This window comes from Hemitrygon akajei, chromosome 11 (genome assembly GCF_048418815.1).
Source record: "Hemitrygon akajei chromosome 11, sHemAka1.3, whole genome shotgun sequence".
In the NCBI taxonomy this organism is placed as follows: Eukaryota; Metazoa; Chordata; class Chondrichthyes; order Myliobatiformes; family Dasyatidae; genus Hemitrygon; species Hemitrygon akajei.
In genome coordinates, this window is record NC_133134.1 from 33,294,486 (window position 1) to 33,366,574 (window position 72,089).

Here is a 72,089-nt window from a genome sequence, read left to right on the forward strand (position 1 = left end):
GAACAAGAACAGGGTATACAGTTTTCCCAATAGTAATATCTACAACTGGCATCATCACACAGTCACTACACAATAGTATTAAACAACTAGGCCTACACAGCAATATTTATATAAATCTCCAGAAAGCTACAATACTAAACACTGCTAGAATAGTCCGAAAGTACTTAGCAATTGTGAAATGAGTGTTCTTGGCTATGCCCGTATCTCAGGGTTTACCAGCTTGAGCTGAGAAAAACAAAAAAAAGGTCTCCCAAACAGAGCTCAATAGCAATAAACACTTTCACAGAACCAATATTAATGCATTCTTTTGGTATAATATCTTGGTCTGAAATCCATCTGGAAAATTTACAAAGAAAAATAAGAACTGAAATGACAAATTTTAGAAAGCATTATGTACATTCGAACACAATTAGATTAACATTACCTAAGACATTTAAAAAATTAAACAACAGTCAGGTAAAACTTCTAAGGATATATTTTAATCAATGAAAACTGGATTCATCACTCCATGTGAGCATACACAATTCTGATAAGAAGTACACACCACTAAACTTAAATGAAAGCACAAGCCAGAAAAATGAAGAAATTGTTAGTACAGAAGAAAAAGTTAACCTATGGAAAAGTATGACCCTTCCTGGAAGACATTTCCCATGATCTGAACAGACTCTATACTGACGAGGAAGTGTTGAATGCCTGACTCAGTGTTGGAGACCTCGTCCCAGAAACAGATGGCTCATCAGGGCAATGCAGGACCAGGTGGTTAATACAAAAATTATCAAAAGTATACAATAAAAGACCAACAAATTCAAGATGATAAATGCAGAAAATGCCAAGAGAAACCTGGAACAATTCAACACATTATAGGGTCCTGTTGCAGTTTAACTCAATCTGATTACTTACACAGACACAATCAGATGGCAAACATCATCAACTAAATTTCACTTTAAAATATAAACTCATAAATGACGCCTTACCTTACTGAACATACAAGCCTGATACAGTCATAGAGTCAGGGTCCTCCAAATTACATTACAACCAATCTGTTACTACAGATAGGACAATCTATAATAAATGTCCAAATATAACATTATAGCATAAACAATCAAAAAGAATTTATTATATATAGATATATTTCTCTAGAAAGATACAATAATAAACATTGCTAGAATAGTCCAAAAGTTACTAGCAACTGAGAAATGAGTGTACTCAGTTATGCCTGTACCTAGGTTTTACCAGCTTGAGCTGAGAAAAAAATAAAGAAAAAGGAAAATAATAATAACTTGTTTATACTTGTCATGTGGATAGTTTAAAGTGCTTTACAGTGGGATAAAGTGCAAACATAACAATAAAAGATGAAAAGATGAAAGCTAGCAAGATGTTAGTCAAAAACAAGGTTAAAGAAATAGGCTCTGAGCTGGTGTTTCAAAGTGTCAGCTGAGTCTTCCTCCTTTATAGTTTTGGGTATTGAATTCACAGTTTATGACAGTAGTGCAGAAGAGCTGACCTACCTACCCATTATCTTCTGAGGGAGATTATTTACATTTAAGAGACTGGCAGAAGAAGACCTGAGAGCTCGAGCAGGATTATAAAGCAAAAGCGATTCTGTGATGTGCTCTGGTCTCAGACAGTTGAGAGCTTTAAAACCAAGTAAGAGAACATTGAAATCAATTCTAAAAAATACAGGAAGCCAATGAAGAATAGCTAGGATTGGAATGATATGCGCCCTCATCCTGGTTTCAGTTAAATTTCCAACAGCAGTGTTCTGAATGAGTTGAGTTTGTTAATTGGTTGATTTGGATGGCCAGTAAAAAGTGCATTGCTATAATCTTGTCTATTCGACATAAAGGCTTGAATTAGTTTTACTGCATCATTACATGACAGAAACGGACGCACCTTTGCAATGCTTCTTAAGTGTAGAAATGCTGCTTTGGTTAATTTCTTTATGCAGGATTTCAAATTCAAATCTGAATCAAGGATAACACCCAGGCTTATTACTTCTGTTACTTCTGAGACAAGTATTACATGCCAGGCTGCATGTCTCTGCAGGGGAGAATGTATAAGGAGGAAGGTAGGGGACCAAGACAGCTTCCCTGACCAACAACACAAGGTACATCCTATCTCTTAGAGAATTGGTCTCCAAGACAGACAAAAAAAATTCTTTCTAAAATATATGAGCAAAACCAATTAAGGGCACTACCAGAGAGGCCAATACAGTTTTCAAGGTGATCTGGAAGAATATTATGGTCAATTGTGATGAAGGCAGCACTTGGATCTAGCGGTTGGCATCAGTGGGTCAAGGGGTAGGAATAAGGTGAATGGCAGGACACCGATGAGTACTCTGGAACCAAGGGACCTGGGCTTACAAATGTAGTCTGTTGAAAGTGAATCTGCAAGTAGACAGAGTGGTGAATAAGTAATTTAGCATGCTGGCCTACTTCAGTCAGGGCATTGAGATTTGGATTAAGGACATTATGTGGCAGCTATTTAAGTTATTTTGAGGCTGCACTTGAATTATTTTGTACAGTTTTGGTCACCCTTTTTTAGTAAAGAGAGTTGTGAGAATTCTGCCTAGACAAGAGAGCCTGAGTTCTAGGGAGAGGCAGACCATGCTGGATCCTTATTTCCTGGAGCGCAGGAGAATGCGAGGTGGCCCTCATTCTGGAGGGGTATGAATAAGGTGAATGGTCAGTCTTTCCTCCAGAGTTTCAGAATCAAAACTAGAGGGCACAGATACAAGGTAAGAAGGAGTTAACAGAGACATGAGAGATAACTTCTTTGCATAGAGGGAAATGAGTACCTGGAATGAGCTGCTAGAGGAAGAGTTTAAGGTGGGCACAATTGCAATATTTAAAAGTCATTTGGAGAGGGGCTTGGAGATTTATAGGCTGAACACAGACAACTGGAGAGATATGGGCTGGAACTAGCAGGATTGATCCTGTGGTCAGCATGGGTCAGTTGGGCCAACAGATCTGTTTCCATGCTGTATTACTCTATGTCTCTATGACATGTGCATAGAGATGCCTTCATGCCTTACTATGGACAGCAGGTTAACAAGAATGTCAATACAGCACCAAACAACACTTCAGTTGTTTGATTCATGTATTTTTATATGTTTCATAGTCAGTCTTTTAGGTTCCAGATTCACTGACATTTGTTCCCTGAAAGGATCTCTTCTGTACCCCCTAGCCCCTTTAGAAAGATAGTGGTAGTTATCCTTATTCTGATTGTTCATGGGATTGTGATTCAATAATAGCTAAGGTAACAAAGGTGGTCTATTTTCAGCTGCATGTTACGATATCATTTCTTGTCCAGTTGCAAAGAGACTGTATTTAGTAACTACTCTTTTACATGTGATGAATCACATTAGTTTGATGTCACCAGTCACAAGATCTTTAGGTGATCTTCAGGAATTCTCCACACTCTCCACTTACTGCATTTTTGTAAGATTATTGCCTCATTCGCTTCAAATTACAAAGTTAATCCAGTACCAACTAGCTTGTTTCACAGAGCTATAATTATACTATTTTTGCTATGCATTAAAAAAGTGTTTCCATTCTGTTGGCATGCAGCTAGCCTTGCCTTTGTTAATCTCACTGCCACATATTGCAATGAGATTTCTCATTATCCATACATTTCTTCTCCCCTGCTCTGTTGCTATATTGTCACTAACAGCACATGCTTGTATGTCCAAAGCAAACGATTGTAAAACCTTAGCCATGTTTATTTACTGGTTTGTTTTAAGTCCCATTCCTTCATTTGAGCAAATACTTTTGTTCTTGCAAATGCATTTAGTTTCGGTTTCTGGGCATCAATATCTCTGAAGATTGATCCTGGGACCAGCATATTGCTAAAATGACAAAGAAAGTCCGACAGCCACTGCATTTCATTTGGAGTTTGAGGAGACTTAGTATGTCCACAAGCATTCTCACAAATTTCTACAGATGTGCCGTGGAGAGCATTCTAACTGGTTGCATGACCATCTGCACAGGACTGGAAAAAGCTGAAGGAAGTTGTAAACTCAGCCAGCTCTATCATGGGCACTCAGTTCCCTTGAAAAGGCAATGCCTCAAAAAGGTGACATCCATCATTAAGGGTTCCCATCACCCAGGACATGCCCGCTTCTCATTGCTACCATCAAGGAGGACATGCAGGAACTTGAAAACACACACTCAACATTTAAGGAACTGCTTCTTCACTTCCACCATCAGATTTCTGAATGGACAATGAACCCATGTACACTACCTTCCAATGTTTTCTTCTTTTGCTCTCCTTTTTCACTACTGAATTTAATTGTTATAACTATTTCTTACTGTAATTTCTAGTTGTTAAGACGCAGCCTGGAAAACTAGCGTGCCATCAGGGTGCCAGATCTTTGTGGCTCTGGAGGTGGGCAGATTCAGGGCTGGTGCTGCCACCTGATATGTCGTGAGATTACATGGAAGCTGCGAGCTGGCTGCTGGATGTGGGCCCAGAGACCCGACTTCTTTGGGCACAGAGCCTGGAAGAAGCGATGCAACAGATTTTTAACACCATAAGTTGGTGAGTTGTTTTGTTATGTCTCCCTTCTCACTGTGAAATGGGGACACCTCTTTTTCCCTTATTAGGGAGAGACAGAGACTGTTGTATGTCGAATTACTGGGCGAACAAGTAGTTTTTGGGGTACTGCAAGTCTATATCTTTATTGATGCTTTGCTGCACGCTTGAGTACTTGGGGGGTGGGGGGGCACCAGTGCTTTTTTTACTGGTGAGGAAGGGGGATCGTCACTTTGTTGCTGCTTATGCATGGGAGGGGGAGTTGGGGAGGGGGCTTTGGGGTTCTAACATTCAACTGTCATTCATTCTTCAGGGCACTCGTCTATTTTTGTGGATGTTTGCGAAGAAAAAGAATTTCAGGATGTATATTGTATACATTTCTCTGACATTAATTGTACCTATTATTATGTATTGCTATGTACTGCAGCTGTAATACAAAAAAATCACAGCAAACTGTATGCTAGTGACATTAACTCTGATTCTAAATTTGATTCTGGTAATCTATCCCTATTTCTCTGTACATCTCTAACAATAATTAGAAAGGATTGTACGATTCTCTTTGCTAACCTGCTTGCCTTTAAATGTTAGAATGTCAAACTTTAATGTTTGCTTCTGTGTTTATTGTGCATTGTGCATTTTTTTCAAATGCTTATTTGCAATTTCTAGCCTTTAGCACGACTCATTATGTGCACTCGGAATACTGCAACAGATGCAATAGAACCACTTTTTGAAAACACAGATTTATTGTACCGCAACTCGATCTGAGTGAAGTTAGATTTTGTCTTCTGGGACAATAAATTTGCAGCACAAACCCATTCTGTGCATGAATACTAATCATGAGCATATTGCTGCTGCTCTCAATTGCTTCATTAATGTCTCAACATACAGTATATTCCCTACTTTAGCACTGAAGTATGTCCTATTGCAATCAACATGTTACATTTGGAACTCAATTAAATTCTTTTTGTTGCACTTATCTATAAAATTGCCATCTTATATCTATATTTCAAATACACTATTGAACAGGGTCCTAAAGCTCTTCCTGGCAACATTATCAAGAAATGTAATCCTAAAAGAAAAATTTGTGTGGAGAGATATTTCAGGCAGTGATTTAGGATGGAGCAATCCTAACTTCTTCTTCGGCAGACAGATAGGTCAGCAATTATTAATAAACTGAAGTTTATGAAAGACGTTAAATAAAATGCTGACCTGAATATTACAGGAGTAATTAAATATAGAGATGACAAAATATGGAGTTGGTGATCGCATGTACTTGGATTGAATCAGAATCAGATTCAGGTTTCGTATCACCGGCATATGTTGTGATATTTGTTAACTTTACGGCAGTAGTACAATGAAATGCATTGCAGATAAATATAGTGAAAAAAACTGAATTACAGTAAGTATATTTAAGTTGTTACGTAACCCCGTAACCAGGTAACTTACCAGCAAAGATAGCGGGATCAGCTGAGTCGAATGCTACTATTTTCAAACGTTTTATTCAAAAAGGGCACAAACGTATGGTTAATACAAAACCTTCAGATCATATACATCGTCAAAACTCAATCTAAAACACCGGTGTAATAATAATCAATTAGAAATAAGCTCTATAGTTGTCTAGGGGTAATATTGAGTCCAATTGAAATATAAAGAGTCACTCAGAAGTTTGCAGGCTTTTCCCTTTTGGGAACTGCTGGGGTTTTCACATTGTAGAGAGAGAGAGATGATTTAGAAAGGATAAACACTTGCCCGTTGTCTTTGCAGAGCAAATCCTTGGAATCAGGGGAGCAGGCTTCCCCGTTGTTAGTTAAAAGCAGTCTTTCGTTGGTTCTAGCCACAGATTCAAAATTTGGAATCTAACGCACGTGGCTTCCTTCAAAATGGCTTCTTGCTCCCATGGGAATTGGTATCGTGCTTCCTTGGTGTCTCCTTGGTGCGTCTGAGGGTTCCCCCCCTCAGACACTCCTTTATACTTCTTCACGGGATCGCAGGTGTCAATCAGGTTGCAGGTGATGCGATCTTTCTCTCAACCAGCCCACTTTGCCCGAGGGCTTTTCACGTGGTCTCCATGAGACAATAGTCAATGTCGCCTTTATTCTGCTCCTTGGGACAACGTGGTCTTCCGCATGTCTCTCTCTCTCTCTCCCATTTTCCTGTGTCTATTCAGCACGTCTCTTTCTCTCTTGGGTCAGTTGACCCCCCCTCGACTAGGGCTCTTGCGATTCTCACAAAGGAGGGGGCCGAGGGCATAACAAAGTTAAAATAAGAAGTGCAAAAAAACCCAAAAAATCAAATTGTTATTTAGATGAGATTAGGGAAAGCATATATGGACATAACTGTTCATCTGAGGTTGAATTGGATGTGGAATTTGAAAACAAGTTCATTTGGTCTGAGGAAGTGGTTGGAATAGTTTGAAACCTTTTGTAAGAGAATATTTGGTAGGTGGAACTAAAAAAATATATAATTAGCATAATGTCAGATAAGTTCATACCAAGATATCAGTTTAAGGTAAGTGGAGGATTGTATAGGTGAGAGTTGAGATGTCAGAGGTAGGTTTTCCATACTGAGAATTGTAAGCACCTGGATCACGTTTCTGGGGTGATGGAAGAGGCTGATACAACAGGAACACCTGAGAGACTCCTGGGCTCATGGTTGCATAGGAGGAAAGGGTTAGATTAATTGTGGTATAGGTTCATATAGATTGGCACAATGTTGTGGGCCAAAGGAGTAGTACTGTGCTGCACTGTTCTAAGTTCTAATAATTGGAATTTGATGATAAAACTGTAGAAAGAAGTGAACAGTAGTAAAGGTATGCCAGTTGATGGGATTGTGAGAGAGAAGAGGTTGTGTGGGGTAAAGGGGGAATGGGACTGGTGGTTGTATTCTGGGAGGTGGCATAGACTCAATTAATTGCCTCCTGCTTCAGACCCAAATATCAGAAGTTCACTTTCAGACCTAGCAGTGGCATCCTCGCCACCTGATTGAATGGTTAATTGGTTTATGGACTTCTCCTGAACAAATAATCTCTATAAATCACAGTAAAATGAGGTAGGAGGGCTGCATCAGGTAGAGATGCTATTACTTGTATTGAATGTTAAATTGTGCCATGAGTCCCGATTCTCACTGCTCCGGTCTTCTAAAGCAACCATCCAAAGAAAAATAGGTACTTTATGTGGAATTCTACTTCTCCTTTATCCTCAGCCAATAGCAAATACATTAGTCATTCAATATAATGCTGTTTGTAGAGCATCATTGTGCAGAAGAAGGATGCCCTATTTCCTGATGAACCAAAATTCATAAGGGAATGATAAAATACAAGAGTTATTGGCTGGGGATATGATCAAATGGTTAATAAAAATAAGTTCTTTCTTTCTTGGGGAAAATTCTTGGCTACTTCAGTTTTCATCTCAAGCTAGTTCTCCAATTCTGACATATTAATCATTTTTGGTACAGATGATAATTTCTGTGAATTTCTGATTCAGCTTGAACAACTTATCAGCCAGTAAGTTTATCAGTTGCCTTACATGTTCTCTGCAATCCCCTACACCTTCCCCTTGCTATAATCCTGATACCAGCTCTCATTCTAATGCCAAATTGGTCACTTCAGTACAGCACTTTCTGAGCATAGTCGCCCTCCCTCCAGCTATCTACTTACTGCAAGCATCTTGCTTCACAATTTAAGGAAGTCAGCTCATAGACTCTTTAAGAATATTCTGATGCATTTGTTATCACAAAGCTGCTTTTAGTCCTTTGATCCTGATAACTCTCTCACAGAAATAACATTATTTCAGCTGGATGATTGGAAATTTCACTTTCGATTCAATGACGGTCCTTATTCTGCTATTTTTTTTTGGAGAAAGTTTGTTAATCCTACTTTGTATCTTGTTAACTCCAAAGTGTTCTTATTCCTCTTAAATTTTGTGCGTACATTGGATCAGTCGATTGAGAAAGAAGTGTCACAGATTTTTTTTCCTGTTGTGACAGCAGCTGTTCCATATGCTGTCTTGACAAAGCTGCCTTTTACGTCTCCTTCCTGTCCATTCTCTTCCAGCCTGTCAGAGTTGCTAGTTAACTTTTGTGTATCACTTTTCCACACATCTTTGATCTCACTCAGGTGTTTCATCCATTTGGTGAATTGTGTCATTTTCACAGATATGAGAAAATACTTCATGTGAAAAAGGAGAATTCCTGTCCTCGCAGTTGCCTGTCCTAGCCCAAACATATCATGGACAAAAAAAAAATGCTCAAATGCTTCTATTTCCTCAGGATTCTGAAGAAATCCAGCATGTACCATTGATCCTCACCAATCGTATCTAGATGCATCATGAGCTGGTAAGGCAAGTGCTCTGTCCAAAGCTACAAAAAAAAAACTGCATCAATTTAAGGGCATAGCATGAAATCCAAACTCCCGTCCATAGATCCTGTTTCACTGTTATCATAACCAATGACCTCACACACCCCAGATATACTGTACTCCCTTTGCACACCACCCCCCATCAGGAAGAAGGTGCAAAAGCCTGAAGCATATACAATGAGGCTGGAGGACAATCTCACTGTTATAAAACCACTGGACGTTCCTTTTGTATGATTAGATGGAGTTGACCTCGCCATCTACCACAGGACAGCCTTGCACGTTATTGTCTGCCTGCACTGCACTTTCCCTGCAACTGCTAAAATATTCTGCTGTCTGTTGTCGCTTTTCCCTTGTACTACCCCAATGTATAGTGCATAAAACAAAGTTTCCCACTGTACTTCGGTACATGTGACAGCATTTAAGCACTTGACCAAGTTACCAGTTTAACTTCTGTGGTGTTCTCCTGTCACAAGTTATATGGAATGTCGTTGGTAACAATTTTTGAAATTTTATTCTTGCAGCAGTCTCTGCAGATAAGTGGGGAACTCTGGATTAAATTTACCACCCATTTCTCCAGAGGAGTCATTTTTCCGCCTTAATTCGAGATGTGATTCTACAAAACACCAGGGGAAAGATCCGATGCGTGTGATCTTTCAGTTAACTCATGCTCTTGGTTATGCAATTTATTTTAAACTTGCTCATATTTGTTGCTATTAAGTTATTATATGATGTTTTAGAATATTTTAAAAAAAACTGGTTCTACTTGTGAGGCTGTGTTAGGACTGGATTGCCCTAGCATTGTTGGGTTGCTGTTTTGTGACAAAAGCCAAGAGTTTAGCAGGTTTTCCTGATCCCCAGCTGGCATCTTGTCACATTAGTGGAAGAGCTGATTAATGACAATGATGACTGAGTGTCACAGAATAAATACATGGCGACAGCTGTTTGGGACCCATGCAAAGCCTGTATTATTTCATTTCCATGATTGGAAATGAGTGAATATTAATGGTGCAGTAACCCTTTCAGGAATTCCGCAGAGCCTCTCTGCCCCCTTCCCCCCCCCCCATATCACGCTTGCTGGCAAAATCCAAAGCATTGTTTCCAACGAATTGTAGCAGAAAGCTGGACCTCCATCATTTTAAAAATGTCTGAGATGAGACCTGGAAATTTGTGCCTCAGGTCCTAGACAGGGTGGTTGTATACAGCAGTGGTGTGTCAGCACCTTTTTGGATTTAAGTCTATGATTCCATATGGACAACAATGACTGAGCGTTGCACTTCTTAGAATGAAATGTGTTGCCTGGGACGTGAGGAGGGAAAAGTGGTCTCATCAAGGTTGCTTTTGAAGTAGGGGTGATGATTAAGTAAGAGGCAGGAACAGCAGTGAGGGGTCAGGATCATGTAAGCGGCTGGGGAAATGTGTTCTTAACCAATGGCTTATTAGGAGTCTTAAAGAATTGGAAATAATATAGTTGCAGGAATCATTCCAAAGTAAGGGGAAAGCTCAGAAGGTTACTGGGTCCTCCTGAGAAAACATTGGGCAATCAGTCACTGGACTAAGAATCAAAGGGAAAATCAGAGGATTTGATGGGGGGTGGGGTTAGTGGTGGGTTGCAGTTGTTCAGGGCAAATTTGAAGGTCCAGGAAAAGACTGCCTTTAAAAAAAAAGTGCCTGCATCATAAAGGGAATGATGCATTCTGCGGCTGGATTTGTGTCAAAAGCACAGAAGAGGGCATTAATTTTCAGAGTGACACAAAATGCCTCAGAAACAATCCCGTGACAACATTTTCACTGATATGTCACTGGAACAAATGGTGCCACACAATCTAATTTTTAGGGAAGGAGCAAGGTCAGGGGGAAGCTGTACACTCGGCTCAGCTGAGATCCAGACAAATTACTTTACCATGAGTTAAGCAAGCTTGCATTTATTCCCTCACAGTCTGTCATCAGATAAACAAATGTGGACAGATTTGGAGGGGAAAGTCGGTGTCACTGCACTCAAGAGACACAAGAGATTCTGCAGATGCAGTAAAAACTGGAGCAACACACAGAAAATGCTGGAAGAACACAGCAGGCCAGACTGCAAGGGTCTCAGCCAAAAGTTAACTGTTTTCAGATTTTCAGTTTGATCCTTCGTCCAGTAACTGATAACCCAGCATTTTCTCCATTGATGTTGCCTGACCTGCTGAGTTCCTCCAACATTTAGTATGTATTGCTTAATGCGTACAATCTTTCTACTTAACATCAGCGGTTTAACAAAGCATTGAAACATACAGGAAATTATTTATAAGTAATAAAATAGTATAATTTCTGATAACACTGTGTTTTTTCCCCCAAAACAGATTATGCAGAAGAAGCAATTCTAAAAACTGCAGGTTTCTCTTTCGAGTCATTTGCCCTAAATCACATCCAGTTCCAGAAGATGAAACCTGAGAGTAGAAGCCCCATGAAAGTCAGGCCCCAGTGATGAACCCACACATGAAATTCAGCTGCTGAATCAGGAGCTCTTTTCCCTGTTCCCAAGCACCCATTTTTCACATGCTATTTAGGCACTGCACACAAGCAAAGTGCCCTACTGTGTTTTAAATAGTTCATGAGCATTGATCTCTGCTCTGAAATCAGTCTGGGTAACTATATGTGTGCAATGTGACATTTTCCAAAACAGCTGAAGCTATGATGTGCCTCATGTTGTATGCTGAAATATTTCTGAGATCTGAAGAACTGGCTTGGCTGCTGATGCTGCCTGAATAACAAGTTGCAGAAACACAGTGGGGGACAATGTTATTAAATAAAGTCTGAAACAGCAGTTGAATTTATAATATCGAACCCACTGGCATTTAGAAATGAAATATGAGTTTTCAGCTTTTTGTGACTAAAAGGGAGCAGATTTAAATCACAGAGGAAAGGAAATGTATAATAGAGAAAGACATGTAAGGACTCTTTTTACTTCATTTTAGATTTACTGCTAAGATGTATACTCTGACTAAAAGAAATGTGTAAAGCCAAATATTAGATGGGTCAGATTGAAGGAGACAACAGATAAAAGTAGCTATAGAAATATAAGAGGTGGATTTAATAAGTGAAGCTGAAGTATAAAGCGAAAGGGGAATGGAAAGAAGCCACCCAACTTAATTTAAAGGTTCTGAAAATGTATTGAACAGGAAGTCTTTTCATAGTATTAGGTCACCAGTTTGATGAAAGTCCTCATGGTTTTTAATATTCACTTAATGTGGGCTTCAAGAAAACTGTCATCTTCAACAGTAAGTGCCCCTGGGTGTTACTAGCCTGAAAGACGAGCCAAGTTTGCATGTTCTCTCTGCTCCCACGTGAATTTCCTCTGGGTTCTCCAGTACTCCCACATCTCAAAGACAGTGGAATGGCATGTTAATTGGTACTGCATATTACCCTGTTGTTTATGTGAGTGAAAGAATCAGGGAGGAAGCATATGTTGGTGGAAATGCGTGGGGATTAGTACAAGTGGATACATGCCGGTCTGCGTGGTCACTCTGCTCTATGATAGGTCATTCTATGATTCTGAGCAGAATTTACATGGGACATGGGTGATGTGGACAATTCATGCATAAGAGGCAAATTAACCTTTCTCGGATTATGAATTCAGGAACCTGGATTTAACAATGGATCATATTATTGCATTCTCCCTCTGATACATATTTAATAGAGGAAAATAACATCTTTGGAAAGATTCTATGGTGGCTTTTGAACCTTGAGCTCAATTTCTAAAGTTCCCTTCAGTCACACACAAGAAGAAAAGGGAAATTAAGGGAAATGGAGTTGTACGTTAATCGATCAACATTACCTGAGGTATGGCTGGCCAGTGGTGTAATGGCATTTGCACCGGATTTCGAGACGAGTGGTTCTGGGTTTGAATCTGACTGGCTCCTTGTGTGCTTTGCATCCGTGCTGGGTTGACCATCGAGCTAGCAACTTGGCCTAGTAAGAAAACAGATGAAAATGCTAAAGAAACGGCAAGGTTGCTGCCCGATGCGTCACAAGGCATGAAAAGGAACAACAACAATTACCTGAGACCAAATGAAACAGTGATGCAGTTCTCTTGGGGATATGTACATAAAGAAAAGACAAATTTAGTGAGTCAGTGGTATTCTTCAATCCAGTCTGTTGTCATCATTTTTACATTGGGAACTGTGGTAGGGAGAAGAAACCAAAGAAAAGATCTGTGACAAGTTGGAACAGAAGTGATTAAATGTCAAATAGGAATGACTGCAGTTGGTATAAGAGTATGATAAATGGTAACACTAAGAAACAGCTCTTGTGTGTGTGTGTCAGAACACACAGGAACTAAGAAAATAGGAGTGGGAGTTGGTCACTGCACCCCTTGAGCTGCCTCATCATTCATTGTGAACATAGCAGATCTATGCTCCCTTCAATTCCTCTTTGCCATTTTTCCTTAGCACTCAGTTCCTCAATCATTATCACCATTTTATATATATATCTAATGACCTCACCTCTTTCACGCTCTGGGTTAGAGACATCCAGAGATTCACTTCCATCTGAGAAAAGAAATTTCCATGCACCAATTTTAAATGGTCAGCCATTTAATTTGTAGCTACGAAGTAGAGATACAAAATTGATGTGCAAGAAGACAAACCTATCTTCTCTCTTCCACCACTCACACAATCAGCACTGAGTTTCTTCCCATTAATTCCCCATATCAATGTGGCTAAACTCAAGAACTCTGTAAAGGGAGGAAATCCTAAGGATTTTCTGCTTCACCAACTGAATATTTTTTGTATACCCTCATCAGTTCAAAGTAAATTTATTATCAAAATAGATATATGTCACCACATACAACCCTGACTTTGGTCTTCTTGTGGGCATACTCAATAAATCCATAATAGAATAATGACCTTTATAGAATCAGTGAAAGACCACACTAACTTGGGTGTTCAAGTAGTGTGCAAAAGACAACAAACTCTGAAAATACAAAAAGAAAGAAATAATAATAAATAAGCAATAAATATCGAGAACATAAGATGTATAGTCCTTCAAAGTGAGTCCATAGTTTGTGGAAACATTTCAGTGATGGGGCAAGTGAAGCTGACTGAAGTTAGCCCCTCTGGTTCAAGAGCCTGATGGCTGAGGGGTAATAACTGTTCCCGAATCTGGTGGTGTGAGTTCTAATGCTCCTGCATCTTATTCATCATGGCAACAGTGAGAAGAGAGCATGGCCTGGGTGGTGGGGGCCCCTGATGAGAGATGCTGCTTTCTTGGAACAATGCAAGATATGCTCAACGATGGAGAGGACTTTACCTGTGATGGACTGGGCCATATTCATTACATTTTGTAGGATCTTACTTCATGAGTATTGATATTTTCATACCAGGCTGTGATGTAGCCCATCAATATACTCTCTGCCACACATCTTCAGAAGTTTGTCATAGTTTTAAATGTCATGATAAATCTTCACAAACTCCTAATGAAGTAGAAGCACTTCTATGATTTCTTCAACATTGCACTTACATGCAGGGAGGGCCTCTGAAATTATAACACTGAGGAATTTAAAGTTGCTGACTGTCTCCACCTCTGACCCTTCAATGAGGACTGGCTCATGGACTTCTGGTTTCCTTCTCTTGAAGTCAATAATCATTGGTCTTCCTGACATTGAGTGAGAGGTTGTTGTTATGGCGCCACTCAGCCAGATTTTCAAACTCCTGTCTATATGCTGATTCAAAATCACTTTTGATATGGCCAGTGATGGTGGCGTCATCAGTAAACTTAAATATGCATTGGAGCTGTGCTTAGCCACACAGTCATAAGTATAAAGCGGGCAGAACTGGGGGCTAAGCACACAACCTTGCGGTGCACCTGTGCTGATGGAGATTGTGGAGGAGACATTCTTGCAGATCCGAACTGACTGGGGTTTGCAACTGAGGAAATCAAGGATCCAATTGGACAAGGACAGATTGAGGCCAAGGTCTTGGAGCTTATTGATTAGTTTTCAGGGGATGATGGTATTGAATGCTGAGCTGTAATCGATAAAGAACATCCTGATGTATGCATCTTTGCTGTGCAGATGTTCCAGGATTGAGTGAAGAGCCAATGAGACGGCATGTTCTATGGACCTGTTGTGCTGGTAGGCAAATTGGAGCAGATTCAAGTCATTTCTCAGGCAGGAGATGATATGTTTTATCACCAACCTCTCAAAACACTTCATCACTGTGGACTTAAGAGTACTGGACTATAGTTTTTGAGGCAGATTACCACATTCTTCTTAGGTACCTGTATAAGTGAAGCCTACTTAAAGCAGTTGGATGGCTTAGACTACACAAGCGAGAGCTTAAAGGTCTCAGTGAACTCACCAGCCAGTTCATCAACACAGGTCTTTAGTACTTGGCCAGGTACCCCATCAAATTTAATGCTTTTCATGGATTCACCATCCCGAAGACTGCTCACATGTTGGCCTCAGAGACAGAAATCACAGGATCATTGGAGGCTGTGGAAATTTGTGATGGCTCCTTCATGTTTTGATGGTTAAAGTGATCATAGAAAGCATTGAACTCATTTGGAAGCAAACCCCTGTTGTCACCTATTTTGCTTGATTTTACTTTATAAGAGGTGACAGCATTCAAGCCCTGCCAGAACTGTCTGGAGTTGCCACTTTGCCTGTGAGATAACTTTACAAAGATCATATCTGGACCTTTCGTAATTTTCTTGGTCAACAGTATCAAATGCCTCTGATCTGGTCCTCAGCTGATTGTGGATCTCATGGTTTATCCGAGGCTTTTGGTTGGGGAAGATTGAATAATTTTGTGGGGGTGCACACGTATACAAGTGTTTTAATGAAGTCTGTGCCAGCCATGGCATATTGGAGCTCTGGAGCTTTTCTCTTTAGCATCTGCCTCTATGCATGTAGGAGGAGGACAGCCAAGGGTTCAGACTTCCCGAAATGTGGTCTGGGCATTCCTCATCTTAGTCTAACAATGGTCTAGTGTGCTGGGACCTCTGGTGCTTCAGGCTATTTGTTGATGGTAACTGGGCAGGGATTTCTCCAAACAAGCCTGGTTAAGTCCCTGACTATGATTTGAAATTGCATCAGGATGGACAGTTTCTTGTTTGGAGATGGCATCATGCAGTAACTCAAGCATTTACTATAGTCAGATGAGAACTCTCTAGGTAAATAGAATGAATATCATAATGTATCCAAAACATTTATTGATATTATGTAAGAGACTACTAGACAGGTATATGGAGGAATTTAAGGTGGGGGGGGGGTTATATGGGAGGCAGGGTTTGAGGGTCAGCACAACATTGTGGGCCGAAGGGCCTGTAATGTGCTGTACTGTTCTATGTTCTACGTTCTATTATAGTGGGTTTTAAGTGGACATAGGTGTTTTTGAAAGGATTCACAGATAAAGAGGCAGAAAGTATTCGGGGTTTAAATTATAAGGAGTGATTTACAAAATGGAAGATGCTATTGAAGAAAACAATATTATAAGAGAACGATCTAAACCTTGAAAATGCTGCGAGGTTTGATTCAAGCTCAGTTTGGCAGGCTATTTAGCTTGTACGTCAATGGGAGGCAGGAGGAAACAAGTGCAAGATTAACAAAGTTGAAGCTGGATTAGTTATTATAAGTAATTCCATTACAGCACAGAGTAGCAGTAGATGAAATTAATTGCTACCAAACACTGTCTTTGTCACTCTTGATTAACACCCTATAAATATAAACTGAGGTTTAGTGCAGGATTCCATGTTGTGAGAAAAGATAAAATCAGAAATGATCAAAGACTCCTGAGAATGTATACATTATTTTATAAAGGTATTCCATTGAGATGCTGAAACCATGGCAATGTCATACCAAAGAAAGCAGAAAATCAAAGTTAAATAATGCAGGTTATAATGTTAAAGATTAAATCCGTCTTGGTTGAATCCATGGCTTGGATTTTACCCCAAAGGCAAGTTCTGTGAAGAGGAGCTGTTTTGAAGTTGTAAATCATGGAGTTTCCTAATGTCCTGCAGTTTATAAAGGACAAGAGCCTATAAGTTGAGGCACCTTCAGTTGAAGGTCACATTAAAGGATGGTGTAAATTGTAGATTAGAACAGCATAATTTGGGGAATAAAACGATAGAGGGTAGGGGATTGGTATCATGGCAGAGGAGGATGGAGAGTGGTAATGGGCAGTATCAATATGAGGGGCATTTTGTGCATTGAGTTACATGCAAAATCCCAAGTCAAAGTTCAAAGTTCAGAGACAATTCACTATCAAAATACAAGGTGATTACACATGTATATTGCAAACATACCTCCGGGCTAAGGGGGCACAATACGGTACATATAACTCACACACATAACACATAAAGTAATATTACCACTAGTAAATTAACAAATAATAAGATGGATTTACAAGTTAAACAGTAAACAGTATAATGCCACTGGCACTTCATATATGATGTGACCTAGGTGGTGGCAGGGAGTTCAATAGTCCTATAGCCTGGAGGTAGGTGCTGTTTCCCATCCTAACAGCTCTTGTCCTAATGCTATGGTACTACCTACCTGATGGTAGAAGGTCAAAGAATTTGTTGGATGAATGGGAGGGATCATTGACAATGCTGAGGGCCCTGCATTTGCAGCGCTCCTGTTAAATATCACAGCTGGGTGGAGACCCCGTTGATCTTCTCAACAGTCCTCCCAATCCTTTGTAGGGACATGCAGTCAGATGCCTTGCAATTCCCCTGAGCAGATGGTGATGCAGCTGGTCAGGACACTCTCGATGTTGTTCGTGTCATAATTGGTTACAATCGAGGAAGGGTGTGAGTTGCTTCATTCACCTCAATCTCCTCAGGAAGAGATATATATGAAATACTATATTGAGATTTATTTTTTAGAAGGCATTTAGAATGGTGAGAGTTAGCTACTGAGCCTCTGCTGAATAGTCTGACCACAGTAATCAGGTGGTGAAATGGTGACTTAGGTTGAATATTTAGGGGTTATATTTCCAGAATACTGGATGAGAGATGCTGCAACATTTCTACATAGTGGTGATAATCACCTGCAGAGGGCACCACAGACAAATTCACTGCTGAGCTTGAAATGGAAAAATGTAAATTCTTTGCCGTCTGAGAACTCAGTAAAGGGGAACATTGTAGTGTCTGTGAAAGTACCATCTTCCACCTTATAATTTTGAGGCAACAAATGGAAGCACATCCTCTTGGTACCTGAGCAATTTAGAAAAAAAGCTCCCATTTCTCTCTGATGTATCTCTTACTAGTACCATGAGTTACATGGGGCATTATGGCAATGGAAAGTCTCATTAAAGAACCTTTTCCTGGAAACTGGGTTGATTTTGTGTCCTATGCAATTAATGTACATTTATTGCCACGGAGCTATCATCTGAGATGTTCCAACTCCATGTTCCTACAAACTGGAACAGTTTTCACCAGCTTTGTTGATAAACAATTTGCTGGGTTAGAAATCCTCACCAATCTCCTGTCACCAGTGTCTCATCATCCTTTCCATAATAATCTTACATATGCTCCAATATACTTACGGTATGACCTTCTTCCTGACTTTCTAGCCTTTAGCCTCTCCCAAGATTCAGAACATGTCTACCAATATACCACCATAAGCTTCCTTGTGAACCATATTCATCGGCTCCACACTACTGAACCATATCCCTCATTATCCCTATCCCTCTCCTCATATCCTCTGTCCAGGAACTCTCTCCCCTACAATGGCATCATCTCATACTGAGGCCTAGACTACCTTTCTGAAGAATGTGAAGGGAGGAGCATTCACTAATAGGTGAATTCTTGGGTCTCAGCTTTCTAAATTTTTCAGCAGCGAGCAATCAAACTAATTTTTCGCTAGGCCGTGTACAAAATATTAACAACACTTAACCTCACACCCTTCAGGTCAGGCTGCATGGTCATGCAAAAACAAACTCCTGAATCTGAAGACCCAGAGGAGAAAGCTACCTGATTGTACTTGTAGAGCTCTGCCATAGTGCTACTGACACCCACAAGGAAGCTGATGTAATTTCTATAAACGTATTGGCATTCCTTCATGCACTTGTGTATATTTAGTTTAGTTTTGTTTTATTACCGATGTTTTCAACAGCGGTGTCGGAAACCCACACGGTGTAGAATTCAATAGAAAATAAAATTATTTACCTCGATCAGAGAGCAGGTGACTGAGGTGGACATTCACCAAGTGGCAGGTAGAGAAGCATATTGTGGAAAGAAAAGGAGAGCAGACGTGATATTATAGTTAGCTTTTCATATGCATAATCTGATGTGCTTAAAATGCCATCTTTATTAAGATAAATGCTTGCTTTTTCAGTTATTGCATGCTCTATTATTTCTGGTGACCAGAAGAAATTTCTTTGTTTTGCACAATACAACTGAAGGGGTGGAATCACACATCCTATTTCTATCATTCTCTTAAAATATCTATCTGTCATACCAAATAGGTATCCATGGTTATTATGAATGGCTAGGAATTTGAAGAGCTGACAAACATACAGTGTTTTTGAAGTGGGAAAACCATCATGATACAAGGGAATAATAAATCTATTGAGACTCTGACAAACTTTCCTGCCAAGCCATTTGTAGCTGAGTGGTACAGTGCAGATGTAATATGTCTTACTCCATTCATTTTCAGGAATGACTAAAATTGTTCTGCAACAAACTGTGGTCTATTGTCACTGACTAATTGTTCTGAAACATCAGTCTTTGAGATATCATCCGGTGTCTTTCTTAATTCGCTTTCAGTTGATTCTATTGCAGGGGATGTAGTGTACAAATGGTGAATTGATCTCCAATCAAATTGGAGTTCTCTTAGCCAATTACAGCCCCAGAAAGCACAGTTTCTTGCACACAGGTCTGAGCAGTATCTCTGTGCAAGACATCGTGCTTTCTGGTAAAAGGTTCTTAAAGCAGAATCGGTAGAGCAGATTATTGAACAACTGCTGGGAATTAACTCCACTCCTGTGAGGAGTTTGTTGAAAGCAAGGTACAGTATTGCAGGGAGGTAAATTGAGGAGGGTATAACACAGATTGACTCCAGTTATGATGAATATACTGATGAAGCTCCTGTCTTGCATGCCAGTGTGAAGCAAATGGAAGAATATTTGAGGGCAGCCAAATTTCAGAGGGACACCCCATGGATGACCTTGACTAATAGAATAAAATGACCTGTAATGGCTACGAAATAGTTCCTTTGTCGGGGATTTATTCATGGTGCAGAACACATCTTAGGTGCTCTTTGAAGGATGGAACTAGCCAGTGGGATGAGATCAATGGGCAGGGTTCTTGCAATGATCTTTCCTGTTGGAAGCAGCTAGACTCCTCCCCAAGTGAATTTGTGTTCTTTCATGAAAGTGACAAATGCTATCCACATTTCCCTCTTCCCAGATGATAGAAATAATGAAATTTGCATAGAAGTAATACTTTGGCAGGGATTTCACCTGCTTTGGAGACCCTTGCTCACAGCTGTTGAATGTCCTTGTGCCAAGCTGCAATAATGGAATGGTGTCAAAGACATGTGTGTCAAGTACAATGTCTTTGTTGAGGACATTTTTAAATTGCTCTTCTGATTAGTTGTTTTAGCTACAAAAACTTATGAACTACAGTTCGTTTAGTCCTAAATATTTTCCAATGCTCTCTGAATTGCAGAACACGACAGTGCTACTGATAGTCCTCCCTGCTCGTTCCTGTCAATGTCAAAGCTAATCATTGGATTAGCCACACTGGATTGAATGGCCCAGACTTCAATAAAGCAGACAGGTAAATTTTATGTCTCCTGCAGTTATCAAGCTGTTCTATCTGAAAAGCTGAAAGTTACTCACCGTCTAAGCTGTAGAATTGTTTTGGTTTGTCTTCACAAAAAAAATCCTGTCTCAAATGTTTATGAGACTGGTCTGAGATGTCCTGTTTGATTTATATTTAAACAATAACTGACGTCACTTTTATGATTACATATAAATAACATGCTCAGTACAGACATGAAGAGTTATCCGAATGATGTGACAATGTTCAATTTGCATCGCCTGCAATCTATAGATAAATCTTCGTATATACAAATATATGTAGTAAATCTGAGGAATAAAGGCAGTTGAATAGATAAGCAAAAAACAAACACTTTTGGAACAACTAAATAGATGCTAATTATTTATTTTTTATCAGTTGTCAGCTGAATATATCAAGAAGATTTATAAAAGTTTTTATGTTCTAAATATATAACATTTCTGTTTTATTAAACACATGTTAAACTTCTTGAACTTGAGTAAGTCACTGACTCAACTAAGCTCATGAGGATCTAGTCTCTTATGATAATGAAATACCATTTACTCATATATATTACTATGTTACTTACAGATCTCAATGCAGCCAGGAGCATTGGCAGAAAAAAAATTATCTATATTGAATTACTTTTTCAATAGAAAATGATTTATGGCTGATTAGATAATTAAATCAAATACCAGTAGTTGAAAATAATCATATTTTAATCATCCCATAGAATTGAAAGTTCTGCATCATGAAAAATCATGACCAGCTTGAAAATGACAAGTCAACTGCTTTTTATAGTCAGCTAGGATTTATTGTCAATTAACATATTGAACTGAACAGTCAGCATAACCTGATACTCAACATTTCTTTAAATTATTAGCATCAGTTATCAAGTACCTCCACATCAATGCAATAAAATTTATCTGGTTATGAATATATTGAACAATTCTTTAGGTTTAGCTCTGAAGTACTTGCAAAGCAGTTTCATGAAATTATTGTTTACTGTTTCTAGTATGGGTTTCTAATGAGAATAGGCAAACCATTGATGAGAACGAGTACAAGGCTGTATTGACCTCATCGATTTGTTTGTGAACTCAGAGCTGGTGCTACATCAAGCTGATTCCTTTCTACATTGTTTCATTTTGTTAACACGCACAAAAATGTCTTGACTCAATGTTCTAGCAGTTTGGAAGTACGTGCATATTAGATGTTTCTGTTCAAATTATAGCCTTTAGGTTTTTTTACTACAGCATTTAAAACATTACCGTAGTAGGAACCTTTGTTTATGACACTGAATTATTCTGGCAAAAATTACTCGGTATATTTTTGCTGATAACTGTTCTGCGGAAAGACAAGAAGCTGAATCCACAGTTTTCCCGTGCTATTTTTTTCCCAATTTAGTACACAGTGAATACATTTAAGCTTATAGAAATTTATGTAAATTGTAAAATGGCACTGTTTAATCTGTAATGCAGGTGAGCTAGTACTTTTAAATCCGGGTATAGGAATGGTTCCGTTGTTCCTCCATGATCTATCATAAAAGTCTTCAGAAAAAAAGCAGATTGTTGTGCATTTTGATATCTGTGATTTTCATTTGAGTGAAGCCTATATGATTGAAGTGCTTTAAGGGAGACATAAGACTGATTGAAACAACATGCTGGCAGTCTGAACCTTTGAAATTAACCTGCTCTTTGATCTTTCTTGGGTAATTTGCATACTTCCATTTCTAACAACCTAATTCACTGCCTTCTCCATTGTTACCCCTTCTCTAAGTCCTATGTAGCTAATATCTGCTATTTTCTACTCACCACACCAAGGAATGCAAATCAGACTTTGAACAATAGTGCAAAATGCCTATCAAGTGGTCAAATATTAACTTCCCCGATTCTTATCATTGCTAACAAATAATCAAAGCACAAATCTGGCAGATGAAAAGGAATTGAAAATATATTTCAGCAGGAACTATAAGGAAAGAGAATCTAAGTAAGGTGGCACAGTTTTAAAGAAGGAACAGGAATAAAAGATTGAATGTCATGTTTGCACAAGGCTTTCGTACCACTACTTAGGTGGTTGAAATGTTATCTTGTAGGTATGTGGCGTGCTTCGCTCTGTAAATCAATCCTTAGTGTATATAAAAAGAGCAAGCTGAGCACTCCTTTACAAGATTCCAGTAAGGTGTCAGTTGGGTCATTTCTGGGCACATTAAGAAGAATGCTACTTCTTTTTAAAGGATGGAGATCACAGTAACAGATTGATCCCAACTTTCCTGGAGGATCCAGCAGTATACAGGTTGTTCTCCTTGGAGGATGAAAGGGTTAGGGGCAAGTTAATAGTGGAATTTCAAAATTATCAGAGAACATACAGAGATATTTTTACCAGTACAAAAAGATATGTAAGTTAGCAATGAAGATTCTTTAGTTAAAGAAAATGAAAGCTGAGTTGAAATTTTTAAAAATATGAAGTAAATTTACAAGGTGGTGTCTTTCCTGCCTATCTAATTTTGGTCAATGATTCAATCATTGCCATGGAGAAATCCTGTTTAGAGGTTTTAAGTCATAACAGAAGACCAGAAATCCTTATTCAGTAGTCTCTCTCTCTCTCTGGCTATCCATCCCATAGGATGATGATGGTTCCTTTCAGTCAGTTAGTGGGGTTTGATATGTGTGTCCTGGAGTGGCTGTACAGGCCGATTTTTAACAGGCACTGCTTGTTACATACTTGGCAGGTGAGGCCTGGAGGGGCAGCAGGGGCAGAAGCTCTATTGTGGTGCTTCCTGTGCCTTTCCTCTGTTGCCTCTATGAGCTTGTTCTCAGCAGCGTCCACACCTTTTCTGATGGCATCCCTCCGCTGTGAGCGATCTTGAGCCAGATCCTCCCATGTTGATGGGGCAATGTCAGCTTTCTTTAGGCTCCTGCGCGGAACATCCTTGTACTGTAGTCCGTTGGCCTCCTTGTTTTTGAGTACCACTGGACAGCTGGCCGTACAAGATGACCTTGGGCAGTCTTCTGTCAGTCATTCTGAAAACATGTCCTGCCCAGCGCAGTTGGGCTGACATCAGCAAGGTTGAAACTGCCGGCATTGCAGCTCGAGAGAAGACCTTGGTATTGGAGCCCTTGTCTCGCCAGGTGATCTTCATCAGAGAACGTGGGTCAAGCTGGCATAAGTGACTCTGATATGGGCAGCACGTCTCACATCCATATAGCAGGGCTGATATGACAACAGCCCTGTATACCTTGCACTTGGTGGTCAACCTGATGTTCTGTGACCAAACTCGATCTTTCAGCTGATCAAAGGCAAAGCAGGCTTCTCTGGCTCTTGACTCAATCTCCCCATCCAGAGAAGCTGAGGATGTTATTATGCAGCCCAGGTAGCAAAACTTGTTGACGACATTGAGATGAATGTCATCAATGAGGACAGTTCCTCTAAACTCAGTAATCTCTAAACTTCTTTAACTTTAACAGAAAGGGTTAAGTTTAGAGGTTACTGTAACCCTTTCTGTCTCTCCTTCCATGCTCTGACCTGAGCACTGCCTATACCCACACATACACCAGGGGTCAATATACTGACAATCTAACGAGACACAACTTTCCCGTAATGACTATTGCTGAGAGGGTTAACTTTTACGATAAAAATCCACAGCCATAGACTTAATTGCAGCATTCCTGCCTGGTCTGCCAAAAAAAAACAGGGCTTCATTCTTTTCTTCCCTGATTAGTATATGTATTAATATTTGATCAGTATTAGTATTAATATCTTCAGTCTGAATCATTTTTCAGCATGTTATAAAACCAGAATTCTGAATTACATTTCAGGTAGCTGTAATGGACTGGGTTAATCAGACCCACTATTCAAGTGTGCAGGAGATGAAGTAATAAGTGTACAAGCTCAACAAAATAACTCAAACCTAATTTATTATCAGAAAATAGAAAGCACAAATAAACCACACAAAGTACTACATAGCAGGTCAGAAAGATTTCTGGGTGCATGATTCTTAGCTCAGGATTTCTGGGCTCATGATTCTTAGTCACCACTTTGATGGAACTCTGATTTACAACTCGTGAAACCACCTCAGGACCCCAGCAAACGATTGTGACCCTGGGCTGGGCAAAGTCCTTGGAAATTTTTTTTAAATAGCCCAGTATTAAAAGCGCAGAGCAACCATGAGACAGATAAACACTTTGTTCTCATCCAGTAACGGCATCGGGCTTCTTTCAAACACATCAGGTGGTCACTAACTCAGCATTCAGCTTACCCTCATAAATCAATTCGACATCTTAATGGTCATTCTTTGTTCATTACCCTCCCAAATTCTGGATACTCTGCATTCCTTGGGCTTACGAAGTACATTGAAGTTTATTTTGTTATTACGATGTTGAAATACAGTATGGAATAGGCCCTTCCAGCCCTTCGAGCTGCGTCATCCAACAATTCCCCAAATGTAATCCTAGCTTAAACATGGGACAATTTATAATGCCCAATTAAACTTCCAACCAGGACGTCTTTAGAAGGACATACCAGAGCACCTGGAGGAAACCCACATAGTCCAGAGGTGCTAGAAAGTTTGTGAACTCTGTAGAATTTTCTCTATTTTTGTATAAATATCAGAATCAGGTTTACTATCACTGACATGTGATGTGAAATTTGTTAACTTAGCAGCAGCAGTTCAATGCAATACATAATCTAGCAGAGAGAGAAAAAATAATAATAAATAAAATAAAGCATAATAATAAATAAACAAGTAAATCAATTACATATATTGAATAGATTATTAAAAATGTGCAAAAAACAGAAATACTGTATATTAAAAAAGTGAGGTAGTGTCCAAAGCTTCAATGTTCATTGAAGTATCAGATGGCAGAGGGCAAGAACCTGTTCCTGAATTGCTGAGTGTGTGCCTTCAGGCTTCTGTATTTCCTACCTGATGGTAACAGTGAGAAAAGGGCATGCCCTGGGTGCTGGAGGTCTTCAGTAATGGACACTGCCTTTTTGAGACACCACTCCCTAAATATGTCCTAGGTACTTTGTAGACCAGTGCCCAAGATGGAGCTGACTAGATTTACAAACTTCTGCAGTTTCTTTCAGTCCTGTGCAGTAGCACCTCCATACTGGACAGTGATGCAGCATGTCAGAATGCTCTCTGTGGTACAGCTATAGAAGTTTTTGAGTGTATTTGTTGACATTCCAAATCACTTCAAACTCTTAATAAAGTACAGCTGCTGTCTTGCCTTCTTTATGACTACATCGGTATGTTGGGACCAGGTTAGATCCTCAGAGATCTTGATACCCAGGAACTTGAAGCTGCTCACTGGCTCCACTTCTGATCCCTCTATGAGGATTGGTATGTGTTTCTTTGTCTTACCCTTCCTGAAGTCCACAATCAGCTCTTTCGTCTTACTGACATTGAGTGCCAGGTTGTTGCTGTGGCACCACTCCACTAGTTGTCAAATCTCACTCCTGTACACCCTCTCATCACCACCTGAGATTCTACCAACAATGGTTGACCAAATATTCTATCAAATATGACCTAAAATGTGACCAGATCTTCATATGTCCTAAAACTAGATAAGGAGGACACAATTAAATAAATAACACAAAAAAAACATTATATTTGTTCATTTATTTATTGAGGAAAATGATTCAGTATTACATGTATTGGAAAAAGTATGTGAACCTCTGGGGTAATGCTTTCTACAAAAACTATTTGGAGTCAGGTGTTCAAATCAATGAGATGAGATTGGAGGTGTGGGTTGTAGAGATGCCCTGCCCTATTAGAAAAGTCACACAAAGTCAGGTTACTGACAGAGCTTGCGCTTCTCAAAAAAGATCTCTTTATGTGCATCATGCCTCAATCAAAACAACTTCCAGAGGACCTTAGAAAAAGAATTGTAGAGATGCATGAAGCTGAAAAGGCTACAAAAGCATTTCTAAAGACCTGAGTGTTCATCAGTCCACAGTAAGAGAAATTGTCTGCAGATGGAGGAAACTCATTACTGTTGTTACCCTACCTAGGACTGGGCATCTTGCAAAGATTACACCAAGAGCACAATGCGTAATGCAGCAGTAGGTGAAAAAGAACATAAGGGTTATAGTAAAAGACCTGCAGAAACCTTTAAGGCTTGCTGAAGTTTCTGTTCAAGTGCCCACTATAAGAAAAACACCAAGCAGGAATGGTGTAAATGGAAGGACACCACGGAGGAAGTTATTGCTTTCCAAAAAACCATTGCTGCACGTCTCAATTTTGCAAAAGACCACCTGATGTTCTACAATGCTTCTGGGACAATGTTCTGTGAACGGGTGAGACCAACGTTGAACCGTTTCACAGAAATGCACACCGTTATGTTTGGAGGGGAAAGAGCATTGCACACCAACACCAAAACATCACCACATCTGAGAAGCATGGTGGAAGGAGCATCATGGTTTGGGGTTGCTTTGCTGCCCCAGGGCATGGACAGCTTGTAATCATTAAGGAAACAATGAATTCAAAATTGTATCAAGACATTTTACAGGAGAATGTCAGGTAGCAGTCCATCAAATGAAGCTTAATAGAAGTTGGATAATACAACAATACAATGCTCCAAAAGATGAGAATAAATCAACAATAGAATGGTTTAAAGAGAAGAAAATTTGTGTTTTGGAATGGCCAAGTCAAAGTTCCGACCTTAATTGTACAGAAATGTTGTGGAAGGACGTGAAGCAAGCAGCTCAAACGAGGAAGCTGACCAACTAATGGGCCCTTTAGAAACACCATTTGTTCGTTTGGATCAGTGTTTCTAATGTTTTGCTCATATGTTGTCTATGGTAGGATATCTAAATGCTCCTGACTATCTGTGAAGAAGACAAATCCAGAGTGGGTCAGAGGAGGACAGGGGTTCATGCCCCCCATCCCACCACACTCCTATTCTCACAGCTTGGACATTTTCAGAGCCTTTCACATAGCCTACAGGGAAATTATACTTCTGACACTGTGGGCCACCAATTGTTCCCACTGTATAGTCACCCAGCCCTGTTTTTGTTGGTACAGCCAGCCACTCTTCCTGCAGATAATGCAACTTTAATAAATGGCCAATGGAAGTGACTAACAGATACGTCTTACAAAAAAAAAGGAGGACATGATCTATTATTTTAGGAACAAGATAGTCTGGTTCACTTTTAATTTAATTGAGTGCAAAAGTGCAGAAATAAATAGTATCAGTGTGTGGTATTCACACAGTTATTGAAATAAATGCCCTATTGTTCACCTAGTAGAGCCAAGCAACATTTCCAGAGAAACTGTGTATGCCATGTTTATGCTATGCTCTAAGACCATAAGACATAGGAGCAGAATGAAGCCATTAGGCTCATCAAATCTGCTCTGCCATTCTATCATGGGTGTCCTCTCAACCATATTCTACTGCCTTCTCCCCATAACCTTTGGCACCCTTACCAAACAAGAACCTATCATCTTCCACTTTAAATATATCCAATGATTTGGCCTCTAAAACCAACACTGGCAATGAATTCCACAGATTCACCATCCGCTGGCTAAAAAATTCCTCCTCATCTCTTTTCTAAAGGGACCATATTCATAAGGTTGCTCCAATTTCCATATCTGAAGTATATTATCTGACCAATAGAATCTTCAAAGGTTTCAAAGCCACTTGCAGTCAATGAAAATTCAATCACATTTCAAAGGAATGTATAAAAACATATATTCTCAACAGACATTTCTAGTTTCATCTTAAGTATTCAAATTCTGAGCTGTATCTAGGTTTCCCCGTTTCAAATTAATGCATGGGGTTAAACTTCATGTCAGGATGAAATATGAAGAAATACCCAAGCCCATAACTGTATCTTTTTGTTCAGATTTCAAAATCCATTTGACATGTCAATTGTCACATTCCTGTGTGAAATTAGTAAACTCAGTACTGAAATGTTACATCTTTATAACTTTGTATATTTTACATAATTATCTTTAACAAATTTGTGCCATTTGGTGATGGAATAAAATTAGATATTTTTAAAGAGCTCTTTGAAAAATCTGACAATAATTTATGTAAGATTCCATACTTTACAGTCTAAAAAGATTGCATTAGGTGCTATGGGAAAAAATAGAACAGTGGTCAAACAGCAAACGGATTCAGCTAGCAGGCCACTGGTGTTTTATTTGCCAGGAAAACATATTCATCTCTTTCCTTGGGGAAAAGTGATATTAGAATCACAAAATACTGCAATTCTTCTGCACAGCAGAAAATTATTGACGCACTTATGTTGCCAACCAGATCTTTGGTCATAATGCTGTTCTATTCATAAACCACAAAGCTCACAATCGTGATTGCCCATGAGCACAACATCATGCAAATCAATGGAGGCTTCGAAGGCAATAATCACAATTCTATTTTAAAGCAATTCTGGTGAAGTAGAATGACAGTTCCAATGTGAACGTTGCAATTTTCAGCAGTTTTAGCTAATGGCACCCAGCAGAAACTGATAGGGAGAACAGACCACCTAGGGTGAATAAGGAACAAGGTATCAGCATTCTAAAAGATTTCTTGAGACACCTGAAGGAGTTAGGGGTATACTATACATCTTGATACCCAGTGAATATAGCCAGAAACTGCATGCTTAATATGAATGTGGAAAATCTGGTAATGTGGCAACAATGTTTTAGGTGGTTTGGGTTACTAACTCAAATGCTCAGCCTAATTATTCACAGTCATGAGTTTGAGTTCTATCATGGCAACTGCTGAAGTTAATTCTGTTAATTAAATGAACTGGTAAGAAATCCAGCATCAAAAGCTGCCATCAGTAATTGATTGATTGGTTGTCTGTTGTATCCAATGATGACAGCGGACCTCTGTGGGAGAATCTTTAAAGTGGAAAAGCCATTGCACTGGGCAGAACCACTTGTTTGACCTCAAAACTCCTGATTGAGTAGTTTAAGTAGTCGTCACAACTGGCTCTTCTTTGATTGCCGAGGATGACTCTTCTGTGCCTTGTCATGACCTTCGCTCTCCGTGAAGTATTGCAGAACTATCTTCTTGCCCGTTCAATCTCACTGTTGATCTCATCTACCCAGTCCACCAGAGCCGTACACAGATGCCATTGGGAAAGATGCAGGCAATATTTAAATGAAGGAAGAAATCCTAATGATGTTTTTTTTAAAAGGTAAATTTCACCAAGTTAATATTGTTTACAGCTGCCATGGCATTCCTCCCCCGATCACTACAAAGCAAGTCATTTCCTTAAAGTACATGCCCACTGGCAGGCAGAGTGTAGGAGGGTGGGGGGTGGGGGGGGGGGGGAAACACTTGCTATAACTACAGTATCAGTAATCAAGTGCAATTCCTTGTAGTATAGGATCAATTGTTTTGAGATCTGAGTGGCTCCATGCTTCTGTGAGTTACAGGCTCATAAACTCCAGAGATCTTAACGCATGTATGTATGCTGCGATTACATTTATCATGAGGAAAGATAATTGTAATGTTCAGATCAGTAAAAGCACGGTTGAAAGCATGTCATTGAAGTTACTCCAATTTTCAATGTGAGGTAAAAATAAAGACTGTAGTTTGTAAGTTATTGCAGTAATTTGTGCTGGTAAGGCAGGAATGAGTGTTGGGCACATTGATAATGGCATCATGCATAAAAGAGCTTTGACCAGCGGTCAATCCGGACATCAGAAGTTTTGAGAAGAGGAGACTTCAATCAGGTCCCCTGCCCGAGGAGGCTGCAGTGAAAAAGAGCTTTGACCGGCGGCCAATCCGAACATCAGAAGTTTGTGATTGATTAGCAAGAGCACACTGAAGGAAGGCATAGGCAAACACAGAGGCCATCATCCCAGCTGCCGTCTTCTGAGTGGATATACTCAGATCTTAAGGCTTTAGCTCTGAGGCTTCCATGAAGAGAGGCTTCACTCAGAGAAAACAAAGGAAAGAAGAGCTCAAGTTTTTTCATTCTCTTCTTTAGATCTGCTCAGCTAGGATAGTAGAGATGCTAGAGAGGATAGTGCAATGCTCCTCTTGTGGGATGTGGGGAGGCAAGGAGAGCTCCAGTGTCCCTGACCACCACAACTGTGAGAAGCTGCACCTTCTAACAAACTGCATTAAGGAGTTGGAGCTGGAACTGGATGAACTCCAGATCATTCAGGAGGCTGAGGGGGTGATAGGTAGAACACATAGAGAGGTAGTTATACCCAAGGCGCAGGACACAGGGACACAGGGTGATAATCTGGCAGAGGAAAGGGATTAAGGAGCCAGTGCAGAGTATGCCTGTGGCCATCCCTCTCAACACCAGGTACATCTCTTTGGATACTGTTGGTGGGGGGACCTAACAGAGGAACATCACATTGGTCGAGTGTCTAACACTGAGTCTGCCTCTCTGATGCAAAAGGGAAGGGGGAGAAAGAGACACATTGTGGTGATACAAGATTCGTTAGTTAGGGGAACTCACAGGAGGTCTGTGGACGAGAATGAGATTCCCGGATGGTATGTTGCTTCCAGAGTGCTGGAGTCTAGGATGTCTCGGATCGAAACCTCAGCATTCTTAAGGGGGAGGGTGAACAGCCAGAAGTCGTGGTCCATATAGGTACCAATGACATGAGTAGGATGAGTGACGAGGTTCTGCATAGGGATTTCAGGGAGTTAGCTGCTAAGTTAAAGGGCAGAACCTCCAGGGTTATGATCTCAAGTTTGCTGGCCATGCCACAGGCCAGAAATAGGAAGATTATACATTTTTATACGTGGCTGGTGTAGAAGGGAAGGCATAAGATTTTTTGGATCATTGGCCTCTGGTGCTGGGAAGGTGGAACATCAACAGAAGGGATGGTTTACACCCCTGAACTGGAGGGGCTAATAATATCCTGGCAGGAAGGTTTGTTAATGCTGCATGGTGGTGTTTAAACTTGAATTGCAGGGGGATGGGAATCACAGTGCCAGAACAGTGGATGGAAAGTTTGTGGAGGCAGATGTTGGTAAGGCCTCAGACAAAGTTAGGGATCAAAAGGTTGAGTATGATGCAAGTTGTGTCCTGAGCTGCCTATCTTTCAATGCAAGAAGTATCGCAGGATAATAATGCTAAAGATGAGGTAGCTGATTTACAAACAGGGACTGTGTAGTGAACACAGGCTGTTGACAGGGCAAAATTGCAGTCAAGAGGATGAGTTGCAATGTAAAAGGCAGACAACATCAAAAAGGGTGAATATAGAACTGAAAGTGTTTTATTTGAATGTGCGCAGTGTACAGAATAAGATAGATGAACTTGCAGCACAGTTGCAAATTGGCAGGTATGATATTGTAGGCATCCGTGAATCATGGGTGAAAAACGATTCTAGCTGGGAGCTTAATGTCCAAGGATGATAGCAGAGCAGCAATGGCTGGATCTTCTGGAAGCAATTTGGAAGTTACAGGATATATACATCCCAAAGAGAAAGTATTCTAAAGGAAAGATGAGACAACCATGGCTAACAAGAGAAGTCAAAGCCGACATAAAAGCCAAAAAGAGAGTATATAATAAGGCAAAAATTAGTTGGAACTTAGAAGATTGGAGGCTTTTAAATACCAACAGAAGGTAACTAAAAAAGTTATCAAGAAAGTAAAGATGGAATACAAAAGTAAACTAGCCAATAATATTAAAAAAGATACCAAAAGTTTCTTCATATACATAAAGTGTAAAAGAGAGGGGAGACTGGATATTGGACCACTGGAAAATAATGCAGGAGAGGTAGAAATGGGGGGGGGGGAAGGAAAAGACGGATGAACTGAATAAGTATTTTGCATCAGCCTTCACTGTGAAGTCACTAGCAGTATGGTGGACATTTCAGGTGTCAGGGGTCATGAAGTGTGTGAAGTTACCATTACTAGAGAGAATTTACCTGGGAAACTGAAAGGTCTGAAGATAGATAAGTCACCTGGACCAGATGGTGTCCACCCCAAGGTTCTGAAAGAGGTAGCTGAAGAAATTGTGGAGGCACTAGTAATGGTCCTTCAAGAATCACTAGATTTTGGAATGGTTCTGGAAGACTGGAAAATTGCAAATGTCGCTCCACTCTTGAAGAAGAGAGAAACTATAGGCCTGTTGGTCTGACCTCAGTGGTTGGAAAGATGTTGGACACAGTTATTAAGGATGAGTTCTCAGGGTACTTTGAGACTCATGGTAAAAAAGTCCATAGTCAGCATGGTTTCCTCAAGGGAAAATCTTACCTGACAAATCTCTTGGAATTCGTTGAAGAAACAGCAAGCTGTGTAGACAAAGGAGAATCAGTTGATGTTGTGTACTTGGGTTTTTAGAAAGTCTTTGACAAGGTACTACACCTGAGGCTGCTTAACAAGCTATGAGCCCATGATATTACAGTAAAGATTCTAGCATGGATAAAGCAGTGGCTGATTGGTGGGAAGCAAAGATTGGAAATAAAGGGAGTCTTTTCTGGCTAGCTGCCAGTAATAGATTGTGTTCCAAAAGGGTGTGTTGGGAACCAATTCTTTTTACATTATATAGAACCATAGAACACTACAGCACAGTACAAGCCCTTCAGCCCTCCATGTTGAGCCGACCCATATAATCTTTTTAAAAAATTACTAAACCCACACTACCCCATAACCTTCCATTTTGCTTTCATTCATGTGCCTGTCCAAGAGACTCTTAAATACCCCTAATGTTTTAGCCTCCACCACCATCCCTGGCAAGTCATTCCAGGCACTCATAGCCCTCTGTGTAAAAAACTTACCCCTGATGTCTCCCCTAAACTTCCCTCCCTTAATTTTGTACATATGCCCTCTGGTGTTTGCTATTGGTCCCCTGAGAAACAGGTACTGACTATTCACCCTATCTATGCCTCTCATAATCTTGTAGACCTCTATCAAGTCCCCTCTCATTCTTCTATGCTCCAAAGAGAAAAGTCCCAGCTCTGCTAACCTTGCTTCATATGGCTTGTTCTCCAATCCAGGCAACATCCTAGTAAATCTCCTCTGCACCCTCTCCATAGCTTCCACATCCTTCCTATAACGAGGTGACCAGAATTGAGCACAATACTCTAAGTGCGGTCTCACCAGAGATTTGTAGAGTTGCAACATGACCTCTTACTCTTGAACTCAATCCCCCTGTTAATGAAGCCTAGTATCCCATAGGCCTTCTTAACTATCCTATCAATCTGTGCAGCGACCTTGAGGGATGTATGTATTTGAACCCCAAGGTCCCTTTGTTCATCCACACTCTTAAATAACTGACCATTAATCCTGTACTTGGTCTTCTGGTTTGTCCTTCCAAAATGCATCACCTCACACTTGTCCGGATTGAACTCCATCTGCCATTTTTCTGCCCAACTCTGCAGCCTGTCTATATCCTCTTGTAAACTTCAACCACCTATAGCTCCATCCACAACTCCTCCAATCTTCGTGTCATCCGCAAACTTACACACCCATCCTTCCACCTCTACATCCAGGTCATTTATAAAAATCACAAATAGCAGGGGTCCCAGGACAGATCCCTGCGGCACTCCACTAGTTACCGACCTCCCCACAACTACCGTCTGCTTTCTTCCTTTAAGCCAATTTTTTATCCAAACAGCCAAGGTTCCACTTATCCCATGCCTCATGACTTTCTGGATGAGTCTCTCATGAGGGACCTTGTCAAATGCTTTGCTAAAGTCCATGTAGACCACATCCACAGCCCTACCCTCATCAATTTCTTTTGTTACCTCTTCAAAAAACTCAATCAGGCTTGTGAGACACGATCTTCCCTTCACAAAGCCATGTTGACTATCCATGAGTAGATTGTACTTCTCCAAATGCTCATAGATCCTATCCTTAAAAATCCTTTCCAGTAGTTTGCATACCACTGACATAAGACTCACCGGTCTATAGATCCCAGGTTTCTCCCTATTACCTTTTTTAAACAAGGGAACTACATTTGCCATTCTCCAGTCCTCCGGCACTTCCCCTGCAGCCAAAGAGGATTCAATGATCATAGCTAATGCTCCTGTGATCCCTTCTCTCAATTCCCACAATAACCTGGGGTGTATCATATCCGGCCCTGGGGATTTATCAATCTTAATGTTTTTAAGAAAATCCAGCACTTCTTCTTCCCTAATCTCCACATTGTCCAGCACACAGGCCTGCTCTACTTAGACCTCATCCTGATCAAGATCCTTTTCACTTGTGAATACTGAAGCAGAGTATTCATTTAAAACCTCCCTAACCTCCTCCACCTCCAGGCACATGTTGCCCTCTTTATCCTTTAGCAATCCCACCTTCATTCTCATCATCCTTCTATTCTTCACATACGCATAGAACACTTTGGGGTTCTCCTTAATCCTACATGCCAAGGCCTTCTCATGCCCCTTTCGAGCTCTCCTAAGTCCTTTCTTTAGCTCCTTCCTGGCTACCCTATATTTCTCATAAGCCCCTCCTACTTCCTGCTTCTTATATCTAACATAAGCTTCCTTTTTCCTCTTGACGAGTTGCCTCACATGTTTTGTCAGCCACGGTTCCCTTTTCCTACCATTTTTTCCTTGCTTCAGTGGGACAAACCTATCCTGAACCCAGCTCAAGTGGTCCCTAAACTTCTCCCACATTACTTCTGTGCTTTCCCCTTTGAACATCTGTTTTCAATTTATTCTCGCTAGTTCCTGCCTCATCCCTTCAAAGTTAGCCCCTCCCCAGTTAAGCACTTTACCATTTCGTCTGATTTTATCCCTTTCCATAGCTATGCTGAGGCTAAGGGAGTTGTGGTCACTCTCACCAAAATGCTCCCCCACCAAGAGGTCTGTCACCTGACCAGGTTCATTACTCAGAACTAGATCCAGTACAGCCTCTCCTCTCGTCGGCCGGTCCACGTACTGTGTCAGGAACCCTTCTTGAACACACCTGACAAATTCAGCCCCATCTATCCCCCTTGCACTCAGGAGGTGCCAGTCAATATGAGGGAAGTTGAAATCACCCATAACTACTGCCCTGTATTTCCTGCTCCATTCTAAAATCTGCGGGCTTATCTGCTCCTCGGTGTCCCGAAGGCTATTTGAGGGCCTATAGACTACTCCCAGCACAGTGATTGATCCCTTCCTATTTCTGACTTCCACCCAGATTGACTCCATGGACACTCCTTCTGCAGCGTCCTCCCTTTCTATAGCTGTGATACTATCCCTGACCAGCAATGCCACTCCCCTCCACCTTTTCTACCTCCCATCCTATTCCTTTTAAAACACCTGAACCCCGGGACCTGCATCATCTAATCCTGCCCTTCCTCCAACCAAGTTTCAGTAACAGCCACAGCATCGTAGTTCCACGTACTAATCCATGCTCTAAGTTCATCTTCCTTGTTCCTAATACTCCTAGCATTGAAATAGACACATTTCAACCCCTTCAACTGGCTACAATTATGTTCTGTCCCCTGCCTGTCCTTCCTCATCAACTCAGAACTCTTAGCGTCATGCCCTTGTCCTTCTACCTTAATCCCTGCATTCATTCTGATTCCCACCCCCCAGCCAAACTAGTTTAAACCCTCCCCAACAGCTCTATTAAACCTGCCCACCAGGATATTGGTCCCCCTGGGATTCAGGTGCAAACCGTCCTTTTTGTACAGGTCACACCCACCCCAAAAGAGGTCCCAGTGATCCAGAAATCTGAATCCCTGCCCCCTGCTCCAATCCCGCAGCTACGCATTTATCCTCCACCTCATTCTATTCCTATTCTCACTGTTGTGTGGCACAGGCAGTAATCCCGAGATTACTACCTTTGAGGTCTTGCTTTTCAACTTCCTTCCTAACTCCCTGTAATCTTCTTTCAGGACCGCTTCCCTTTTCCTACCTATGTCATTGGTACCAATATGTACCATGATCTCTGGCTGTTCTCCCTCCCACCGCAGGATATCTTGGACGTGATCAGAAACATCCCTTACCCTGGCACCTGGGAGGCAAACTACCATCCGAGTTTCTTTCCTGCGTCCGCAGAATCGCCTGTCTGACCCCCTGAATATAGAGTCCCCTATCACTACTGCCTTCCTCTTCCTTTCCCTACCCTTCTGAGCCAAAGGGCCAGACTCTGTACCAGAGGCATGGCCACTGTCACTTCCCCCAGGTGGGCAGTCCCCCCCAACAGTACTCAAACAGGAGTACTTATTGTCAAGGGGTACAGCCACAGGGGTACTCTCTAGTACCTGACTCTTCCCCTTCCCTCTCCTGACTGTTACCCATTTCTCTGTCCCCCGTGGCCCCGGAGTGACCACCTGCCTGTAACTCCTCTCTATCACCTCCTCACTCTCCCTGACCAGACGAAGGTCATCGAGCTGCAGCTCAAGTTCTCTAACACGGTCCCTTAGGAGTTGCATCTCGATGCATCGGCTGCAGATATGGCAGTCCGTGACGTGGGGAGACTCCAGGACCTCCCACATCTGACACCAACCACAGAAAACTGGCCTCACGCACATACTACCTATTATATATACATAAAATATTATATGTCAATAATTTGGATGGCAGAATTGATGCTTTATTGCAAACTTTGCAGAAGATATGAAGATAGGTGAGGGGCAAGTAGTTTTGAGGAAGTAGAGAGGCTACAAGAGGATTTAGACAGATTAGGAGAATGGGCAAAGAAATGGAAGATGGAATACAGTGTCAGGAAGTGTATGGTCATGCACTTTGGAAGAAATGAAAGGTTTGATCATTTCCTAAATGGAAAGAAAATACAAAAACTGTGGTGCAAAGGGTGTTGGGATTTCTTGTACAGGATTCTCTAAATGTTAATTTACATGTTGAGTCTGTGTTGAGGAAGGCAAATGCAAAGCTAGCATTCATTTCAGGAGGACTAGAATATAAAAGCAAGGATGTAATGTGAGACTTCATAAAGCACTGTGAAGCCTCACTCGGAGCATTGTGAGTAGTTTTGGGCCTCCGTCCATAAAAAGGATGTGTTGAAACTGGTAAAAACACAAAATGCTGGCAGAACTCAGCAGGCCAGACAGCATCTATGGGAGGAGGTAGTGACGACGTTTCGGGCCGTGACCCTTCATCAGGAGAGAAACCCTCCTGTCTGGCCTGCTGAGTTCTGCCAGCATTTTGTGTTTTTATTTATTTCCAGCATCTGCAGATTCACTCGTGCTGCCTTTGTTGTTGTTGTTGTTGTGTTGAAACTGGAGTGCGTTCAAAGGAAGTTCAGGAAAATTATTCCAGGATTGAATGGCTTCTCATATGAAGAGCCTTTGGTGATTGTCAACTCAGGTAAATTGCATTTGTAAGTGTTCAATTCTATTAAGTGATGGAATCACCTTCACCAGGAAATAGAGGAAAACACACTAAATTTGATCACCTTAATTTGATCACATTAATTCAGATACTATGTTTTCCAACTTCTAGGTACTGTAAAATACCCAATGCTCTGTTGTTTGCAAATCTCATTGGTTCATTGTCAGCTTTCTGGGTGTTCATTCCCACATTCGCTTTAACGTCCAAGGCTCCAGTTTTGAAGCTTCCTTTAATACTGAGTGGCCTGGTTTCTTGTGCTATTTAAGTTCACCAGGAGCCTGGTTCCCCTTTTCCTATTAAACTCAAAAGTCTTTGTTTTGGTTCTCTTTTATATTAAACTTATAAGGATTACTGGAATTTTCCATTACACTACCTCGTAACATCTTTAAAAAGAGCAAATTAAAGGTCTGTTGGAATATTTATTAGGATCATAATAAATAATCTGGAAATTCTGTTAGTTCAACACCACTGAAGTCCCAAGAGTGCCACATTAACATCTACTGCATTACTGTTTCTGATCTAACTCGATCAACTTCTCTATCAATTCACCAGAATTGTTTCTCTTCCAATTAAGTTGTTTTACATATTTTGTCTTTTCCTTTCCTCTTTCATTATTAGAGTAGATATAATATTTTGATTACTGATCCACCAGTATACTTGACTTAAGACAGCCTCCAGTGAGTGGAGCTAATTATTAAAGTTATTCTTTCTTTCACAAAACATATTTTGATTGTGTATTAATGTTAATTTTACAAAGGCATTTTAGGGGACAGATCTGATAGAAGTAAATGAGCACAGATGGGGTAGAACATCAAAATCTTTCTCCTGTTGTGAGGGTATGAGAAACAAGAGGGGACAGGTTTAAGATGAGAAGTCCTTAAGAGGATCTGTGGGGTAGGTATTTTGCACAGCAAGTTGTTGTTACCTGGAGAGCGCTGCTAAAGGAGCTGGTGGATTCAGATACAATTATTGAATTTAAGAGGCAATTGACACCTCAAAAGAGAAGGCATAGAAGAATATAGTGTATATGGGAGCAAGTGGATTTACTGTAGATGGACAGAAAAGTTGCATCCATGATGACTTTGGTACTCTCCTGGGTTGTAAAAATATTGATCATAAAAGTTCTACTGGGCAAATTTTAGGGATTCCTCTGCATTTTGCCCTTTGTCCCTTTGCCACACTGAAGCTACATCCCCTGTTCCACATTTCCCCCCTAGATGTGATCACAGTTTTGGTGGGAAGCCGAGGCAATCTGCAGAAAAATAGAATGTGTCTGTTAATGTAAAATAGCAGGTTCCTATGGCTAGAAATCACTACAATTATTGAAAGCTATGCTGTGGGTTATTGTGTGACGAAGGATAAGTTATGATTCAGTTGCATGAATGGAAATGGGGGGGTTGGATATGTTTCAAAGTATTATAAAACAATAAATGATGAGTATTATCTTGAATATGATATTTTTCTCAGTAGTAATGTTGTTATTTACTGTGAAAATTCATATGGTATCAAAATTGATAATCATATAATTAAAATTTCAGTGAGGTTAATTAAATTGTTTTCTGGATTTTTAGAAAAATACTGACATCGTGAAATTTTCCATTGTTCAATATATGATCCGAAGAGTGGGCTTTAATTTCACACTGGGAACAACAATTAAAATGGAGAAGTAATAGCTCTCTGAATCATCTGTCAACAGCAATTGTGAAGAAATTCAACAATTGAAAGAGCACTGGAAAGAAAAATAGATCTATTAAATCAGGAATTGGATCCTAAAAGGAAACAAAGCCTTGCTCACAGATGTTGGAAGATCTACCTCAAAGAGAGTTAAAGTCACTTTTCCTGGTACCAATACAACCTATTACATCTAATGATACAAATTGTGGTAGAAAGAATTCACCATAATATCAGGTGATATTACAATACATTAAATACAAAATCTTTAGGCCACCAGAATCTCAGAGAGGCATCAGGCAATTGTATTGCTCTTCCCATTAAAGAAACACCATGAACTGGAATTACATAAAGTGACCAACATTCACACACCATACAAAGCCATACAAATACACTACTAAATCCAAAAGAGTAGATCACTTAGATACTATCATTTCAGAGGTGGAAAAAATAATAACTTTTTCTCCCTGGAGAATTACCAGGCCAGTTAAATTGTAATGGATTTCTAAATTTCCATTGTTGGTTACTGTAAAGAAACAATTGGCTTTGCCAAATGATAAAACTAAAAATGCCTAATTTTTGGATAACAAATGAATTGAGTTTAGTGAGTTTAATACTAGCATGGAAGGAACCATGGCAGTAATTCACAATGATGCACAGATGGTATATGATGACTAGAGCTCTTCCTAATCTATCACAATCTCCTTGATAAATACCAATTTTCTTAACTGCCTCTCTTCTGCCATTCTGTTACAGTGTTCACTAGTTCAATTCTGATGCACATCCTATTCTTTCCAAGTGTTTCTGCAAAATTGTGTAACAAGTTTACCTTCAAATGAAAATTCTGTTTACTAATTTACAGCTACTATGACAGCAAGGGATTGACTGCTTTAACAATATCTTTCTTCTTGAATAGGAAAGGGCACTGATGTCCCCAAACAATGGTTGTAATGTGGGACAAAATGCAACAAAATGGGAAAAGTCAAAAATAGCAACGTATAAAGTATAATCCGATGTACATTAATTTGCTTATAGCTCAGGCAATCCAAATTAGCAGCAATACGAATATTTGGAAGATGTTTTCCAAAATTAGTTTGTTAAGGAACTAAATGAGGAAATGGTTGTATTAACTTTACCATAGTGCAAAGAGACAAGATCAAGAAATAATTTGTCATGGTCTTAGGGGAGAGACAACACTATGAGAGAATTTTATTTTAAAATAAGTTATCATTTAACTCAGTCCTATACCAGGTGCAATGCAAACCATGAAAGTGTACGTTGGATATCCACAATAATAATTATGACTGTATACAAACAAAAAGATACATTTAAAGCTTTAATATATAGTTTACATTAAGAGACTAAACTACATCAAAAAGCTGTGACAGGAAAGGGAAGAGACATTAATCATTAGAATCTTTGGTGAAGCCTTAATAATATTAGATAGAACATATCTAGGTAATTGAGAAGGAAGAAAATACTCATAGCACACCAGCTATCCCAGCCTCATAGTTTCTCACAATTTTCTGTAATCCCTGGAACAATCCTAACTCTTTTAAAAGAGTGGCTCATGATGTCAGTTAGCAATTATATTTAGGCAAGCAATATCTTGCTGAGTGTGAACAAGTGGGATCTCATTTAAAAGAGTCGGGAACCCTTATGCTAGAGGATTGTGTTATTTCTCCTCATGAGAACAGGGTGGCAAGAAAACAGAAATTGCCAGCTGGTAATATTAATAAACTGACCCCATATCAATATTTTTAGCCAGATAATTTCTTACCCATCTTACTTCTCATTTTACTGCACAAGGTTAAATATCCTTATGACCCATTTCACACATATCAAGATACCATTTGCATGTTAATCAGCATGACCACTATTGACTCCCCAGCCCCCAGGCCCTGTCTCAAGCCATGGACAATACAAGTGTCAGACAGTCTTACAACACCACTTAGAGGCTGCTGTTGGCGAAACTGCAAATTGATCCAAAGATTACTTCCTGTTCACTTCTGAGACATATATGCCCTGAAGATTTAGCTCCTGAACTCATTTCTTTGTCGCTTGTGCACATAGTTGTCCCATTGCTGTTTTTTTGGAATGTCCCTACTTCAATCTACTACTCCATTGACAACCTATTTGTTCAGCCCTTTCCTTTCAGGTGTCCCTACAAATCCAATTTCTTTCCAAACCAACAAATGTTATGCTCTTCCAAACAGCGGCCTAGTTAAAAGCAGCAGAGCATAAACTGTCACATCAGAAATCAAATTAAATGAAGCCTGTTGTGTATTTAATATTTCAGTAACATTTGAGTAATCTTGTAAATATGTTGTTGGTTAAGCATTCTTTATTTGTTTAAATAATTAATTCCGGGTTATATGAAAAAATACATGAATTGCATACATCTGTCACAAGCACGGAGCAAGGGTGAGTAGATCCATGGTCGGGATGGTCAAAAGTCTTCTTTATCTCTGAGATGAAGGTGGGGAAGGAAGAGCAGGTCTCTGGTTGATTATCCCAAATCGCAATGGCTCATGCTAAGGCACTTCCTCGCAACAACCCCATAATGTAAGGTATTTTTGATCTGTCCGTGGCGTACATGGATGGCTGCTGCTCAAACACCAAGGAGCATTGTAGTAGAAAAGCCCAGCACTTCCCCTGATCTCTGGCGTAGGGTTCTGGTTCAGGAGCGTGCGGCTCTCTTGGCGGATGTGCCGTTGAAGCGTCGGGCGTCGCCACTACGGGCTATCTGGGCTGGTCGGACAGAGTTTCCAGAGTCGTCGGGGTAAGATGGGCGGATACTCGGTCAACCTGTTCACTGACCTTTCTTACGTTCAGTGACAGGAACGGAGGTTCTCCATGACGTCCCGGAGCAGCTGATCGTGCAGACCCAGTAGGGAGCCCTGGCTGGTGAGGACTTGTTGCAGGGGATTCGTGACCGCTGGGTTCATTATGGCCAGTTCGTTCTGTTACACGGGGCAACTGAGGAGAACCCAAGTGCAGGACACCGGCACATCGACTGAGTTGGGGATGCTGGCGTAGACATGAATGTAGGACAGCAAACTGGAGGAATCTTGACATGGAGACAGGATTTACAGGGACTACCTTGAAACTAAAGCTGAACTTAGAACTAACGGTCCTAATCGGATAAGGGAACGAAGTATCACACAAGAATTTTTTCAACTGAGGCTAGGGGCGAGAAAAAACCAGAGGACATGGATAGACAATAGACAATAGGTGCAGGAGTAGGATATTCGGCCCTTCTAGCCAGCACCTCCATTCACTGTGATCATGGCTGATCATATACAATCAGTACCCCGTTCCTGCCCTCTCCCCATATCACTTGACCCCGCTATCTATAAGAGCTCTATCTAACTCTCTCTTGAATGCATCCAGAGACTTGGCCTCCACTGCCTTCTGGGGCAGAGCATTCCACATATCCACCACTCTCTGGGTGAAAAAGTTCTTCCGCATCTCTGTTCTAAATGGCCTACCCCTTATTCTTAAACTGTGGCCTCTAGTTCTGGACTCGCCCATCAGCGGGAACATGCTTCCTACCTCCAGCGTGTCCAATCCCTTAATAATCTTATATGTTTCAATCAGATCCCCTCTCATCCTTCTAAATTCCAGTGTATACAAGCCTAGTCACTCCAATCTTTCAACATATGACAGTCCCGCCATTCCAGGAATTAACCTTGTGAACCTACGCTGCACTCCCTCAATAGCAAGAATGTCCTTCCTCAAATTTGGAGACCAAAACTGCACACAATACTCCAGGTGGGGTCTCACCAGGGCCCTGTACAGCTGAAGGACCTCTTTACTCCCATATTCAATTCCTCTTGTTATAAAGGCCAGCATGCCATTAGCTTTCTTCACTGCCTGCTGTACCTGCATGCTTGCTTTCATTGACATGTACAAGAACACCTAGATCTTGTTGTACTTCCCCTTTTCCTAACTTGACTCCATTTAGATAGTAATCTGCCTTCCTGCTCTTGCCACCAAAGTGGATAACCTCACATTTATCCAGATTAAACTGCATCTGCCATACATTTGCCCACTCACCCAACCTGCCCAAGTCACCCTGCATTCTCATAACATCTTCCTGACATTTCACACTGCCACCCAGCTGTTTGTCATCACCCTTTGTAGATTAAGCGTGAAGGAGGAAAAGTTTAAATGGAACATTAGGGGGGTCTTCTTCACACAAAGAGTGGTGGCAGTGTGGAATGAGCTACCAGATGAAGTGGTAAATGAGGGTTCACTTTTAACATTTAAGAAAAACTTGGGCAGGTACATGGATGAGAGGTGTATGGAGGGATATGGGCCAGGAGCAGGTCAGTGGGACTAGGCAGAAAAATGGTTCAGCACAGCTAAGAAGGGCCAAAAGGCCTGTTTCTGTGCTGTAATGTTGTATGGTTCTAATAGACCACACAACAATAGACAGTTCTTTATCTGGACACAAGTTTGCTCATGACTCATCTTGGCGGGTTAACTTTGACGGACCGGCTCTGGTGAGGGAATGCGGCGGCTTGCTGGCACTTGCTTTGGGGAGGAGACTTGGCTTGCTCCGGCAAGAAACATAGTTGGCTCCGGAAAGAAGACTTTGGCTCGTGTGGTAACTTCTACTTTACAAAAAGACCACTCGACAACTTGATGGCCAAAAGAGCATCTTTATCTGGGACGGCAAACGCTATTTACAATACAGAGGCTTCCAGGTACCTCGTGCGGCCTGGGTGGAGGAACTATATACAATGCGTACTGGGAGTAAAAAGAGCGGAAGTAAAGACACTGCCAACCCCGGATCCTGCCTCTTGCTACCAACAGCTTCCTGATCAGTATGAACTTAATTTTAATAATACTCACATTACAACAGCTCGCACTAGCTTCGGTGACTTCGCTAGCGCTCCATTATGCTCTTGTACTGAATGGCTGAAGCCGGAGACTTATAAACTGCCAGTTCAGTTGAGAGTAAATTGCCTTTAATCACCAAGCCCGAGGGACATGGGAAAATAGGGAATTAAAGGGAAACAAGGAGTCAACGGTCCTGATTGTAACACAGTCAAAGGAAATTTAAAGGGAGCCTGATCCAGGCCATGACAGTAACACCACCCCCCGATGGGAGCCTTCAGGCGACCCAACAGGTTTTGTGATAACACCATCATGATATGCATGCGTCTCGCTTAAAGAACAAACTTCCAAGGTTTCAAGGTTTCAAAGGAATATTTAATGTCAGAGAAATGTATACAATATACATCCTGAAATGCTTTTTCTTCGCAGCCATCCACGAAAACAGAGGAGTGCCCCCAAAGGATGAATGACAGTTAAATGTAAGTACCCCACAGCCCCCCCAGCTCCCCCCTCCCATGCGTAAGCGGCAGCAAAGCAACGATCCCCTCTCGCCCAGCAGCAAAAATAAAGCATCGCCGCCCACTACTGAGCACTCAAGCGTACAGCAAAGCAACAGCAAAGACACAGACTTACAGTACCCCAAGGACGACTTACTCACTTGGTATTCGACATACCACAGGCTCTGTTTCTCTCCCCAATAGGAGAGAAAGAGGTGTCTCCGTTTCACTTGAGACTCACATTCCCGGCTCTCTTGCTTTTCTTTGAATTAATTTAATGTTTTAAAGTTGCAAAACATGACACTGTCCTCTAAAATAGTTGGGGCATCTCATCAGTGATCATTATGGCTGCCCTGCCCAGTGTCCATCAGGACAGCAATGCACTTTTAAACTAATTCCAATTTGCGAATTAAATTTAATCTGGTCATTGTACTGAAACTGACAAAATACAATATATTTGGCCTGTTTTAGAGTGTCCAATCATTAAGACATCATATGTACTCAATTTAGCCATCATTTGAAGCCAAGATAATACATATCATGCAACTTGCTGTTCATCCTGCTGCAGTGCAGCTACGACTACAAGTGATTCTAAAGTGATTGCTTACTTGTATCACAGCTGAATTAATCGTGATACCACAGAATATAATTAAAATAGATTTAAATGAAATTTGCATCTTTAAATTCACGGCAAGAAATACCCCTTTAACCCTAAAAATATCTATTCTGCTTCAGACACAACTGGATATAAATGCTAATAGTGCCCACTACTTTCTAAGTTGAATAGCTAAAAGATTAATGGCTAATTTATTATACAGTGGTATTCTTCATCATAAATTACAGGTCAACTAATAATGTGATAAGGGTCAGGATGTATAATATTTTAAAACTATTTTAAATACAATTGAGGTAATCCTAATTTTCATAAAGTTACATATTTGCAGAGTTTTGGAAAACATGGCAAGGTAGGTTGCATAATTGGTGCGCAGTGTAAAAGTCAGCTGTGAACTACCTCACAGCAGCTAAAGTGAAATCTCTTGCAATGGAATCAAAAATATGATAACCAGTTCCTCTGCCAGAAATGACAAAATATGCTTCATAAATAAAAATAAATGTAAATCTGTTGGTAACTTCACTACGATGCTTGGGTGAGTTCTGCACGTTCTTGTCTGCTTTTCTTTTATCATTTCTTTTGCACATTTTGTTTTCCCTTGTAGTAGCAGAAGAGACAGGGGAAGAGAATGAAAGTCAGGGAAAGGGCAAATGTCGATGAGGAACAATAATGTAAGATGCATGAACAGTTGCCAAAATGAAAAGAGATGGAGACGTTTGAGAAATAAGCTGAGAGTACCTGTCAAGTAATATGAGGTCAAAACTTAAATGAAGACCTAGAAATTTATATTCACATAGCACTGGGAATGGATAATTGTTTAAGGACAATTAGAATGAATAGAACCACTCAATATTATTATTTAGAGCACATTTTTCCTAAAATTCAAGTGACAACTTCAGTATTATAGAGATCAATTTAGGCTTTCTTTTGAATCTATAAGGCATCAATACCATTTAAAGGGCATCTTCGGTTTGAAAAAAATATGCAATAGTTGCTGAAAAGAGTGCATGATGGAGCTTTAAGGCAGTTAAGTGCAGCGTTACTTGACTAATGTGACTTGGCAAGCCCAAAAACTGAGAAGTGCTATAATCTTGCACGACTGCATTTCTAATTAGATCAATGTTTCTATACATAACGTTATGTCAGCAAGTTTTCAATAATACATATTGAATTCCCTGAAGGCCTCTATGTCGGCTGCATGTTTACCATGAATATAGTGAATTGTTGCAGAATAGAATTAAATGTCTGTTTGTTTACAGGACAGCTTCAACCTACTTACAGTTGTAGATAAGTAAAAGGGACATCAGTTACCACTATAATTTGTCTTTATGTACAACTGAACAAAACTACCAGTGTCAGAAATGATATATGGATCATTTAAAATGCTGGCCAGCAGAGCAAGTCTATTTTGTCGTTCTATGTCAGAATTGTGCACAGTCAGTTCCTTTAGATAACGAAATGTTTTACAATATCTGTTTTCCTACTGGCTAACAAGAAGTCCAAAGTTGAGATTTGTGAGTGATCTTCAACCTACCATCCTAATACAGCAGTCAATTGATTTGAAATGACCCAAATTAGATCCGGAAAAATCCCATACTAAAATAATGTTAGTAGAGAATACAAAATAGTGTTAATGTTCAATGATTGCCAATGCTTCTGCTTTAAAATAATTACTACCCTTGTTTTCTTAGGCCACTTTTGTCATCCACATTCAAAAACTTGCATCGTGCATTTCCATTACCTCATCCCACTTGCAATGTACTCACATAAATTTGTGTATGAATACAAAAGATGCATGAAAGCTCTATTACCTGCAGTCCTGCAGAAGGCTCAAAACATCGACTGATTCCTCGTTTCCTTAGATGCTGCCTGACCTGCTGAGTTCCTGCAGCATTGTGTGTGTGTTACTTTCTATTACCTGCTGTTCATATATATGAAGAGTATGAGTTCGAAAATGCTCCCCAAATTTTTTGAATGGATTTTGTTCTCGCTGTTAAATTCTGTAGCCAAGTCTTTACTTGTTCCTTATAGTACAACTTATCATGCTGATACAAGTTTCACCTCATCCAAGGCATTTCGGATCTGCAAATATCCTGCCCCCTCCCCTCAACAACTCTTCATCCTGCCTGCTCTCAAAGATCTACAGTACTTTTAAATGAGGCAACTAATGGGCAATCTTATGTATTCTGAAAACAGATCAAGAGGAGAAGCAAAGACTCTGCAATGAGGCATTGTGGCATCCACCAGTCTTCACTGGAGAGATCTTGATGCAATCTGCCAGCCTCGGTTACATCAAGAGCTCACCAAGGAAGGAGACTGCTCTTCTTGAAGGAAGCCTGTGTAACCTTTTGATTTTAAGCCTCAGCTAACTGTCCTCTTATATTTTTGCAGATGAAAGTCATCACAATGCTGATTTGTTGGACTCTTGAATTTTTTTCTATGTCAGCCTCAGTGGATCTATGCAATTTCAATGACTTTTCTATTTTATTAGTCCTGCATCAGCAATGTTCAAGAATTGAGTTCAAACAAGGACATGAAATTAATTATTTTCTCTTCCCTATTATATTTCCTTCAATCCCTTATGGATAGATTGGATACCTTTAAGATTCTACACTTTAACCTGAGAATCATTAGTAATGTGGCTGTAAAACAAAGAGAAAAATACTTCAGGTAACTGCCTTCAAACCTGGTCACCCTGTGAAAGCCATTTAGAAAATAATTTCTGGACTAAGGTCATATTGATAAGAGCTTGGAAGGCAAATTCTGGCTATTAATGTAATTTTTAAAAATGTAATGGTATATCAATCAAAAAGCTAAAAAATTACCATAGATGCAGGGAATCTTAAGGACAGAAAATGCTGAAGAAATTCAATGGGTCAGGAGGTATCTGCAGAGAGAGTGAAACAAATTCAAGATATCAAGTAAATGACTTTTCATAAGATGAAACAATAATTCTAATCAGAATCAGTGTCAGATATATTATCACTGATTTTAATGAAGTGAAATTTGTTGTTTTGCGGCAGCAGTACAGCAGAAAGACATAAAATTACTATAAGTTACAAAATTAAATAGTGTATTTTTCTGTTTCTACTTCTTTCCCGTTCTGATACTGGTTGATCTATATAGCTCTGGTACTTTTTTGTTTTACTTGCAATGGTTTTGCTAATTTTCTCAAGATGTTGTTGAATAATGGCATGGGCTTTCATGAAAGGCCATTATTCACAGTCATTAACTTGTTTTGTCTTTCTATGAATTTGGTCTGATTTGTTGAATATTTCCAAAGTTTTTTGTTTTTACTACGTGGCACGTAGGGGTTGGTTTGTTTGCTGGACCTACAATATGTCAGTCATTGAATGGCCCATTTATAAGTTGCATCCACTTTTTCCTATTGATTGGCTCACATGCCAATAGTTTTTTCTGGGCACATTGTGGGTGTAAGAGTAACATGTGCGGAAGGTTCTGTCTCCTTCTTCCATTCCTGCGGCCCGATTCAAGCTGAAGTCATGACCAGTGCTGAAGAACTATTAGGAAAGTATGTTCCAGGTTTGCACTCTTAGCTAAGCATCTGTCTGTTGAATATTCAGTTTTGCGGTTTATGTAACTTGCGGGGCGGGGGGGTGGATTTAAATGCTTGGTTGAATCTTTTTCTGTTTGTAAATAAACGATGAATATGCTTATTCGTAGTCAGTGTCTTCTGTCTCACTCACTAAACCCATGAACCTGCTTCCATGTTACACTACATGAGCACAATGAAGTGTTTAATGTGCTCAGGCAATATTCCTAAAATATCTTCAAGAATGGAATAGTCTGTTGAGTAGCTGTTGAGTCCTCCTACCACAGAAAAGCAGGAAGTTAAGCCCATAAAAATGTGGAAAGATGTTTGGAGGTATTGTGTTTTGTGGCTGCCTCTGCTTTCTTCTGGACCATTTACTTAGCATCCATACAGCAGACTATATCTGACCATGAGCCCAACTAGAGCACAAATCATGACTCAATCATGTAAAATCTCCCTGAATAGCAAGCAGCAGAAATCAAAAGCACGTGAATTTGGCCAAATGGCCTGCTTCGAATATGTACAGACTGAAGGTGACTTTAATTAGTTTCACTGATTTCAATGAATGTTTTTGCATCTGTATAAATGTGAAAAATTAATATTTCTGTTATTTTAGCAACTTTTTAAATACTTTACAACCACCATACTCATGCAAAATGCCAAAACCATTCACAAACGTTGAATGGGCATGATCACACAAATTGCTTTCACAGCCAGCGAGTCAGGAGATTGGCCCTCGCCAGCTGTCTAAACCCTGCAACTGCAGCGGGGTGTCCATGCGGGAATGGTATCAGTTCCGTGCCATGACATGCTTGAAGTGCAGAGTGAAGGGCTGCTCTGGGGCCAAGCTGCAGAGCAGATGGCCTGTGATTTGGGGACAAGGAAGAGATAGATGCCCCATTATATTGTCTCCACAGTTTGATTATAATGTGAGTGCACCTCTTTCCTTGCTGTGTAACAAAGGAAGAAGGAAGAAGCGAAATCCCATCTGTAACCCCACAGTTCATGTTCGTCTGCTGCAGGACCTTGATAATACTTGGATGAATGGCAAGTTGCATTCTTGTCTCCAAAGTGTCAGGACAGTCTGTCAGTCTGTCTGTTTGTTTAATGGCATTAAATTTGTTAACTCTCCACCTTCAGCATCCTGGAAGTCACTTTGACTGGAAGTGAAACTGGACCACCTACTTAGGTATTGTAGTTAAAAGAGATGATGAGAAGCGAGGTATTCTGCAGTAAGGAACTCACTTCTTAACACTCGGTATAGAGTAACGAGGGCTGATAACTAGTAAATATGAATGTAGATTGTGCTAATGCAGACAAATCCTAGAAGAAGAGACATAGAATGCATCAGTGATGACACCCAAGTTTCAGGAATTTCATTAATAATGTTATAGTGTTAACCCCTTGTTGTAATAGAAAATTGCTGTGGATAATCTTTTTTTCCTTGTAATCATGACCTAGTGTGTTACTTTCTGTAACTACCAATTTGTTTTTGAAATTTAGTTTTACTGGTAATCTCATTAATTGAGCTTAAAAAAGCTGAACTAAATCCAAACTCAGCTTTGACTGGTTGTCCTGAACATCAACTCCATTTGGCCTTCAGTTTGTCCCAAAACATTGTACAGAAGGCAAGTCAGGAGTGCAATCAAATATTCTGCAGTTGACTGAATGAGTGCACCTCCTATTACTTTCCCCAGTGGCCTTCAAGTTATGTCCAATTTCAATTGGTATAAGACCGTAAGACATAGAAGCACAATAAGGCCATTCAGTTTACTAAGGCTCATGGTTGACCCACCTCCATTCTCCTGCCTTCTCTTGTAAATATTGACACTCCTACAAAGCAAGAACCTATCAATCTCTGCTTTAAATATACCCACTGACTTGGCCTCCTTAGTCACCTGTGGCAATTAATTCCACAGACTCTCTGGGGGTCTGAGAGCTCTGGACATGACTGAAATGCAGCACTTACTTCATCATAAGCATTGCAGTAGTTCAGGGGGGTAACTCCATGCCACCTGCAATGCAAATCACTTTTATTCTGCATCAAATCCTCCATGAGATTAGAAACAAAGAGGCTCCTAAGTCTCTATAGCAATAGCTCTCTGTTGCTAATTCTCTCAGTGTTCATCAGGCACAAGTCATGAGAGAGAGAGCCAAGTGGTGTTAGATCCCAGGCATATTTATATTTATATTCTGCGTATGTTCATTACCAATACCACAGATCCATCTTTGGCTTTTTTCCCCCACATGCTTTTGTCTGTCCTATTATTTATACCCAGTTCTTTCTCAGTGGATGTAGCCAGGCTGCTTGAAGGCAGCTCACTTGCAGTGGAGTAGGCTGCACATGGGCACAGAGGATAGACCAGTGATTCCCAATGGGGCGGTTACGTGTCCTAAGGGGTGTCAGGGTCTCCTAAGTCGTTGGGGGCATTCAAGATTCTTTGGGGGGGGGGGGGTTGATGGGAAGTGGCACTGTAACTTGAAGCACGAGACCTGACCGACTTAGTAGAGCAGGCACTTCCAACAAAAAAAGATGAGGTACTGGACACAAGAAGAACCACAGCTGTGCAGACAGTGAGCACTTGTCACAACGCGCCTGAAACTCGGCAATCTCATCCGACTTTACCAACAAAACAGACATTATTGGGGATGCATAAATTAGCAGCCAGAATGCACAACCGTTCCCCTTGACTTGCAGCACAGAATGAGTTAATGCAATTTAACAGTTGATAAGACAAGTAGACCCTCTCAACTTTCTCTACAGATGTATAGAAAACTGGTGGAGCAACGATACAGCAATACCCAAACCAGAATTTGGGATGCAACTGAATGAGTCAACTGTGCAAGACAACAAGGCATTGCTAATGGCTTGTGTACAGTTTATTAAAAATGGAAAAGTTTATGAAGAGATTCTCTCTCGAAAAAAAAAGTTAAAAACAAGTATCAGTGGAGAATCAATCTATGACAAACCCAAAATGTATATTCAGGATAAAAGTATTATGATTATGACATGATTTCTTGTGCAACAGATGGAGCACCGTATATGACAGGACACCATGCTGTTTTAGTGGCATTTATGAAAAAGAAATTCCAAGTCTATTTGCAATCCATTCAGTAATTCATTGTCAATATCTTGCAGCCAAAAACCTCAACCAGCAACTTTTTCAAGCATGACTCTTGTAATATCTGCCATCAGCAAAATTGAAACTCATCCATTAAATAGCAGAATATTTCACCAGTTATGCCAAGATAACAATGAAGAGTTTGAACTCTTGCTTCTTCACACTGACGTGCACTGGCTGTCAAAAGACTGTTGCTTAAAATGATCCCTTGATCTTTTTGACACCGTGGTTGAATGTTTGCTCAAAGTCGACAAGAGCATGGGAAACAAGGTTGAACTTCTACACGGAGATGTGGCAGACCTAGCCAATATGCATGATAAAATGACCATTCTAAACATGAAACTGCAGGGAGATGATTTCAATTTAGTACAGGCAAAAAGTTCAATGTCCTCTTTTATCAGAAAATTGGAAACATATGAGCAAAACACTGGGGAAGAATGTTCTCACCGTTTCCTGCATGGAAAGTATGGCACTCTCTTTCGCAGACAGTGATTTGCAAGACCACTACCTGCTGTCGTTGAAGCAGGATTTTACGAATTGATTCATGGATTTGAATGATTTGGAAATTCTGGATTGTGTAATTAACCCATTTCTTTGCAATGTGGAAGAACAGGAAGAGAGCTTGCAAGAAGAAATTATCAAAATTCAGAATGATGAAGTAGCAAAAATGCTTTTTAAAAATGTTGGCTTTTGTGGTATATGGCTACACTGTCATACAAAGTTTCCTATTCTTTGAAGAAGAGGAAAACTGTTCTTCATTGCATTTCCATCCTCCTACCTTGTTGAAAGAGGCTTCAGTGCAGTGAACCACATACTCACAAAAAAAACAGAAACCACTTGGACATTGTTATGTGTGGGGACTTAAGGCATTTGCTGTCACAATTTGAACCAGATATTTCAACTCTTGCTAAAAACCATCAAGCTCAAGGATCACATTGAAATTGAAGCTGCTGTACAGTGCACAGGTACTGTGTAAAATAGGTTTAAAGACAAATAAAAATTTAAAGTACAATAATTTTTCTCATGTGAACATATGGTAGACATGTTTTTATGGTGCTGGAAAGTATATTGTGCCAAGAGGAGCGTTGGCACGTGTGAAAATACTTTAGGGGGGAATTGGGCTAAAACTGCTGGGAAACACTGTGATAGACTTTAAGAAGTCTGGGTCCAGCAGGCCTGGCTTTGGACTACACCTTCTTCTCCAAGTATCAGCTGTCCGGGCTAGGTAGATACAGTAGTGAGATGGAGCCAGCCACAATTTCCATGCTGGGGTCTTGGTTTGAGCCTGGACTCCCCATTTCTCCAACACACTTCACACAGGTTTGATATAAAATTAAGCATCTGGTTGTGGAAGTATGCCAATCTTGATCTGAAAGCTTCCCACTGTGGACTTCATCTGAGTCCTCTGCTTGAAGATGATGTCACCCTGCAGAGAACTGGTAAATAAGCTGTCTATATCTCTATGCAGCAGCAGGCTACTCATATCCAGAGACCCAGAGCATTCTCAACCCACCTCTGAACTAACATCTACACTGTGCTAAGAATAAAATCTGAAACGATGACAATATCTGATCAAGTGATGTACTCCTTCACCATTGCTGTGTTCTTGCACTGCAGTCCTGCCAAGCCAGGTGAAAGTTCTTGTCCTTTTGGAAGAGAATAAGTAGGATGATGTTGAATGCAGGAGACAAGAACATAGAAAATGTTAACATTGTCTTTGGCTTGTTATGAAAGGAAATGAAAGGGAAGTTGGATATACCTAGAAGATTTAGCTAAGGGCATACAAACAGTTCAAAGCTCTCAGCTTTACTACTGACCATGTTGTTACAGGAATATATACTATGGCGATAGTATATATTCCCAAGTTTGCTTCAATACTATCTCTCAGACCCCTTATATTTACTTTAAGAAAGACCTAAACAGTAATAGCATAGAAACATCAAACATTGTGACATTGTCCATTGTCACTGAGGCTGAGTTTACAAATCCCCAATTTATGTCTTTATCGGGGCAGGAAGAAAACAAGTTTTTCCATTGTTCAAAGAGAAAGCTCCTGCCACCCCTTATAGCTGCGAAATTGTCTAATATATTTAGGCTACAAACAACCAAGGAACAAATTAAAAGGTAGCACTAAAGCCAAGTTCTGATGTTATGAAAAGACAGCCTGAGAGAAATTTTAAGATCCAATTCTACTGTGAAGTGGTAAACACCAAGGTGGGTATCAATCCAATTGGTTGTAACTAATGTCTATTTTGTCTATAACTAAAACTTTTTGAAATAAAACATGCAATATTCATGGTACTTTGATACATAATTGTCATTCAAGTAAAATAATGTTTTGCAGTTCACTTAATTTGACAGTGTAAACAATATCTAATTAAAACAAACTATTCATACAACATCTTAGCATTTGTGATATCACTAGATATGCAACATTAGGTTCCTTGTAGGTGGAAATTCCACTGGAATATTATGTATAAAATACTAAAACATTCATCAATGAAAGCAAGAAAGGGACTGTGGATTATTATTGAAATCAATCAGTACTGGTTCTCCCACTTTCCAGTTATAGAATGAAGAAGAGCAAATGGTAGGAAATCTGTTGGATAAAAAAGACCAACACGGACAAAATAAAACTTTTCTGATTCTCTATGTGAAGGGTGTCTAAATATAATTTGTTCTTTATAGTGTTTATTGTGGCATTTTTGGATGTATTGTTCAGGAATATCTGGGTTACCAGCTCCAACATTTCTTTGTGATTCAACAATCTGCATGTCAGGATCACTAGTGCATGAATTTGAGTTGTTTCCTTTTCTGTTTTATCAAGAGTGGGCAAAACTTTAAGAATACAAGTGAGCATAGCTCACGCAATGTCAAACAAAGGTATATATACTATATGACCATAAAACTATAAGGCATAGGAGTAGAATTAGGCCATTCAGCCCATCAAATCATGGCTGATTTATTTTCCCAATGCAAACTTCATCACAACATAGATTTTGCATTCTGATGAAAAATGTTCAAAATATTACATGACATTACATAATTACATAATATTCACTGATGCCCTGATCAAGATTTATTGTTCTTGCAAATTCAGAAAAAAGAAGATTGCCTTGACATATACCTTATTTGTTTGAGGTTGAGGTCTTGCTGTGCAAAATTTTATTTATTCCTTTCTCTGCATTATGATGACTACAACTTAAATCTTTTTTTTTTGCCAGTGTGACAGTTTGGTTTGTCCTAAAGGTATGAAAACACACATTAATCATTAGATCCTCTTTTTCTTAGATTTCTTTTTTCATTTCTTCTCATCTTTATTTTTAAGTTTTAGCCTTTCTTCCTTGCCCTTTCTGTCTTCCTCGATACTTTTTTTCTGCCTGATTCTTAATTAAAAATGGAGCTATAGGATTTTCTTCAGTTGTGGACAGATCGACTGCACCGGATGCAGATGAAGGTTGTACAAGGTGTTCAAACTTCTGAAATGTAGTGGTTTGCATTTTAAGAAGAACTTTGTCTGAGGTAAAATTCATCAAATGGTTAGTGCTGATGCTGGGTATTTGGTCTATAAAGAGTTTGCACTCCTTGATCCATTCTCAATTGGTGCCGTAATACCAGGAGACTTCACTTGCTATGCCAGTTCCTGATGGGTAGAAGTGGAATCTTTAACGAGCGCATGATTGATACCAGGCCAAGGAAATGTTGTGGCTGACAATTCCTGCACACAAACTGTATTGACTTCTACTGTTCATACAATTACCAGAAGGGTCACTGTGCAATTGGGTCACATTGGGAGCAATATTGGCGTGACTATTGGATCAACAGCATTGCTGCGAATTGCAGGCTAGGGCTCTTTGAGTTAAATAATAAGAGGACGTCTGCATACAGCGGATAGCTACTAGATGTTTGTATCAAATAAAACCTGCACGAAAGTCACCCAAGTGGAAGAAACAATTAATAAATTGCATCGAAGCATGAAATCAATGACATAATTAAATCCGAATTGCTCTAACACAGATGCCATTTGTCAAAAGTCATAAACGTTAATCAAATAGTGGTATTAATATATCAGCCTCTTCTCCTGATCAGCCTTGACTTAATGGATACATTCACGTGTAAGTCAGAAGGTCATCAGTTCAAATCCTAATTCAAGCTGACGTCTTGGTGCAGTATAGAATGAATTCTATACCTTCAAAAGTCACAGGGAACAAACTCAATAATTGCCACAAAATAACTCCATAGACTGCTATCGTGAGAGCAGTTGTCTGAGCAGTTCGAAAAGCAGACCTATGCTGCCTGCTTGTATGCAGCATTGCTGTTTCTTTACAGGAAAGAGCTTTACTTGGTTCTGAAAGACAGATTTTTGATTTGCAATATTAACTATTTTTCTCTTTCTGCAGTTGCTGAAACTGTTCCATATTTTCATCACCTGTTGGTGAATAGCTGTAGATGTTGGAAAAGAGCTAATGTATTTTCCAACAGCTAGGAAAAGAGATGAGGTTTTAGAGAATGACTTCAGTGAGCTTGGCAGGAACTTAAAAGCAGAACCTCAAGGGTAGTAATCTTCGGATTTCTGCCTGTGGCACAAGTCAATGAGGGCAAGAATGGATGATTTGGCAGATGAATTTGTGCAGTGGGCAGGATTTCAGATTTCTGGATCACTGAGATCACTTCTGGGGAAGGTATGATTTGGAACCATGACATTGTGACAATTACAGACTTCGCAGCCATAAAGGCAGAGATTGCTGCTGGATGTTTCAGGGTTTAGATGTTTCAAAAAGGACAGGGAGGGAGGTGAAAGAGGGGAAGGAGTGGTATTGCTAATCAGGGAGAGTATATAGCTGCAGAAAGGAATAATGTTCTGGAGGGGATTATCTCCTGAATCAGTGTGGGTGGAACTCAGAAGCAGGAGGGGAGCAATCTCTATAGAGAGTATTCTATAGACCCTCCAATAGCAACAGAGACACTGAGGAGCAGATTGGAAAATAGCTTTTGGAAAGATGCAAAAATAATAGTGCTATTGTCATGGGTAACTACAACTTCCCTAATATTGATTGCATCTTTTCTGTGTAAAAGGGTTAGAAGGGGCAGAATTTGTGAGGTGTGTCTAGGAATAATTCAGGCTGAGTAGAGGAGAGGCTTTTCTGGATTTGGTACAAGGCAATAAACCTGATCAGGTGTCAAATCTCTGCATGGGTGAGTATTTCAGAGAAAATGACTACAACTCCTTTGTCTTGGATAGGATAGGAACAGGCACTACATGAAAGTATTTAATTGGGCATGGGTAAAATATGATGCTATTGTTGATAAAATATGAAAATATGATGCTGAGGGTATCAGACACCAACAGAATCAACAAACTCATTTGTAAGGCCAGTGATGTTGTGGGGGTGGAACTGGACTCTCTGCCGGTGGTGTCTGAAAAGAGGATACTGTACAAGTTGCATGCCATCTTGGACAATGTCTCCCATCCACTTCATAATGTACTGGTTAGGCACAGGAGTACATTCAGCCAGAGACTCATTCCACCGAGATGCAACACTGAGTGTCATAGGAAGTCATTCCTGCCTGTGGCCATCAAACTTTACAAATCCTCCCTCGGGGTGTCAGACATCCTGAGCCAATAGGCTGATCCTGGACTTATTTCCACTTGGAATAATTTAATTATTATTATTTAATTACTTATGGTTTTATATTGCTATATTTCTACACTATCCTTGGTTGGTGCGACTGTAACGAAACCCAATTTCCCTCGGGATCAATAAAGTATGTCTGTCTGTCTGTATTAGGCAAGGGCTTAGGAGCATAAATTGGGAGCAGATTTACCCAGGAGAATGTACCATGGAAATGTGAAGGTTGTTTGGGGAACACTTGCTTAGGGTTCTAGATCGGTCTGTCCTACTGAAGCACGGAGAAGATAGAAGGATAGAGGAACCATGGTTGACAAGAGAAGTGGAATATCTAGTCAAAGGAATAAAGAAGCATACTTAAGGTTGAGGAAGCAAGGATCAGACAGAGCTCTAGAGAGTTACAAGGTAGCCAGGAAAGTGGTGAAGAATGGACTTAAGAGAGGTAGAAGGAGAAATAAAATGAAAAATCCCTAGACATTCTATATGTATTCAAGAGCAGGAAGATGACTAGAGTGAGGACAGGATGGATCAAGCATAGAAAAGGAAACATATACCTGGAGTTAGAGGAGGGCCTAATGAATACTTTGCTTCAGTATTCACCAGTGAGAGAGATGTTGATGAATGTGAGATCAGTGTAGAAGATATTAAAGTACTAGCACATGTTGAGGTTGGAAAGGGAATATACTGAAACTTCTGTAAAATTTTAGGATAGGTAAGACATCAGAGCCAGCTGAGATATACTATGGGAAACAAGGGAAAGATCGCTGCATCCTTGGCAATGATCTATGCTTCCACACTGACCACAGGAGTAATACAAGAAGATTGGAGGGTGGATAATGTTATCCCTTTGTTCAAGACAAGTAATAGGGATAATATTGGGAATTATAGACCAGTGAATCTTACATCAGCGGTGAACAAACCAAGAGGATTCTCAGAGACAGGATTTATAAGCATTTGGAGAAGCATAGTCTGATTAGGAATGGTCAACATAGCTTTGTGAGCAGCAGGACCTGCTTTCTGAGCCTTATTGAATTATTTGAGGAAGTGACAAAACATATAGATGAAGGTTGAGCAATAGCTGTGGTATATAAGGATTTTAATGAGACATTTGACAAACATCCCCATGCTAGGCTCAGCCAGAAAGTTAGGAGGCATGAGGTCCAGGGTAACTTAGTTACATTGATTCAGAATTGCCTTGCCCATAGAGGGCAGAAGGTGTTAGCAGATGGAAGTTCATGACTTGCTATGTTTCACAGGAATCTCTTCTGGGACCTCTGCTCTTTGTGATATTTATAAATGAAACAATGAAGAACTGGAAGGGTTGGTTAGTAACTGCAGTTGACATGAAGACTGTTGGTGTTGTGAATAGTATAGAATTGTGAAGTTATGAAGTTATGCACTTTGCAAGGTCAGGCTTTAAGGCAGAGAACTAGGTTATTGGCAGCATTCTTAGCAATGTGGAGGAAAAGAAGGATCCTCGAGTCCACACCCACAGATCCCTCAAAGCTACTGTGCAATTTGACAAGGTGGTTAAGAAGGTGTGTGGTGCGCCAGACTTCATTAGTTGGGTTCAAAAGTCACAAGCTAATATTGCAGCTCTATAAAACTCTGGTTAGACTGGTTCAGTTCTGGTCACCTTGTAGGTTTTCGCAAATAAAACAAAATGAGCTACTTTATGCTTAATGAAACCCGTAACACACTTTATTGAACTCCAAAACCTAAATACAAAAGCGCACTAAAAATGTTTATGTAATAACCTCATCACGTCAAACCAGTCTCTTAAAGTGAAATCCTAATTCAATGTCAGTGGTTGTGAATTATGTACATTTCTCTCAATTATGTTACCCTGTCTGAAGCTCAGAGAAGCTGTCCAGCCCTGATCCTGTGTTCCATGCATGTAGGAACCATAGGTGTCTCTGGCTCATTCCGAGCTGCAATGACATGCTCATGATCATGTTGTGAAACCAAGGGCTTGACAGCGGAATACTACAAATTTTGGTGGGCCGGTTCAAGGTGACCTACTGAAATGCATTCAGGTTTACCCCTCTCATCTATGCTGAGAGTCTTTTCTCCCCATTGCAAAACACAGAATGGGCCATTGTAAGGGGGCTTAAGGGAATGTTGGTGTGCATCATGTTGGACAAAAACAAATGAGGCAGAATGTACTGTAGGTCAAAAGGAACCCAAGAGTGCTGCACGCCATGATGGGAGGTAGGAATAGGTGAAAAAGAATTAGATTTCCTTTGGAGGATGGAACACTGTTGAGAGGCTGATCACGCAGTTGTGGTGTCAAGAATGAAATCACCTGGCACTCATAATGTCTGCCTGAATATCAGCTCTACCATGGATGACTGCAGGTCCTCTTTTGGAGCAGTTCTGAGCACCAGTAGGATCCATGGGAGTTGATAATGCCAATACATCTGTCAGAGCAGCCTTTAAAGAGTGGTGAAATCACTTGCGTAGACCATTGGATCACAGGTGAAATGCAGGCTAACACCTTAGATTGTTTCCCAGAAGTCTGAAATGAACTGGGGATAACTGTTAGAGCAAGTTTTGGGTTTAGCACATTTGTATTTAGCAAATTACTGAGGTTACCGGTCTTCGCATCTGAATATATATTGTGGATTTAATTTGGGTTGCAGCTCTGAGCAATGGGTTCCTAAAAGCCACGAATCTCAGGCAAAACAATCCTGATTAAAATTCACTTGGAGGTCTGTGGTGTGGATGCAACTCAGGTGGTGTGAAGTTTGTGTGTAGTTTCAAAGAAAGCATTGACAATACTTTGTAAATATGGAAATGGCACATTGGTTTGAAAGCTTCTCCATATAATGCCTGCTAAACCCTGTTTTGTTGGAAAAAGTAGCTGCTTTGTTTCTACCAGTACTTTTCCCCAGTGACTTAATTCACGCAATAACATTTGGTGTCAAGCGTGAGATACTTTCGCGTGACTTATCATGTGGCCAGCAATCTTAGCTGTGGGTGAGTATTCTGGAAGAAAAAGAAAATGGTGGACAGCTAGATAGAGACCGAGAAGGTCATGGTCAGACGTGTTGTACTACCTTTTGTGGGGGGGGGGGGAACAGAGCTGCTTTCTGAGGAAGGTGAGTGGCTGCCACATGCCTCTGACCAACCGTTCACGCACTGTATACTCGGCATAGTCTGAAGTGTCAGTAGTAATGATTTCGGGTGCCTTGGGAGTAGTGGCTTTGGGTGCCTTAGAAAATGCTAGTTTGGTATCATTAAATGCCCTGGTCATGTCCGCTGACCAGTTAAGCATGTGACTAGGCGTATTGCCTTTAAGTGCACTATATAGAGAGAGCATTTGCTCAGCAGCTCACAGAATGAAGTGGAATGAAGAGGTGACAGAAATTTACCATATATAAAAACTCCTGTAGCTTTTTTGTAGTGTGGAGCAGTGGGAAATTTGACATTTGGGGAATGTCTTCTGAGCACACAAGCACCTGATGGTAGCCCCTAACAAGATCGACTTTGGAAAAAAATAATATTCAAGCTAAACATGCTGAAAACTCTTGAATGTGTGAGGCTGGGTAACAATTAGGAGTGGCGAACTTGATAAGGCATTCATAATCACCACGTGGGTGGCAACCACCATCGGACTTAGGGACCGTATGGAGGGGTGAAGCCCAGGGTCTATTCGACCGGTGTATAATCCAGTCTTTCCATGTCGGCAAACTCAGCCTTTGAATTTGGAGCTTACCTGGGTCCACTCTAAGCGTGCGGGCATGGACTGGCAGGACAGTTGTGGGAATGCGGAGCTCAACCCCGTGCTTTGTGATTGTAGTGGAGAATGTGGGCTTGGTGAGGTCTGGGAATTCACTCAGCAGTCAAGTAAACTCACATCCGGTGGTGCACGTGCTTGACAGAATTGTTGCGGAGAACTTACTGGGGGAGCAGAGTAACAACCAAAAGTCCTTGACATTCACAGACTGGTAAATCTTAAGATTGACTAACAGTTCTTGGGCCACAGGAAATCAGCACTGAGCAGATATCTAGCCACTTTAGCCAGAACAAATTCCCATGTGTAATATCGTCCACTGAAGCAGACCGTCACCCGTCGTGTCCCGTCGGATCCTGGGAGTCTGGATCCTGCTGCCACTGACGGCCTCTAGTGAAATTCTGTTGCTCTTTGCCTACTCATCAATTGGCGATGCTGACAGCACACTCACTGGAGCACCCATGTCACACAGCAAGCATCGCCCAAAAAGTGTGTCTGTAATGAACAGTAGACATCCCTGGCAGCTGGAACCCATAGTGTGCAAAGACTTCTGATGTCCCAATGCGCTGGCACTGTCGAAGCTGGAAGGCGGTTGGCACTTCCTAGTATTTGCACCAAAGTGGGTGTGGTAAAAACACAGGCATGGCATAGTCAGTTTCACTGCTGCGTGCATCCTTATGTTGAAGGCCTTGCTGACCGGGCTTATTGAGGTAGAGAAAGGAGGAAGAATGATGCACCAATGCTTAGCTGAGTGCAGACTAGCAGCCATTTTAGCAAGCTCCCTATAGTCCTTCACAGGTGCATTAGTGAGGGCTATGCAAACTTGATCAGGCATTTGCTGAATGAAGAGTTCCTTAACAATAAAACAAATTTGGTTATTTCCCAGGAGAGACAACATGTGGTCCATTAGCTCTGAAGGCCTTGCATTGCCACGACTGGGCAAGGAGAGCAACTGTTTGGTGTACTCAGACTCTGATAGTCAAAAATTCTGTGAGTTTTCAGCAATTGGTATTTATTGTGTTCAGGCGAGTGTTCAAGCAGATTCTCCACGTTTGCTGTCATGGAGTTTCTGAGCGACGCTATCACATAGTAGAATATGGTGTCATCAGAGGTGATTTCTCACTGAGTGAACTGGGCCTCCGCTTGTACAAACCAAGTGACAGCACTTTGCTCCCAAAACTCCAGCATTTTCAAAGCAACTGCATCGTCTGAAATGTCCAATAACTCTGGAAGCATCCTGGAGCATTGGGGTTACCAATGTATGTTTTCACAAGTAAAACAAATTGAGGCATTTTGTGCTTAAGGAAACCCGTAACACATTTTATTGAACTCCAAAACCTTTAAACAAAAACACGGTAAAAATCTTAATGTAATAATGTCATCACGTCAGAACAGCATCTTAAAGTGAAACCCCAATTCAGTATAGGTGATTGTGATTTATGTACATTTCTCCCAATTACATTACCATACAAGCTCATTATAGGAAAGATATGGAAGCTTTAGGGAGGATGCAGAGGAGACTTACCAGGATGCTGCCTAGATAAGAGAGCATGTCTTATGAGGAAAGGTTGAGTGAGCTAGGTGAAGGAAGGTGAGAGGTAACGTGATAGAGGTATATAAGATGATATGAGGCATAGATAGAATGGACAGCCCAGTGCCTTTTTCCCAGGGCAGCAATAGCTAATAAGAGAGGGCCTAATTTTAAGGCAACTGGAGGAAGGTATAGAAGAGATATCAGATTTTTTACACAGAGAGTGGTGGATGCATGGAACGCACTGCCAGGGGTGGTGCTTTAGGTGGTAGAGGCTCTTTGATGAACACGTAGATAAAAGAAAAATGGAGGACAATATGGGAGGGAAGGGTGAGATTGATCATAGAGTAGGTTAAAATGTCAGTATAACATCGTGGGCCGAAGGATCTATACTGTGCTGTACTGTTCTGCATTTTTAAGTTTCTCCTTTTTTTGTGAGTGGCTATGCAGCTTAAAGCAGGTAATCTCTTGGCAAGTGTTTTACCATTGAATTGGACCAGCGCAGAGGGGAGGAGATTTCTCGATCTCTATCAGGGTTCGTAACACCATTGAATTGGACCAGCGCATCATTGAAGACAAAGAATCCTCCATGGTTTTCTGAGTCTGCACGGGAAATGAGGATGAAAGGTGTGCATTTGTGCTGGGATTCGTTGAGGCCCTGTGCCCATGAGAGCAGAATGCAGTGGGAGGGGACCAATGCAAGGTCAAGCCCGAAGGATCTAGGTGTAGACCCATGAGAACTTAAACAATCTTCCTTACCCAATCAAGATACTGACTTTATAATCAAATGTAAACACCAACATTTGTATCACTCGTTCAGACAATGCTAGGTCCAATAGAGCAATGACATGCTTTGTATATTCTACTTTGTATACCAGAAAGCTAACATTCAATGTCAGGGAGCGAGAAATCTCCAGCACTGACCATTCATAAAGCTTTTGTTCAGAGCTTGAAGCTCATCATTTCCAAAATGAATGTAGAGGGCAACTCAGTTAATGCATTCCACTCGATCCAGCAATCATGCAGCTTCTAATGGTTCTTTGCTCAGGTTCCAGAAGCTACTTAACAAATACCTGCTTCAGCCACCCATCTCTGATGTAAGCTCATCTCACTACCATGCAAGCTCATAAAGCTGCTATCACGATCAGTTTGTTGTTCTTCTTTTTCATTCTGGTTTTCTCAATTTACCTCCCTCCCCACTTTCTAACTTAAAAAGAAAGCTAAGAAACTCCCCTCCGTCAGATTTTAGCTGCAACTCACCCTGGCCTGATCTGTAAGTCAATCTTTAAGAAGATATCGCTCAAATATTAGACTATGCATTTAATTTTTATATATGTGGTCTTTCGGTGTACAATAATTTTGGTGAATTACTATCCTGCAATTGATAACATTTTAAAAACACTTCATTAACTGAAATCTTGTAAAGTGGTGTATGAATTTTCTGGAATCATAGAATCATAAAACGATACAGTGAAGAAGAAAGCCATTTAGTCCAGTATAAGTGGTCTGTTCTTTCAGTGCACTATCCAATTAGTCCCAATGCCTCATATTATTGCAAGATTTGCCCTTCAAGTGTTTATCTGATTCCCTTTGGAAGTTATTAATGAATCTCATTCCGGCACCCTTTCAGGCAATGAATCCCACATCGTTAAAAACGTACAGTATAAAAATTAGCTCTCCTTATCTCACCCCTGGTTCTTTTGCCAATTACTTTAAATATGTGGCCCCTAGATACCAGGTCTACTTCATCCAGAAACCATTTCTCCCTATGAATTCTAACAAACTTGATGATTTTGAAGATCTCTCAAATTTTCTCTTCTCTAGTTTGAATAACTCAGCTTCTCCACTCTGTTCCCTTGAATGAGCCTTGTATCTCTAACCTAACCCAACATATGCCTGCTCTACCCTTGACATTGCTTCCTAATTCTTTCCCTGGAAATGGATTCTGAGTATGGTTTAATTGGTAGTATGTAAAGTTTATTGTACCTTTGAACATAATGGGTAATTTAATCCCAGTAAGTAGTCTGGTTAGGTGTTGGATGTATGCAAAATATTAAATACTGATTTTGGATGGTGTAACCCACCTTGATCAGTCACTTCTGAGATTTAACAAAGTCTTATTAAATTACAGGCAATGAACTTGATCACTGGGTGTGGGCTGCTCATTTACAATTAATGAGGGTGTACGTCTAAAGCACAATTATATTTCAGGCTTAATGATGCATCCTTCTTCCACTGTTATTTTTCTTCCAGCTACAAATAACGCAGTAAATGCAGAAAGGTTGGGACAGCTGCCTGGAAGAGTGAACTGCTTTTCTAGCATTGCTTGTGGATCAGAGGATCCCAATCACCAAATAAATCTGTTCACATCATCAAAAAAACTGGACTGCAATTTCACCTTGCGCAGTTCGCCTCTCTCTCTCTCTCTCTCTCTGTGGCCACCCCCCACCAGCAATCAGTGATTAGTAACTCTTCCCCAATGCTTGATCTCTTTCTTAGACCTCTTACCCTGAGATACATTTCAATATGACACCTCTTCATTCTTCTGCTTTCAGCATGATCATTACATATCTATTGAATGTCTCCTTAACCTAGTTCATCCCACCATCATTCACTCTTCCATAAAATTTCCTACCAATGCACATTTATTCCTAGGCTGCAGCAGGTTCTACCCAACTTGAAGTCATCTAGATAATCATGCTGGCATTAAAGCAGCAAACCTTTAAAAAGAAACCTGTGTGTAAAATTGTTAAAAATGATTAATGGGTACTTGTCTTTCTAATAAAAAATGCAGAATATAAAATCCAAGTGGCAAAGATGAGCCTGTATTAAAACTCTGTAGCACCTCAAATTATCCAATGCAACAAAGTAGGGAGAACAGATGCAATGGTGTGAAGAAATTAAATATAAAGAAAGGCCTCTTTCTTTCCAGTCCTGATGAAGGGTCTCGGCCTAAAACATTGACTTTTTATTCTTTCCATAGATGCTGCCTGACCTACTGAGTGCCTCCAGTACTTTGTGTGTGCTACTCTGGATTTCCAGCATCTGCAGAATCTTTTGTGCTTCTTATATGGATTATTTAATTTAGTAAGCTGTATAACATACTTACCTTGATCATGTGGGTTACTGATTTTAAAAATCAGGAAGTTACATTGCAGCTGTATAATAATTTGTCTTGGTAACATTTGGAGTATTATGTGAAGTTTTGAGTTGCCACAGGAATGATGTGAATGCTTTGGAGAGGGTGCGGAAAAGGTTCGGCAGCATTTTGCCTGAATTGGACAGTATTAGGTGTAAAGAAAGCTGGACACACCTGGATTGCTTTCACTGGAGTATCAGAGGCTGAGGGATCACCTGAATGAGGTTTATTAAATTATTGAAGCCACAGACAACCAGATAGTCGGAGCCTTTTTCCTAGGGTGCAAATGGCAAATACTAGAGAGCATAGGTTTAAGGTGAGAGGGGAAATGGTAAAGAAATTTACATGGCAATTCTTTTACATAGGAAGTGATAGGCTGCCAGGAGAGGTAGTGCAAGCAGATATGATAGCAACATATAAGAGGCATTTAGATAGGCACACACAGGCAGGGGATTGAGGGATGTAGACAACAGGAGGATGTGCAGTTTAAGTTGGCATCATGGTTGATACAGACATTCTGGTCTGGAGGGTCTGTTCCTGTGTTGTACCATGCTATGTTGAGGAGCAGACTCAATGAGCCAAATGGCCTAAATCTGCTCCTAAATCTTATGGTTAAAGCACAGATTGAGGTGTGATATCATAAGTGTCTAAATGTAAGGAAGAGTGAGACACAATAGGTAGAGGTAGACTGTTTTTAGTGTCTGAGGTAATAAGAATGGATTATTGCTACAAAATTAAATGTAAGAGATTTTGAAATGACCAAGGAAAGGTTTCCTTAGATTCACTGGAGATGAGCAATTCCCTTCTAAGTATGAGGATGTCACATTGTACAGCGATTAGTGCTGCTGCCTCTAAACTCTACTTTGATCCTTAACCAAGGTGCTCTCTGGAGGTTGCACCTTCTCCCAGTGACCCTGGCAGCTTTCAATTTGATTGGCTCTGTAAATTTCCTCTGGTTTAATGGGTTTAGATCAGTTTTACAAGAATCAAAGGGAAGTTGATGGGTCTGTAGGGAGAAAAAGTTGAAAAGTTATGGAGAGGGGGTGAAGTTAAATCGCTCTGTTGGATGCTGGCATGGATCTGATTGCCTGAAAGGGTTCACATGTTGTCATTGTAAGGAGGAGGTAAAGATAATGTCAATGATCAAGGCTTACAACATGAAAAAAGGAGATGTAAGGATATGTAACAATGAATTGAAACAGATGACAATGTGGTGTCTTGCTCTGCTGAAGTTCTTATGCTTTTTTTTGATGTCATGGTGGGAGGACCACTTGAGCATGAAATACTGGGCTGTTTGATGGCTCATTCATAAAGAAGGATTGGAAGTACTTTGCAGACTATCTGCAGAGTGCAAATGCCACCTCCATTCTCACTCATATCTAGTGTGCAAATCAGAAAGCTCTGTGTGCTAAGAGAAGCAAATACACATTCTGAGCGGAAAAATGTGCATTTCAACATTAAAAGGACATGGAGCAATGTATTTATACTTATTCATTTCCTTCCTTATTTAGTTCATCAATCAGCACCATTAGCATCTAAATTGTATGGTTTCCAACCAACAAGGAAATTTCTATGCACATATTTTCAGAGGTACTTGTTCCCATGCAGACAAAAGGTATTTACCATCCTGTTTTATTAGCAATTCAGTAAAAAGCTGGTTTTGTACTTTTTTACCCATATCATTAAATATGAAAGGGAATACTTGAATTTAATTAACCATTACCTGATATCACTATTTTCTGCTGAACATTAATGCATTTGCTCACAAGAAAACAAGAAATTAAAAGCAGAAATAGGTCTTCTGGCCTTTCAAGCCTTTCTCACCACTCTCACACTCAGTCAGCCACAATCATGGCTGATCTATTCTAGGCTTTAACAATCTATGATACCAAATCCTCAAAGCCCTCAATTCCACGATTTTGCAAACATTTATCTACCTTTAACTATGGCCAATGACCTAGCTTCCACAATTCACTGAGGGAGAAGATTCTCAGAAATATATTAATCTCTGCAAGAATAAACTACAATGGAATGGTGAACTTCCACCACTGTTTCCTCCCCTCAGCAGCCTGTATCATGTGCCCTTTGTACACCCTGATGTCGGGTAAAGGCAAGGACATTACTTGGGACGAGGAGGCCGCAGCTGCTTTCGTTAAAGCCAAGGAAGTCTTGGCAGATGCCGCGATGCTGGTGCACCCCAGAACGGACGTTCCGACCGCACTCACGGTGGACGCATCCGACACAGCAGTCGGTGGGGTACTGGAGCAACTCATCGAGGGGCGCTGGCAACCCCTGGCGTTCTTCAGCAAGCACCTACGACCACCCAAACTCAAGTACAGTGCTTTTGACCGGGAGCTATTGTCACTGTATGTGGCAATCCGGCATTTCAGGTACTTCATAGAAGGCAGGCCGTTCACCGCGTTCACGGACCACAAACCGTTGACCTTCGCATTCACGAAGGTGTCCGATCCCTGGTCGGCTCGCCAGCAGCGAAATCTGTCCTACATCTCCGAGTACACGACGGACATCCAGCATGTCTTGGGAAAGGACAACATCGTGGCGGACGCACTCTCCAGACCAGCTGTCCAGGCCCTGTCCCTGGGGGTGGACTATGCAGCACTGGCGGAGGCGCAGCAGGCAGACGACGAGATGCCCAGCTACAGGACCGCAGTCTCGGGTTTGCAGCTGCAGGACTTTCTCGTAGACCTAAGTGAGAGGACCCTCCTGTGCGACGTGGCTACCGGCCAACCTCGCCCCATCATCCCGGCAGCCTGGAGGCGGCGAGTTTTCGACTCCATACACGGTTTGGCGCACCCATCTATCAGGACAACCGTCCGGCTGGTCTCCAGCAAGTTCGCGTCGCACGGACTTCGCAAGCAAGGGAGTTATGTGGCGACCCACTTTCTGCACAGGCGAACCGGTTCACAAATAGCCAGCGTGCGGGGGGGAGACTTTGGTAATGCACCCCTGATGTCATTTCCGCCCGGAGAGGGCGGGCGCTAGGGATTAAATGCCAGCGCCGCGAAGTTTGAATAAACTAGTCTCGAAATGACTTACTGACTGCGTGTTGTTATTTCAGCGCTGTGTGTAGCACATCGCTACAGCACCTCAATTTTAAATAGATAAATCCTTATTTCAAAATATCACCTTGGAACATAAAATTTATTTTCCCCAGTTTTTGCTTTCCCACACATCTATCCATATTCCATTGCTAAGTTATATTATCTTCTTCACAACATGTCCTCCCACCTGTTTTTATGCCATCAAGCCCTTGCACCAATGATATCCAGAAAAAAAAACAAACCTTATTTTCTTTTCACAAACAAGAGAAAATCTGCAGATGCTGGAAATTACCGCGCAACACACACAAAACGCTGGAGGAACTCAGCATTTAGGAAAGCATCTAGGAAAAGAGTACAGGCAACGTTTTGGGCCTGCTGAAAGGTTTCAGCCTGAAATATCAACTGTTCTCTTCTCCTAGATGCTGCCTGGCCTGCTGAGTTCCTCCATAATTTTGTGTGTGTTTTTCCCTCGTTTTCTTTTCTCCACTGTCTTTGATCTGTTTTTTTTTGTGTGCCATACTCTGCCAGAGCCTCGGCGACCACTACTTTTTTACAAGTGGTTGTCTTGGAGGAAAGATTCTGTGAGTGGTCCCCCATGTCCTTCTCACAGCGCAGTTGTTTTTATTTACGAGGCCGAGTTGCAAGTTTGACCCTCAACCCGGCACAAATGAAAAGCGTGCCCGGGAGCGGCCCGACTGGGTTCGAACCCGGGAACCTTCGCTCTGGAGTCCGACGCTCATGTCGCTGCGCCACTAGCCGGCATCTAAACCCTCTGTATCAGGAATAAATGTGAACAGATCCCATGCTTCACTATCAATAAGATTGAGATGAAATGTGTCTGATCCACCTCATCCTTTCTGCTTATCTTCCCTGTAAAATAGATGCTTTATGAGCTTTCAACCAACCTCCCCCTCTAAACTCTCTGCACTATGCTGACATCAAGATCAATTTGCCCTTGATACCCATTACTTACTTTCGTTCATTTTCCTAAGGTGTTAAACCCTGTTCTCACTGACTCTACTACAATGCTCAAGAGAATATCAATGTTCCAGACAGTAGTTTCCAACCTTCCTGGAATAAAAGCATCAGTTTTTCACAGGTAGTAAGACACAGCTGCTCCCTGTTAATAATCTATAACCACACGATGACAAGCCACACCTTTTAAGAAGTTGAGGCTGTCCAGTTTTTCACAGGGGCTAACAATCATATGGCTAGGGCAGTTGGTGTGTAAAGTATACCTTTACTTACTAAGATATTCTTTGTGAAATTCCCAAGTTACTTCATCAGAGTCGCTGCTACCATCCTTACATAAGGGATCACATATACCAGGTTGGGGATTCTTGCACTAGAATCCTCTCTGCCTCCCTTCCACCCACTCGCTAAGTTTAAGTCTTTTTTAAATCACACTGAACTCTTTTGGGAGTCTTAATAACATATCCTTTGATTGGTATTTGTTTTTCTCCATAGAGGCCTTTAGGCTGTTTTCTTCTGTGCACTGTAGTGACAGGAGATCACTTCATATGTGGTAGAATTTTGCTAATTGGGGACTCACAGAAAATGGTGCCACTTTGATGCATTTTTTTTTAGACATATTGCAATTTCTAGGCCATCCTCCTTGCTCTATTTACTTTTTCTTTCATTTTCCTCTATGTTTTTATTCACCCCGTCCAAATACCTTTCCTTAAATATTCAGCCAAGGGACTACAACTATTACTCTTATGGACCTGGTCTCAGTTCATCATTGTTTGATATTCCAGAAGCAGCCCGCATACATCTTTATCTCTCTTTGATGTGAGACATCCAGAGTCAATCTTTGCTTCATGAATAATTCTTGTCTTAAACCTCACAACTTCCTGATCAGAGTTCTGTGATTTCAATTTGGAGAAATAAGTGAGATCAAAAAATTGTCACTTTAAAAGCAGTAATCCTTTGAGCAACAGACAACTTAAGCTTATGGATTGAAGTTCAGATTTTTACTGTTTACTTTATTTTTCATAAGTGACAAAACAATGGTAACACACATTTGGTATCTCTTCTCTGGTACTTTCTTTCCAGGTTCTGATATTAGAAAAACAACACTTTAACAAAATGTACAAACCTATATCAAGAGATAATTCTATGCTCTTGAATGCCAATTTTCAACAATCTATTGGAATTAAAACTGTCAATCTAAATTATAAACTGCCTGAGCATCCATAACTTTAGAGGTATTATATGCAAATTAATATATATAATACAGCCATGTCAGTGATATTTGTACTTTGCCTTCAAAATTCATTCCATTATCTTCAATGAAACTGAATTTTGAATGCAGAATGTAGCATGATGTCCCTACTCAAAGGGTCATAAAGAAATACAGCACAGAAACAAGCTCTTCGGCCCATCTTGTCCATTCTGACCAACATGCCCACCTAAGCTAGTCTCATTGCTTCATATCAGGCCCACAATCCTCTATGCCTTTCCAAGTACTTGTCCAAGTGTCCCTTACATTTTATATTGAACTTCCCTCAACTATGTTTCTGGTAGCTTGTTCCATATACTTAGCACTGTTACAAAAACCCCGTAACCAGGTAACTTACCAGCAAAGATAGATGGATCAGCTGAGTCTGATGCTACTATTTTCAAATGTTTTATTCAAAAAGGGGCACAAACGTAAGGTTAATACAAACATTCAGATCATATACGTCGTCAATACGCAATCTAAAACACCGGTGTAATAATAATTAATCAGAAATAAGCTCTATAGTTGTCTAGGGGTAATACTGAGTCCAATTGAATATTAAAGTCACTTAGAAATCTGCAGTCTTTTCCGTTTGGGAACCGCTGGCATT